At 45.8% G+C, this 72,089-nt stretch overlaps 1 protein-coding gene and 1 long non-coding RNA gene across 2 annotated transcripts; both read right to left on the reverse strand.

Moving 5' to 3' along the window:
- Positions 1–22,386: 22,386 nt before the first annotated feature.
- Positions 22,387–33,875, reverse strand: LOC120667999 (RNA-binding protein Nova-2-like). Its single transcript, XM_039947966.1, has 3 exons — positions 33,492–33,875; positions 23,004–23,060; positions 22,387–22,593 (listed from the first exon to the last, which is right to left on the reverse strand). Exons 1-3 carry the CDS (start codon positions 33,873–33,875, stop codon positions 22,387–22,389), a joined length of 648 nt encoding a protein of 215 aa, XP_039803900.1.
- Positions 33,876–52,868: 18,993 nt separating this feature from the next.
- LOC120666584 lies at positions 52,869–54,230 on the reverse strand. The gene is made up of 2 exons (XR_005671790.1): positions 54,014–54,230; positions 52,869–53,935 (listed from the first exon to the last, which is right to left on the reverse strand). It is a non-coding gene; the product is annotated as an uncharacterized LOC120666584 (long non-coding RNA).
- Between the last annotated feature and the right edge of the window lie 17,859 nt (positions 54,231–72,089).

Here is a 72,089-nt window from a genome sequence, read left to right on the forward strand (position 1 = left end):
CTTATGGTAAGGAGTAGCATGCTCAAGAATCTCGTGGGTCTCACAAAGAGGGATGCGGCGGTTGGAGTAAACCAATAGCACAGACTTCAATTGATAGGGGTTCTCCCAAGGGTGGTATTTGCTGAGGTGTATATAACTTCTTCTTGTCTTCATCTAGAGAGATATATCCAGTCTCCATAAAATTTACTTAGTTCTAATACCTTGGACTGGATATAGTGATCTCCAAAAGAGTATCATCTCCCGAGAAGTCAATCGGTTTCTTGAATTCTTGAGAGATGAGCAGCCACACAATTTTCGGCTCCTTCCTTATCTCTGATTTCCAGATCGAATTCTTGTAGGAGCAGAATCCAACGGATGAGTCGTGGCTTGGCTTCCTTCTTGATCAATAGGTGATTAGTGTAGCATGATCCGTGTATACTATCACCTTAGCACCAACCAAGTAGGAGCTGACCTTAAGGCAAATACCAATGCCCGAATTTCCTTCTCCGTTGTTGCATAACTGAGCTCTGGTCAATGTCTTACTTGCATAAGATTTGGCATAATGCTGATTATCCTTGCATTGACCCGGCACTGCTCCGACGGCGTAGTCGTTTACATCACACGTGGTCTCGAAAGGAAATTTCCAATCAGGAGGATGCATGATGGGTGAAGAAACGAGTGCCTCATGGCACTCAATGTCCGAGGACAATCTATTCGCTGACCATAATGTGACACTTCTCCTAATTAAGGCCATGTGTGTTTCTTGGCAATTCTTGAGAACTTTGTCTGAATTCTCAAGGTAATCTTTGCTAGGGACTGAGAAATCTTCCATGAAACCCTTCATGATACTCTCGATTTGGTCAGAGAAAGTCGCCATCTTGCACTTCTGAAATAAAGAAGGTGCGTTGCAAAGACCAACGACATTCACCGGTAGGTGAATGTGCCATAGGGATAGGTGAAGGTAGTCTTACTTGGTCATACGAATTTTGTGATGACCAAAATATCCGTCAAGGTATTGGAAGAATGAGTGCTTAGCCAACCGTTCAAGCATCTCGTCAAAGAATGGGAGAGGATAGTGGTCATTTCGGATAGTCTTGTTGACTATCGATACACGTCCTTGGTGACTTCTCTCTAGGATATGAGCGCGCTACTCTCAGAGGTGGTCGCTCCCTTCTTTGGGACTGCTTGAACTAGCCTGACCAAAACACTATCTTACACGGGGTTGATGATGCCCGCGTGCAGTAATATCAATACCTCTTGGTTCATACCTTCCTCATCACACTGTTCAGCCATCACTGGTGCTCTCAGGATGACTTATGGTCCGGTTCCATAAAAATGTGATGGGTGCACAAGTCGGGGCTGATCCCCTTTCTAGTCCTAGAGAGAATACCCGATGACGGACCGGTACTTCTCTAGGACTGTAGCGAGCAGCCAAGCCTCACTCTCTGTCAGCTTGTCGCTGATGAAGACTGCCATGCTACGGTTGTTGTTGGAGAAGGGCGATCTTCAGCCAAGGAGGTAGTGGTTTCAGCTCAAAAAGCAGATGTTGCGGTTTTTCTTCTTTGTTGAGCTTGAGGTGGCCGCCCTGATATGTTTCCTAGGTGAATGGAAAGACATCTTCTTCAGGGATGTTTATTGCCTTCTCCATTGGGTCTTGCTCCGGTCTAGTCTTTTGTATTGCCTGAACGGACTAGACTGACCGGGATCTTCTTTTTGTCAACCTCAAGCTATGAAGAGTAGCTCGGAATCCATTGGAGTTGACAAGTGGCTCTATTGGCTGACCGATCAAGAGAACTTATCACCTTCGGGGATATCGAAGATGTGGAAATCCGGAAAAATCTTGTTACGCCCCATCTTCAGGGACATAACATGGAAAAATCTCCATACTTTCTATCACTTGGCCGTCGATCCACTTTGGGTGCTTACGGGAGAAGGACACGATTTCCTTCGGATTGTAGAAGTTCTCTTGTGGTGCAGTGTCCCCAATAGTGTAGAGGAGTTTTCAGGAATTGAATTTCACTTCTCTATCCATTCCTTGCTAGTGATCACATTAAGACCCTCAATCTGTGATGTAGCATCTGGAATGAATGCCTCAGATCTTGAGCGTATGCACTTATGCTCCTTCGACATGTTTGAAACATGACCGAGGCCATGATGAGCATTGGCATATCATCAATGAGTGGCTCATAATCTGTGGACTTGATTGATTCGGTAATTTCCACTATATGTGGTGGAGGTGAGAGGATGCAGCTGATAGGGTGATCAGTTGGTTTGAGTGGAAAAAGAGGCTCCGAAAACCAACGAGGTGTTGCTTTAGCATCTTCTGGAATACGATGAGGTGTCCCGGATTTTGCCATTAGCAAAGATCTTTCCTATGTTGTTCCAAGTGCGAACACTTTGGTAGCAGGGAAACAAAATTCATCCTTCAACTTGATCCAATCTCCTCCGACTCTCCCTGCCATCTGGTCATACCAAATTTTCGCTTCACCCGTCAGAGAGAACGGGGAGAGCTTCACCGTAAGGTGTTTTAGTTCCAACCGGTATGGTTGAACTCCAGCAGGGATTATTGTCCTTTCTCATAGAGAAGGACTTTGCGCGAACCATGATTTACAAGACTGGGACTGATCTCGTAACCACCAGATAGGGGGGGGGGATGGTAGGATGGTGGCCATTCCGAACACTCGTGGGATGGAATTGCCGGATAACTAGGAGTAGAACTCCATGTGGATGGGCAAAAAGGTGTACAGCTGAACGAATTCTAGAATAGTGTTGCTACCGTTCCCTGGCAACGGCGCCAGGAAGCTTGTTGGCACTCCTTAACCTATACGAATTACTCCGCAAGCGCACAGAGACCGATGTAGCTTTCACCAGGGAATATACCTGGGATATCGAATCCAAGAAACGGTAAAGCTTCGTCCAAACCTAGAACTAGTTCAACCGGACCCACCAGGGGAAGAGAGGTAAGTGGGTAGAGGGTCTAACGTCGGTTAGCCAACTCATTACCCAGAAGACTTGCAACTAAACTATCTTGATCTTCTTCGGCGGCTGGAAGAGGAAGGACTTCAGAAAGGGATGAGAGGGGAGTCCAACGGCAACCTGCAACAACTGCTATGAAAACACCCGAACGTGGTGGACTACAAAGGACGGACAGGGCTATCACCACCTGCCGCCTACCACAACGGTTCCGTGGGGTGGAACACAACCCTATGTAACTAACCAAGTCTAGGAACCACACCTAACACTATCGAGTTACGCACTCCTGCCTCCCGGCAAGACAGAAAGCACTCTCAAATAAGTAGGACTTGCTACTTACGCAGACTAGGCATCCCGCAGATCAATGACAAGAAGTAAACAAGTAACTGAAGTAAAGAGAAAGACTAGCGAGATACCGATGAGAGACGAGGAACTTCACTCCGAAGATATTACATTCCTCTAAGGTGGCTTACAAGATGTAGTAAGGCTGAGAGAACTCGGCACCGCTCCTTTACTTTGGCTTTCGCCAAAACTCTCACCTCACACTCTCCCTATTCTACTAAGTGGGACTACATCTTGGACTCTTCTCTTCTCTTCTCCAAATGGTGTGTGCTGAAATGAGGGTGGGGGCTCCAAGGTGGGTTGCTTAGCTTGTAAGCAAGGCTAAGGTTGCTTAGCTTGTAAGCTAAGCTATGGTTGGCTTGACTTGTAAGCAAAGCTGTCCACGCATGCATGATGGTTGTAACCTCCACTTGAGGGCTGCACACATGTCAGTGGTAACTCCTTCTAGAAGGCTGCACGCATGGCACAACAAGGCCAGGCCGGCCGGCCTAGGATCTCCGTCAATTTTGTGCCGCCTTTCTGTGGATGCTCCTGATTGCCTGATGAAGTCGGTTGCTCTGGGGTCGGTCTGAAATGAGGCAGTTAGGGGCCGGGCGGCCCGGCCGGCCTGGGGTTGTCCCCTCTCGGCCCTCCATTCCACCGACATGTCAATCAACGCTTGTATTTTCCTCCTCATGTCGGTTTAGGACTTGGTTCTAAGTTTGTTCACTGCAGGTGGACCCAACTTGTCATGGCTCAACCCTTTCGGTCTTGGTTTGTGCATTTTGTATAAAACCACATTGGATTGGCTTGTATTTGCCCTCATGAGCACTCTGACCAAAGACGACCCTGAGTTGCAAGGTGGATAGGCCGGCCGGCCTGGGTTTTCTCCCATTTTGGCCCAATTTTGTACATGTTGTTCCTGCATTCAAATACTCACCAAAACTCATGGAACTTGTTAATATAAGTGAATTTGGCATGAATATGACCTTTGTTTCATGAAATCAGGCAGAGCGTTGGCGGCGAAAATCACCGATATCGACCGCCAACAGTCGCCAGCTCGTCCTCGTCCAATTCTCCAGGATGAGCCGAGCAGTGGTAATCACAGCAGGAGAAAGGTCCCGCTCGTCAGACTCTAAATGACGAGCCCTTGTCGAAGGTAAATCGGTACGTATCTCATATATGCTATCCACCATTTTACTTTTTTTCAACTTTTTCGATTTTCCCACTGTATGTTTGAATTTTCAAAACACCCTTGCATGCTAGAAACTTTTCTAGCACTTTTCTGACTTTCACAAAAATCCAAAAATATTTCCGAGCATAAAAATCCTTTGAAAAAAAATTTGAACATCTTTTGAAGCAAAGTTTAGCCGGGCACCCAAAAATTTCAAAACTTATAGCCGTTAGGGAGCCCCTAGGCCCTGGCTGTCAGCCAGTGCGCCCACAGGGGGGCCGGCCAAACCCTAGGGTCGGCCGACCCCACCTGGCAACGGCTCCCTGCTATCTTTTTTCCAACGGCTAGTGATCATTGTGTTCAGCTCCTAGCCGTTGTGTCCGGGCATTCTCTCTTTAAATAGAGGCCGAGGGGTGGGTGTTGAGCTCTCACACTCAACTCTCATTCACTCACTCTCTCTCAAACTCTCTCAAACTTTGCTCTCGGGTTTTCATTAGATTTTTGCTCAAGATTTGAATTCAAGAGACCTCTCTCTCTCTCTCTCATTTCTTTGCTGCAAGAAAGAAAGAGCAACTCACGGGTAAGAACATTCATTTCGGTTTCACTAACGTAACCCATTTCGAGTTGCACACATTTTTGTTCCATCATGAAAGGCCTAGGGCAGAAGGTTTCCGGCACATTCAAGAAGATGACGGGTGGAAGTTCATCCCGTTCTCGGAGTGGCTCAAGCTCGTACACACCCGAACCTAAGCCTACACCAAGCACGATGGACAACGAGGAAGAAGAACAATACAAAGAGATGCAAGACGAACCACAAGTCGAGGTCATAGAAATTGATGCGGAAGATGCACCGTACCTTGACTTGCGAGATGATCGTGAACGACAAGGTTACGCCATCCTCAACAAACAAACGCTTCGTCCACACCCGAGCATTCGATCCGGACCTCCTCATCAAAACAGGTATGTACGAAGACTTCTCTAACGTTTGGCATGCAATTGGATGGGATAGCTTCGTTCCCGTTGAGGAGTATGGTTCTCGACTCCTCACCATCCAACTTCTTTGCACTCTTCGGGAGGTGAAAAACGGGGTTTATTTTCGACTTTTCGGGGAAGAATATTTTCTTTCATGGAAAACTTTTGCCGGCCACCTCGATTTCAACAAACGCTGGCCGATTTCTCTAGACCAAGCTTGCCGCGGTTTTAATCGTCATGAATTTTGGGGCTGGATTTCAGGTCTAGTTGTCCATGGCAAGTTCGCACTTCGGTGCGGCGATATTCATAATCCAACTCTTCAGTTGATGCATAAGTTGTTGACCGTCACTCTCTTTCCAAGAGATGATGTCCGACCCGTGCACAACGATGAGTTGCTCATTCTTTATGCCATGGTCAACAAGATCAAAATCTCCCCCGCGCAAGCTTTGGTTAGGCAATGGCTTTCGAATTTCAAGATGATGGGTCCTATTGAGTGTACTTCTTTGATTACTCGTATCGCTACACGTATCGGTGCCTTAGAGGGGAATTCTATTCCTTTCATTGAGGGCGACCGAACGTATATCGACCAGGCTTACCTGATCCAAGGTCACACACTCAAGAAAGGCCCGAATGACTCTTTGATTTTCTTTTACTTGGGCTATACAAATGAGATTTCGCTGCCCAATGCGGAGTTCCATTTGTATAATTGCCATTCGCTAACCATCCCTCTCGTTCTACGAGAAGGAGGTCGTAGGCATAGATCTTCTGGTTTGCCTGGTAGGATGACAATAAGCAGGACCAGAAGGGATACAGAGCCGACACCATCGCCTCTGCAGCCACATCACTCATATCAGCATGAGGCCAGAGGTTCGTCATGGCACAGTGCTAGCACTGAGGAGTGGACACGGCAGGCACCAGTCCGCCGGTCCACCAGTTCCAGCACCGGTGGAGCCCCGAACCTCATCAGACGGACGTCCTCGTCCCGAGGTTTCGGTGCCATCACCCAGCAGCTAGGTGAGCTGCGGGTGCAGGGCGACAACATACAAGAGACGCTGAACCAACATATTGATACAACCCAAGCATGGCAGCGTCACGCTGGCAAGAGAATCCACGACATGGAGCAGTTGCAGTTGCAGCGACAGGAGGAGTGGAGGGCATACTGCCGCTGGACGGGTTTCAACCCCGATCAGCTGTAGTGAGCCTGAAGTTAGCTTGGGGGAGGACCCCCAAGAGATGTAACTTGTATCATTTATCTTTATTGCTTTCATAACCTTGCATAAAACCCATAAAAATTTGCAAAACCTAGAAAACACTAAAAATATCTTCCTTTTAATATGTGTAGTAAGCATGGTGTAAGTTTTTCCTTGTTGAGATGATGAATAGTTGCTCTGTTAATTTCCTTCATATGCTGAGTTACAACTTTATGCTCTTCCTAGTTTTGGGTTTGGTGGCTTAAAATGTTCATACCTTAAACTTGAAACTTGTGGGTAGCAAAAAGCATGATCCAAATTTAAGTTGTTGTGAGCTATGTTATGGTTAAATAGAGTTTCTATGATATTCTCTTATGTGATACTTGACATCCGAAGTATTTTAATTTGAAAACACAAAAATATAATAAAGTTCCTCGATGATATGAAAATTCCTATCCAAAGCCATATGATGTTTTCATTGCAAAACCTTCCACATATGCAACTTGCTATCTCATTGAGTTTTGTCAAATTATTGTGACCCTTAGTGAGACTCATTTCATACTCTCATGATCAAGATCACGTACACATCTCCACCACATGCTATGCTTCTACACTAGAAGTAAGCAAAATTCCATCCATCCACAAAATAAAACTCCATGTCCATGTATGACACCACTCTCTCTCAAAAATATATCAAGGATATGGGGCTATGCAAAAAGAAAATAAAAGATGCATACCCAAAGAAGGTATGCCACATGCTTCGGCATGTCAAAAAAAAAGAGAAAAGATGCATACCCAAAGAAGATATGCCACATGCTTAGGCATGTCAAAAAAGAAAGAAAAAGAAAAAAAATGAAAGAGAAAAGATAGCTCCTTATCCAAAAAGAAAGAAAAAGAGAGAGATGGTGCATACAAAAGAGTTCATACACCATCCACCAAAAATATCCACACACTTGCACATCTTGATCAAGGTTTATGACTTGTTTCTCCTTTGGATCCGGTCTTTGACTTAGCAAAATATGAGAAGCAGGTATGCCTTCAAATCCTCCATACCTATAGCTCCACAAAAACAGCCATTAGAGATAGGTTGAGGAAGAAAGAGACAATAAAAAAGCCTTGGTAAGGAATCATACACAATGAGCAATATGAGAGATCATCCGAGGAACTTTATAAACTTCTTTTGAAAAACTTTACAAAACATCCGGATTGACGATTGAACTAAAGAGAAAGAAATATGAGCACTCTATGATACCGTTCTGACTCTCAAACGCCAAAGATGGGGTGAAGCTATAAGCTCCACAGGAGTAAGGTAAGAGGTAAGAACAAAGGCCAACTTATTCAAAATCAAGGTAAGAAGCATTCGGTTGTGCCTAAATATAAGTTGGAAATTCAACATTGTAGCAACTCCTAATCAACAACGAGCACCTTGTTTTGCTCTGGGACGAGCAAAAGGCTAGCTTGGGGGTGTAGTTAACGGTCGTTAAGTGCGAAATATGACCGTCAACTATACTCATAAAAGAAGGAAAACTATACCTCTTACTCACATATTTGTATCACTAACCTAGCTCCACAGTTGTTTTCGAAGATTCATGATTTCAGGAGCACAAGTCCGGAATAAGACGAAAACACGATGAATACGCAGACAGAAGTCACAGACGATCGTGTCCTGCGTAACATGAGCAAAGGAGGCCCACAAACCAGACCAAATTGACCAACCAAGCCCCGGCACTGACTATCTGACATCAGGACCCACCGGGCAGTGTACCAGAGAAGGACGGTGGCCAGTGGTGGGAAGAGGGGGTCGGCCGACCCCACATGTCAGCCATTCAGGCTGGGATTTGGCGGGAAGCTTGATCCTATCCTCCTGAAGGCGGTTGATGATGTTTCCATGTTTAGAGATGGCGGGAACCGACCTCTCAAGCTATAAAAGGGGCCTCCCACCACTCTCACCACACACACCACTTGAAGGCCTCTCTCTCTCTACACTCTCTTGTGACTTGTACTCCTTAGGGTAGTGGAGCTAGGCTAGTACTTCATCTCCTTAGCGAATCCAGTCGTCCTTGGGGTCGGCGAGCAATCCTCGGCCTCTGGTATGGTTTTGTATTCCGACTTTCGTTATATTATTCATTCAGAGTTCGTTCTTGGTTATCTTGCTATGTTCGTAGCTTGCTTAGCCTTGATTAGTGCTTATTCAAGTTATAGTAGTTGCTTGCTTAGACCAGATGATCTGGGTAAGGATATCGATTCGTTGTGCTTTCGGGCTTGCCCTAGCATCTTACCTGTCCATCTGAAGGGTGGGGGACCCGGGGGTGCTAGGGTAGTGATTTCATATGCGGGCATGGTGCCCAGGTATGCGGGATCCTTCGAATATGATGATGCTCCACGGTGTGACTGGGGTAGACCGCATGTGGTGACAGCCATGTCGGTCCACCGGGAAGCTGCTTCTCGGTTAGCGTACTCCCCGACGTTCGGGTACTGTGTAGGAGTTCATGCAAAGATGAAACGGGACTGGATGTTCTCCAGTGCGGGTCATTCTCCCCAATGTCCCTAATTTTCCGGCACCTGTAGTTCTAAGCATGTGGTTAACCTAACTTATCTGCTAACATGAATAGTATACTAGGAATCTTTGCCTATGCTCCCACTAACCTTAGGATTGCTTGTTTATTCTTTGTTCATGAGAGTTGGCTGTTCTGTGTGTGTCACATTACCCCTGCTTATCATTTATTTATCACTTACCCATGTATAGTCAGTGGTCTTCATCTTACTTCATACGTGTCATTATTATGCAACTAAGTAAATAAACTTTACACAACCTAGCCATCCCTTGGCAAAATATAAATAACGATACCCTGAATACTTTCAGGTGAAATGCTACAACGGTATATCAGTGCGCTTGCGGATCCTTATGTAAACATTAAGACATACCACACGGCATTTTCGTGGCGCCGTTGCTAGGAACTAACCACTCCTAGTGATGACGCTAAGAAATGCCAACAATCCCATTTTGGTTTAGCGAGCTTGTAGCCTCCTTGCCCTAGATTGTGATGCTATACTTTCTTCGAGGAATTATCTTTGGCCTTCTGCACCTTCTGAATCCCAAGCTCGGAAGTTTTGTATTGCACAAATACTTCCCAATTATCCTTTTGCTTTTCAAGCTCCCCGGTAAACTCTGGCGTGGTCCCGGTCTTGATATATTTCTTCGTCACATTTTTCTTGAATGTCTGCAGCTGTTCGGCCATCTTGCTCATGGTCCAGCGCTTACATAACTCTGCTGATTCAGCTGGGACCATGAAGTGCTTCTGTAGCTCCCGCCAGAGCCATTCCTTCTCTCTTTTGGGTACCACATCCATTTGCTTGCTTGGATTGTTAGCTTTCCATATCCTAATGCTGATCAGTATGTGGTCCCTTACAAGACATCCGGATTGTCTTATGTATTTTTTTAGCGGCAGCTTCGGGAGCTATCGGTTCATCATCTGGAGCTACTTCTGTTATAATGAATCGCCCTTCCAATTTCTTTGTCGGGCCTCGTTTTCGTTCTTTTTGGCTATGTATATGTCATTAATCTCGACCCTATGGTGATGACACTGCTTTTCGGGGGCCAACATGATGTCTATGATACGGTGCGGTACAAGGAGTTCACCGATCGGTTAGTCACAGCACCAACATTTACGGTTGATGTGGACACAACACTTGGCACAGACAGCGTGGTCATTGATATGCTTTCAGTGCAACAACGCCCACGCTGCCTGCACGAAGTGCTGTCTCCGCATCAACCGTAAATGTTGGTGCTGCGACCAATCGATCGGCGGCATCCTTATAGTGCGTCGTGTCACAGGTATCATGTAGGCCCCAAAAGGCAATGCCACCACCGCTGGGTCGATGTTAATGACATATACTTGTTCCGAAATAAAAAAAATTTAGCTTCTAGATGGTTTCAATGTGAGCCTGAATAAATACATCACTAGGGTGTCAAAATAATCCTTTCATAATACAAAAAATTCTAATATACTCATTTCAATAATTCATTCTAAAAATTCCTACTATCCACATATTGTCATATATACAAGTAAATTACATGAACTATCATTCTAAAAATTTCTACTATCCACATACCCATCTCATTCTAAAAATAAAAAATATACTATGCTTATTTATAATATATAGCCATTTAGTCAAGTAAATCACAACAACTCTCGAGACTCATTTAGATCAACTAAACCAAGTCAATCACATCTACATATTCAATCTAAATGAGCTCCACAATTTCCCTATTTTCAAAATCTAAAATATATCACATTTCTCTATTTCTAAAGCATAAAATGAGCTACACAAGCAATGAAAGATGAGAGAAACATACCTCAAACCTTTAGAGCCGATGGATGGACGGGGGAATTAAGATCCTTCACAAATGAGATGAGCAAAGGAGCAAAGAACTCCTCCACCTGAGCAAGAACAGCAAGAACAAGTGAGCTGAATGGCTCGGGTGGGGGGAGGGGATAAGGGGTCCAAGGAGTTTTGTCCTTGTTGGAGGCACCAACCGGGACCAATGGGCCGAGTTTGGTCCCGGTTGGAGCAACCAACCGGGACAAAAGAGTGTCGTTTGGTCCCGGTTGGTGGCTCCAACCGAGACAAAAGGGCCCTGCCCCCCCTAGCCGTTGGACCCGAGACAAAAGCCCCCTTTGGCATCGGGCCTAGCGCAGCCAGGACAAATGGACTGGATCAAAAGCCAGGACAGTACTGCTAGTAAAAAGATATTTAATTAATAAACTAACAATATATTATAAATCATATCATAATAATTTTTATCCATGCATTGCATATTCATTAGTGATAAAGATGTTAAGGTCATGAATAAACCTACAATATTCAAATCAAACAAGCCAAAACTGCCATGTATTTTTAGTGAGCTTGTGCATTGTGTCGGTACGACAAACCAAATCGACACGCATAACCATCAACAAATGTTTTAGTGATGAAAGAGAAACCTCGTTCAACTTGGTTCCTAATTTGGGATGAGGAAATGCAAGTACAATACGACAGTTTGGTTCCGAATAGGATCTGAAACAATGTTAGTCATAGTCCTGATTTTGAAACCTATGGGAATAAAAGCAAAATGAAACTCAAGAGTTTGTGATGCAAATGCAGCATGACCAGAAAGAAATAAAAGATGGACAAGATTAATTACAATGGTATTGAACTCATGAAGGATTCTGCAAGATATTTAAATTACTGTAGTCGTAAACAACTCATAGCAAAATGTGGCATGGGCTGAGGGCCATCCCCTAATTATCGTAGTTCAACTATGAAAACAATTGTGCTGCAAGGACCAAAGAGCATTAACTATCAGCAAAAGAATTGATGAGTCCATATAATGAATAGACATACAGGGGGTTAGCACTTCGTGCAAAAAAAAAAAAAAATGGTTACAATGTGCATGGGTTGCTGGCATTAAATGGTACTATGTTTTGAAAGAGCATATGGCACCATTGACCTCTTTCTTCATTTGTTATTATACAAATAATTGTGCAGATAGATACATTTACAAGTTAACACTAAAATACTTTTGATGATAGATGTAGTGATACCCATTTAGTCTTATCTATACATGAAGGGAGTATCTCACACCGAATAATCATGGGTCCACAAAAATGAGTACTCAAAATACAAACTCAGTGGAATTAATGGAACACACCAATAACAAGGAACAAGTGATCAAAACAAGCTTTACTAATCAGTAGGGATGAAAACGATCGGGAATGGTCTGAAGCGGCATTACGGTAAAGAAAAAAAAAGCGGTCGAGTCAGGATTTTCTCGTATTTATGAAATTAATAAAAACAAATATGGCAACAAATAACTATAAAATTAATTGTAAATGATAACTTTTATTTTTCTAGAAACGGAAACGGTTGGGAACGATACCATAATACAGAAACGATATCAGTCGGTATGGGAATTTCCCGTCCCACTTTCAACCCTACTGATCAGTATCTTAAACACTATATGAGAACAATAGCATCAGTTGAGCCAGAAGAAATTATAACAAGTCTGAAGCAGTCATTTGGGAAGGAGACTAGTGATCCTGTTCTGCAGTAGAATATGATAGATTAGTCAATATATTCAAGGGAATCCAAAAAAGAGTTGTGTGCCAAAAAACCCATTGACCACCATAATAGCCCTTTGATTTACTTAGAAGGTTGATCATGCAATTTCATCATTCATTTGCAGGAACATAGTCTGAAGCGCCTAAATTTACATATTGTCTAAAAGATTGGTAATTTCTATTTGCCAAGTCTATTCGAACATCTCATAATATTGAGACATCAAGCTTCCTACTGAATTTGATGAGATACCATCAACATTTGGTAGAATTTTCAGCTACTCCTTTAATAATCGAAGCTTTTTAGCCTAGAACAACATGGTGCCACCATAGAGTGGCCATGCAGAGCCTAACAAAGCACATGATAAAAATCGGTAGCCGGCTCACACTAATGGAAATTGTAGCTTCAGTGATAGACGAGTTTTGTCACTGTAAAGCCCAAATACGTCATAAAGGAAGGTCAGTGACATCATAGTGATGAATTTCAATTCGTTATAGAAGTTGCGTCAAATTTGCTCTACTGTGACGAAAGGCCCATAAACGTCACGGTAATGTTTTTTTTTGCTGTGAAAAGAACTTTCATCACCGAACCATTTTTGCTTCTGCAACGAGTCGCAAAAACATCATTGGATGTCCGAATCCACGTGTTCCCATCCATGCTGGCAAGTGACATGGCTCGCCGTCAATGCATTAGTTGACGTTCCGGCAGCATGTTTCACCGATGGACGAACATGCGGTGAGCTAGCAGAAGGCCACGTGTCCACGCATCAGGAGCCTCCAGGTTCGACCACGTGTCCCTTTCCCACTTGTCCATGTGTCACTTTCGTGTTCAGCCACGTGTCGCCTCTAGTTCTAACACGTGTCATCTCCGTAGTTGTCCACGTGGCATTACCAAGTTCGGCCATGTGTTGCCTCCAGGTTGTGACATGTGGCGTCTCCCCCCCTACTTGTCCACGTGCCAATTTCGTGTTAGGCCATGTCTCGTCTCCCATTTTTGGCACGTGGCATCTTCCATCTTTTCCAGGTGTCACTTTTACGTTAGGCCATGTGACCCCTCTAGGTTGTGACATGTGGCGTCGTTCTGCTTGTTCATGTGTCAATTTTCTGTTCGGCCACGTGTCTCCTTTGCATTCTGACATGTGTTGTTTCTTGAGTTCTGCCACATGTCATAATCCTGTTGGGCCACGTGCCGCCTCCACGTCTCTCCACGTATTGTCCGGGTTTCACTACGTGGTGTTCACGATTTGTACACGTGTCCATCTCTTATTGGACCACGCATCTGTTTCTTGTTCTCCTGCATGTCCATTTCGAACCACCATGTGCCTGAAACCTAGATGTTACACGTGTCCATTACATGTCGACGTTCATACAGATCCATTTTCTCATGGAACAACAAATGATACGGCATTATTATTCTGAGAAAGTACACCTCAATTAATTAAGTTACAACCAAAAAAGTTTATGAGACAACCAAATAAGGTCATGAGACCAAATAAGTTCATCAGAACACCACAACAAGGTTCATGTTCAAGACACACATGATCAGGTCTGAGAAGATATACCAGTTGTCACACCCTGAAATTTTTGAATTTCAGGATGTGATTAAAAATAAAAATAAAACAACAATTTTCTCATCATTTTAAAATTTTCCTAACATTTGTTTTCTTCACAGAGAATTTAGTGTAAGAGAAAATAAATATTGGTTGTTTTCCAAATTAATTGAGGTTCTTTTATTTGTGTTGCATTCATGCCGCAATGCATTATTCCATTGCTTGTTGTTCAACTCAAGTTTGAATTCTCCTGAATTTAAATTTGAGTTGAATAGGTTTGAATCTATTTCAAAAGAAAATGCAAAACCTTTCTCCCTCTCCCCATCTCTTTTCAGCCCAGCCGGCCCAATCCCCCTCCTCTCTTTTTTTTTTCCTTTCCTTCCCCCGCAGCCCAAACCGCAGCCCGTTTCCTGTCCCGGCCAAAACCCCGGCCCTAACTCCTTTTTCTAGCCCAGTTCGCGCCTCCCTTTTCTCTGCCGCCGATAGGTGGGCCCCACCTGTCGGGGCCGTCCCCGACCTCGAGCCGGGCTCGGACTCGAGCAGAGTCCGGCCGGCACACGCGCCGCCCGTGCCTCCCTTGGCGCGCACGCCAAGACTTGCGGCCGCCCCTATTTATAGCCCCGCACCAGCCCCTTGGACCCCCGTCTAGACCCTCTTCGAGCCGCAGCCGCTCCAGTTCGCGCAAACCCTAGCCGCCGCCATTGATGAGCTCGGAGCTCGGGTTCACGCTGCGCCGCCACTCCGCCGCTCCTCCTCGACAAGTTCACCGCCCCGTAGTTTCGCGTTGAGGTGGGGATTCTCTTCGACCCGTTCTCTCCCTCTCTCTCGCTCTTTTCCGCCCGGAACCGGTCACCGGAGTTCCGCCGCATCTGCTCGTCGCCACGCGCCTTGCTCCGCTCGCCTAGGTCCTGCGTAGGTGCCCTAGATGGCTTCGCCATATCGCGCGCGTGCTCCCCAACATAAGCTCGAGCCGAAACCCTGCCCGGATGGCCGTTTTGGCCTGCGTCGGCGACCCTGCCGCCACCTAGCTCGCCGCCGTAGCTCCCTCCGCCGCATTTTATCGCCGCCCCGATCACCCAGATGAGTTCGCCGCATTGCTCTCTCCCTCCCCGTCCAAATTCGAGCCGAATCGAGCCCCGAAGCATGGAAAACCATGAAGTCCGGCGACCCCCGCCGCCGCTCGCCGCCGCTAGCTCGCCGCTGGCGCAGTGCGCTGCCGCTCCTTTCGCCCCAATCCACCGCAGCCGTTTGATCCTCATCCAACGGCCCCGATTAGATCTGACCCAAGGTCAACAGATCCAATACCGGTCAACAGTGTCCTTTTTGCAAATAAGCCCCTTGTTTTTATCAAAATAAACCCGCCGTCCTACGTAGTTGAAAAGTATGTACAAAAGAGCCCTTTTATTTATGTTTTAGACCCTGATCTTTTAGGAAAATTTAACCCGCCGTCCAGGAAGTGTAGTTTTGCTTTCTAACCCTCGCGAGTTAGGTTTAATTATGTTTAGGTCCCTGGTTTCTTTAGAGTTAGCCCCTGGAAGTTCAAAACTCTCACAAACAAGTCCCTGTTGCACTGTTTTAGCTATATCTTTCACGTTTCAACTCCGTTTTCAGCGATTATTGCGCTCACGTGATCCTTGTGACATGTGCAATAGCTTTATAACCTTTTTATCCTCTGTGAGCACACTTTGTTGTGTCTTACAAATCTTTTTTGTTAGTCCTTAACCTTTTAGTTAATCGCGACTAGATCCTGGAAGCACTGTTTAGTCCATAGAATCGCCATTTTAGTTCCGTTTTCCGCGTTTCTTGCTCCCTTGTAACCATAGCAGCGAGCCCTATCCTTTAGTATGTTCTTTTAAAGCCTTTCTTTTGTTATGATATATTGTTCTTAGATGTATCTTCTTGTTTGCTTTGTATGTTTGCCCGATGATTGTTCCGAGTAGAAGGATCATTGTTCGAAGATCGAAGATCAAGAGTTGCAAGCGAGTAAAAGCTGAAGAGCAGTAAGAGTAGCTTTTCGTTGGTGAAAGGCAAGTGACCCTAACCATACTTCTGTCTATGATTTATTTATAAGATTATATGTTTAATTGGAACATGGAGAACCACCCAAGAAAACCGTACAACCACAATACTATATGGCTCTGGTCTTGGCTGATTAATTAGAGACTCTAGCTTGTGACAATCTTACCGAAAGGGCAAGAGGGGATGCATCGACGGGGTATAACTCGGTCCTCTTGGGGCAATTGGTATTGTTTAATGGTCCTTTGGCAAGGTACCACCTCATTAGGACAGTGTTATGACCGCTTTGGCTTGAAACCTTAGCGGATTGTCATAGGTTAGGGAATCTTTGTAAAGGCCTCGTAGCGTCCCTATGCAATCACACCTCGGAAGTGTGGTATTGTGCCTGATCAGCACATATGCGTGGTTGGGTTCAAAGTTCTTCGGAACTTTTACGCGAATTGTGGTGAAAGTGTACAACCTCTGCAGAGTTAAAACTAACCGGTTAGCCGTGCTCACGGTCAAAAGCGGCTTGGACCCTCACATGATTAATAAACTTAAAGATGGATTTAAATCATTTTCTGGTTATTTCTTGTGGCCTTGCTGAGTACCAACCATAAGTGTACTCACCCTTGCTTATTGCTGCTCAGAAGGAGAAAAGTTGTGGTGAAGTCTTTTGAAGATGATGCTGAGTTCTAGGCGTACGCAACCCCCAGTCGATTGCCTGTGAAGTTTGAAGCCTTCATTTCCAAGATAAGCTGTATAACTCTGATAATCTTTTAATTGTTGTTTTTACGTGATACTGTTACTGATTATTCACTTATGATGTCTCTATATATATGAAACTTGATCCTGACATACATATAGCTATGCATTCGGTTTTGTCCTTAAAATCGGGTGTGGCAGAAGTGGTATCAGAGCTGTATCGACTGTAGGACGTAAGCCTAGATAGCAATGGCCGTGTTCTAAGGTTTCTTTTGATATCAAATCTATTCCTGCTTGTTCTTTGACCCCCTCTATTGAATATTCTCTCTCCTTAACTATTTTCTTTTCTCAATCAACCTTGACAATATTTTTCTCACCTATCTATCTTCTCATTTGCACTTTCTCATTTGCAAATGTAAAAAAAATCTTAAACTTTCTATTGACCTATTGTCCTCTTGATAAATTTTCTTTTTGATAACCAATTCTTGGTCAATTAACCTTTGTTGTTTCTCAACACCCTCAATCCTTCCGTTGATTCTTCTCTCTCCTGAACACTCCTTGATTTTCTTAAAAATTTATCTTTGTTGATATGTCTTTCTTTTCTTTATTTTATCTAGCTTTCTCCGTTGAGCCTCTCCTCTTCTTTCCAAATAAATATCGTTTTTTGGATTCATCCCTTGGCTTGGATTCCAAAGTATCTCTTTGGATTCAAAAAAAAAAGATTATCCGTGCCATGTATACTAATGCCTGTCCAAGTCATCTGAGATCCAAGTCATCTTAAGAATAGAGTTGCTAGTTCATCATAAGGACTCGAGTTGAATTGGAAATAATACCACCTGCTCACCTTCCTACTCATGTTGGATGGAAAAATTCAAAGCACTACCAAAGAATCAAGCTTGAGCCACATGGTGACACTATCACTACTACTGCAATCACGATGGTGAAGTCAACACTGGACAAGTTGAAGGAGACAAGTGTCATCAATGACGAAGATGGAAGATATAACCATGCTTAGGATGTCCCCTTCTAACACCATTAACAACGTGTAGCATCGCTCCTTGACTATATGTTGTTTGGTGGAATTCTGTGTTTACATGATGATGTTTGTCTTTATGACCTTGTCTGATTCGCTTCTTTGTAATGATTGTTGGTGTATTGTGGGTCTTCTACCTACAATGACATCAATTGTCTAGCTGGGTTCTTTTGTACCTCCCACCTCCTTGTTATCCTCCGTCATTCTACCCAATCTTTTAGAGGATGTCCAGAAAGGAGTTCATGGCAACACTCGTCTACAATGATCAACAAATGAAAGAAACTGAAGACAAGAATGCTCTCTTTTCCTTTTTGTTACCCCCATGTCTTTCTCCCCTCCACCTTGATTTCTTTAAGTTGCGACCACCAAGAGTTGAAGAGGATATCATGGATTTTGCCTTGTTAATTTGATCTTTCTTTTTCATTCTCTCTACTGACCTTATCCTTACCACGCAACTAGATGGTGAGTCCCAGCAAAAAGGAGAAAGAAGACCTCAACATCCCAGCACAAACTCAGGGAGTACAAGCAATGGTTCCAACCAGGGTCAATATCCAACAACATGTTACAGAGCAAGCCTCATTTCCTAGGAGCCACAATCCTATTAGCAGTGATAATCAAGTCCCAACCGGTCTGCCACCGTTTGATAAAGAGAAGCTGTTAGCTATGCAAGCTCGTGTCTTACAAGGAAGGTTGCAGTCTAAAACACCAACCTCAAGTGACATGGAGATGACCAAGGCAGAATTCCCCACTGGACCAGTGAAGAGGCAAGTAGCTGAAGCATGGAACAATGAAAAGCGTAAGAGAAACTATGAAGCACCAAAGCCACAGATAGAGAAACAACATGAGATTAGTAAGACTTCAGAAAAGTGCCAATGTTGTGAGCATTATGGCCGTCGGTGTCTACAAGAAGATAGCCTAATGACAGCAGAAGCAAGGCAACGTTATCATTCAGATATCAATAGAAAGTTATCTATGCACGTTCCAAACCTAGAAGGAATTACTCAAGCTGAAGATAGAAATTCGACTATAAACCTCGAGGATTGGACTATCACTTTCAAAGAATATCAGCCTAAAAGAAGCAAGCAGCCTAAGAAACAAATTAGTAAAACAAGCCAAGAGAAGATGGAGTTACCACAACCATTGGCAGATAACGGTACTCAACTTAGTTTCAATCAACCACAGCCAAAAGTTGTTCAACCTCCATGTGACCCCTCTGCCAAAAAGGATCCTGATGTACAAGCCATTCCACTAAGAGTTGTGGAGGAGCAGAAAAGTAGTCGGGATGGACGTATTAAAAGAGTAATGTGCTATAAATGTGGTGAAAAAGGCCACTATGCCAATAGATGCCCCACAAAATGAGAAAGTCGAAATGGGTATCCTAAAAGAGTGTGTTTTGGATGTGGTAAAGAAGGGCATTATGCCGATAGCTGTCCAACAAAGCATAAGAAAACAAGATCCCGTGATGCGAGATTATACTGTCTCAAGTGTGGAGAAGATGGACATCTTGCTAGCTGATGTGAAAAAGAAAATGACAATTAACTCCATGATAGAAGTATATAAAGATTTGAGAGATGATACAAGACACCCAAGCCAGAAAGAAGCAATCAAGCTCTTTTCAAATCACTTTATCAAGATACGAAGGATGGGCCAACGAAGCTGAGGAAAAAATGGATAGTTTTAAAAAAAATGTAATTAGACTGAGTATCCGTGAAGTGTTTTGTGTGAGTTACCAGGAATTAAGAAGTATACATTGTAAGAGGAAATGATCGAGAAGGAAGATAATATGTGTTGAATGCTACCCACCTAAACCTTTGTCTCTTGCTAGCCTTGTGAATCTCGGGACGAGATTCCTTTTAAGGGGGTAGTTCTGTCACACCCTGAAATTTTTGAATTTCAGGGTGTGATTAAAATTAAAAATAAAACAACAATTTTCTCATCATTTTAAAATTTTCCTAACATTTGTTTTCTTCACAGAGAATTTAGTGTAAGAGAAAATAAATATTGGTTATTTTCCAAATTAATTGAGGTTGTTTTATTTGTGTTGCATTCATGCCGCAATGCATTATTCCATTGCTAGTTGTTCAACTCAAGTTTGAATTCTCTTGAATTTAAATTTGAATTGAATAGGTTTGAATCTATTTCAAAAGAAAATGCAAAACCTTTCTCCCTCTCCCCATCTCTTTTCAGCCCAGCCGGCCCAATCCCCCTCCTCTCTTTTTTTTTCCTTTCCTTCCCCCGCAGCCCAAACCGCAGCCCGTTTCCTGTCCCGGCCAAAACCCCGGCCCAAACTCCTTTTTCCAGCCCAGTTCGCGCCTCCCTTTTCTCTGCCGCCGACAGGTGGGCCCCACCTGTCGGGGCCGTCCCCGACCTCGAGCCGGGCTCGGTCTCGAGCAGAATCCGACCGGCACACGCGCCGCCCGTGCCTCCCTTGGCGCGCACGCCAAGCCTCACGGCCGCCCCTATTTATAGCCCCGCACCGCCCCCTTGGACCCCCCCTCTAGACCCTCTTCGAGCCGTAGCCGCCCCAGTTCGCGCAAACCCTAGCCGCCGCCATTGATGAGCTCGGAGCTCGGTTTCACGCTGCGCCGCCACTCTGCCGCTCCTCCTCGACAAGTTCACCGCCCCGTAGTTTCGCGTTGAGGTAGGGATTCTCTTCGACCCGTTCTCTCCCTCTCTCGCTCTTTTCCGCCCGGAACCGCTCACCGGAGTTCCGCCGCATCTGCTCGTCGCCGCGCGCCTTGTTCCGCTCGCCTAGGTCCTACGTAGGTGCCCTAGATGGCTTCGCCGTATCCAGGAAGTGTAGTTTTGCTTTCTAACCCTCGCGAGTTAGGTTTAATTATGTTTAAGTCCCTGGTTTCTTTAGAGTTAGCCCCTGGAAGTTCAAAACTCTCACAAACAAGTCCCTGGTGCACTGTTTTAGCCATATCTTTCACGTTTCAACTCCGTTTTCTGCGATTATTGTGCTCACGTGATCCTTGTGACATATGCAATAGCTTTATAACCTTTTTATCCTCTGTGAGCACACTTTGTTGTGTCTTACAAATCCTTTCTGTTAGTCCTTAACCTTTTAGTTAATCGCGACTAGATCCCGGAAGCACTGTTTAGTCCATAGAATCGCCATTTTAGTTCCGTTTTCCGCGTTTCTTGCGCCTTTGTAACCATAGCAGCGAGCCCTATCCTTTGGTACGTTCTTTTAAAGCCTTTCTTTTGTTATGATGTATTGTTCTTAGATGTATCTTCTTGTTTGCTTTGCATGTTTGCCCGATGATTGTTCCGAGTAGAAGGATCATTGTTCGAAGATCGAAGATCAAGAGTTGCAAGCGAGTAAAAGCTGAAGAGCAGTAAGAGTAGCTTTTTGTTGGTGAAAGGCAAGTGACCCTAACCATACTTCTGTCTATGATTTATTTATAAGATTATATGTTTAATTGGAACATGGAGAACCACCCAAGAAAACCGTACAACCACAATACTATATGGCTCTGGTCTTGGCTGATTAATTAGAGACTCTAGCTTGTGACAATCTTACCGAAAGGGCAAGAGGGGATGCATCGACGGGGTATAATTCGGTCCTCTTGGGGCAATTGGTATTGTTTAATGGTCCTTTGGCAAGGTACCACCTCATTAGGACAGTGTTATGACCGCTTTGGCTTGAAACCTTAGCGGATTGTCATAGGTTAGGGAATCTTTGTAAAGGCCTCGTAGCGTCCCTATGCAATCACACCTCGAAAGTGTGGTATTGTGCCTGATCAGCACATATGCGTGGTTGGGTTCAAAGTTCTTCGGAACTTTTACGCGAATTGTGGTGAAAGTGTACAACCTCTGCAGAGTTAAAACTAACCGGTTAGCTGTGCTCACGGTCAAGAGCGGCTTGGACCCTCACATGATTAATAAACTTAAAGATGGATTTAAATCATTTTCTAGTTATTTCTTGTGGCCTTGCTGAGTACCAACCATAAGTGTACTCACCCTTGCTTACTGCTGGTCAGAAGGAGAAAAGTTGTGGTGAAGTCTTTTGAAGATGATGCTGAGTTCTAGGCGTACGCAACCCCCAGTCGATTGCCTGTGAAGTTTGAAGCCTTTGTTTCCAGGATAAGCTGTATAACTCTGATAATCTTTTAATTGTTGTTTTTACGTGATTCTGTTACTGATTATTCACTTATGATGTCTCTGTATGTATGAAACTTGATCATGGCATACATATAGCTATGCATTCGGTTTTGTCCTTAAAATCGAGTGTGACACCAGTGGTGTTAACGTGCAAGATTTTCTTAACGATGCGATGTCTCTCCTCATGTTGCCTCTTGAGCTCATCATAATGTCTTGCTGTTCTCTCTAGCACTTCCTCTGTTGCTTTAGTCTTCTTCTTTAATTCTTCCAGTTGTTCATGGAGAACAATTTAACCTTGTTTTTCAGCATCAAGTTCTCGACGTAGTGCCTCTTCACGAGCTGATAGAGACTTCGAGGAAGGAGTGGGTATACTAGCATTCTTCAAGAACGTGTTATTGGAGCTGTTCTGCAATGGGACCTTGGAAACAACATCAGTACTAGGCAATGGTGGCTGCCCATCAGCAACAACTTCTGCCCACATAATTTCCATTGACAGCTAGAAAATGCAAAAATGAACTATTAGAGAAACTGAGAACAAATGTAGATTGGAAAACTGATAGTAAATAGTGTTAATGTAATACAACTTCGAAAGATAGGGGCGGCCATGAATGTTCAAACTATATGATGCGGCATGTACAAAGAGTGATGGATAAAGGACAAAAGAATTGATTAATGGTTTAAGAATCATGTAAGTCTTCCTGGTACTGACTTGTTGAGCATGGTAACCAAAAGAAACTAAAAGTACAAACTTCAATCAAATTGGCTAAATCTTGGAAGAGCAATGCAAATAAGCATGTACAGGGACTTACAACTGCTTCTCTAGCTGCATCACTCATACCCTTCTAGTGACTGGTATGGTAGATCTTGAAGGCTTCCACGACATCGATTTCTTCATAGCTTCATCACTTGCTCCTGGGGTTCCTCCTCATTGACTTTAGTGGCATTTATAGAGTTGTCCTTGTTCTGGTCAGACAAACAACAAAAACATGATAAGAAAGCAGGAGTAACTGATAATTGGACTTGCTTCGAGAGACATCCGAGGTGTCTATGTGTACTCATTTAGGGAAGTAGAAGAATGGAAATATTACATCGCAAGAGTGTTGACACTTACATATTAATGCAGCTGCGCAATGTAGCAGCGAGATCTTGTTGCTTGAGCCACTTGAATCTAGCACGATTTCACTTGTTCTAGTCTGAAACTCCCTGCAAGAGACGTAAGTTTTGGTCTCCCTCATAAGTACATGAAAGCACACTAAGAGAAAATACCTTCTTCTGTGCAGATGACACATGTCAACAAGTTCGGACCACTATGTATCATTTATATAGGGGACATGAGAGGTTGTGGTGATCTTATTAGCAAGGACACCAACTAAGTGTCCATGCCTCAACCTATACCGGTTTTGCCGTATGGTTGTCTTGAATTCACTGGCACAAGCATCTATCATTGACTTGTGCCTTGTGTCGACTGCTAACCTCCCCTGGTGCTCAGAAATGAAATTTAAATTACAGAAGTGGCGTATAAAAAGAGTTGAATGTGAAACAATTAGAACATAGGCACTCAAAGATAGCCCTCCCATGAAGCCATCAAAATGGTCAGTCTGTTCCTTGTATTGTTTCCAATGGGTCAAGATAGGAGGAACTTGAGACCTAACAATAACACCAGCCTCTGATGCAAACTTGGCAGCTTGCACCGGTTCGTGCGGCCTTAGGTTCCCCTCAGCAACAGAGATGGGCATCCTTCTCCCCATAGCTTTGGTCATCTGGTCAAGCAAAACTCCCCTAGTTGTTGGCCTCGCCTTTCTCCGACCACCTCTTTGTGGAGGTACTGTAGTGACTTCATTCAAATTCCAATTATTCATCAAATTTAAAACCATAAGCGCTAAAAGACTTGAGGGAAACATAACAACCTATTGATACTATTTTTTGGCACATGTCAATCTGTAGACCAAGCGACTGATGGAGAATGGGCCAGCACTAGATCATGAAAAAGAATGGAAGTTATTGGGCTTTTTGGGCCAAATTGTGTCGCAGCCGATGGAGTTAAGGAAAGAGCTGGCGGGGCTATGTCAACAAGTTATATATTAGATTTTGTGTTATTTAAGTTAGGCAAGTTTGTTTCATGATTCGCAAGTTGTAATCTCGTCGTATCGGCACATGGGTCTAGGTTTAGGCTATAAATAGCTGACCTCCGGCATCTGTAAACTTTGATCAACCACACCCAAACACAAAACTTTACATTCATCGCATCGACTTTTCAGTATGGCGGCTTTGCCCTAGTTGCAGTAGCTTTTCCTCTTTACGAGTTCTTCTTAGCAGGCACGTTCATCGTTAAGGAGCTTGCACCACTTTGTAGATGTTTTTTGCTCTCCAAACTATGAATCTTTCTATGTCAACTATCTTTCCTTCTTGTAGATGAGGTTTTAGGTATGGAATATCTTCCGGTGGTATTTCAACATACATGGCATTGCTCTGTAAAAGAAATGATTAGTGTTATAAAATGATATTAACATTACTGAAAGAAGTAGAATAGTGAACTAATAAAATTGAAACATACGTTTTTGTCTACGATGACCAAGTCTTGATGTTTGATTTGTCCATCCTTGTTATAGAATTCCCACACCCTTGATATGCATACACGTATGTTCCAATTCAGTCCATGAGGATTTAACTCTGTGAGCATATTAGTCGCCATCTGCAAGAAAAATGTTAGATAATGTTTCTGGTTACATTGCATCTTAATGAATTGAGTTAATTCTAAAAATAGCCTAATTTGATTGGTGCTTAACTGTTGCAAGGACGCTTTCGCTTGTTGAGTTGTTGCTGACTAATGCTATCAGTAAGGAGTAGATCGGAATTTCACAGACTCATTGATCCGTCCTCTGAAAAGTAAGGATTAATGAAAGTGATCGGGTGCTCTAGCCTAAGAGGGGGAGGGGGTGAATTAGGCACTCTAAAAACTTAGACCTATGGCTCCAACTAGTTTGCACAAAACTTAAACTAATTCAAACTATCTAGATGTGCAACTAGGTTGTTTCTAGTGTGAAACCCCTATCCCAAAAGAGTTATGCACCCTATAGCCTTTCCTAACAAAAAACTATTCTATGAAAGTAAAGGCACAAAGGTTGCAAGTATTAAATGCGGAAGCTTAAAGAGCGGGATAGGAGATAACAAACTCTTGACGCGGGTGTTTATCCCGTGGTTCGGTTAGTCACAAAGGCACACCTACATCCACGTTGTTGTAGCACTCACTAAGAGTATTGCTACTCGGCCACCAAGCCTTTTCCGTGAACACAATCACGGTCACCTTGGCCCCGGGTTCCACTAAGGAGCTTCTCCACAAAGGATGGGGGTCTCCACGTCCCCCCGCACAAAGATGTCGTCGCCGCTCCACACCAAGTTGGAGGGTCGATGATGTTGCCGGTGAGCTTCGCAGCTCCAAGGAGGCCGGCGCACCAAGCTCTTGTTTTGGTTCACTAGAGAACCACAGCACAAAGGCTCAAGGCCTTGCAATCACACTCACTAAGAGCTAACCTTTACACAACACTCTCAAAGTGTGCTAAGGGCTAAGGATATGATATTGATGCTCTTGTATGGCTTGGAGATGTTCTTGGGTGTGTGTGGGATGTCCAGCAACTCCAGCAATCTTCAAATGGCCGGGGTGAGGCGTATATATAGGCCACCAAGTCTTGTAGCCGTTGTTCCAACGGTCAGCAGAAAATCTGTGTATCATCGGATGAACCGATGCCTCTGTCTGGGGTAGCGTCGGTTCATCCGGTCACTATAATACCCGAAGTAGCCGTTGAACTCCTGACAGCTGACACAGTGACCACCGGTTGAACCGATGCTTTCCCGTCGGTTAAACTGGTCACTCACAGCATTCCCCTCTTCTGCTGACGTCATTACACCGATGGTAAGCACCGATGCTTCACCGGTTCAACCGGTGCTGAAGACTTGGCTCTTGCGTGACTTGCATCGTCTCTGGAACACAATACGCCCAATGCACCGATACCCCTTTTTGAACCATCGGTTCATCCGGTGCTTATAAGCTGACTTGGCTTCGATTTCCTTCTGCACCAAAATACCATGGCGTCAGTTCTTCCGACAACCATCGGATGCACCGATGCTCATGCGTCGGTTCTTCCGGTGCTACTGACCGAAGAGCTTTCAGGGCGCTGCCTTGAGACCCGCGAGGGGCGGCACCCCCTCGACCCCCGTCCACTAACCGGGTAGCGGAACCCTCGTAGGGGCGGCCCTTCGGGCCTTGCTACGCCTATCTTCTCTTTCTCTTTGTCATCACTTGAACCTAAAAGCCTGAGAATGGTCATCTTAACAATCATATTAGTCCAAGTGTTGTGTTGTCATTCGATCACCAAAATCACTCGAAATGACATAAATGGTGCCATGTTCGTTTCAATTAAGGAATCACAAGTTATTGTGCATTTCTTCCTATAAGTCTCTTTGGGACTGGAACTTAATTTGCATTATTTACATTTTAGATGAATGTATGGTCCAGGTGGGCTCCTTCATGTTGCTCTCTAGGAACAATTGTTCATCTAGTGTTTCCAGAACTTGAATATATGTAAGAGAAATAGGAAGAAACAAAGACACAGGTACATACATGATGAGTTTGGGCATGGAAGGGCAACAACAGTGGATCAAGATGGCATTGAGCACGGATGGGTAGACGGCAAGGAGGTTGTCAAGTAGATTCGCAAAATGGTAATAGAACTTAGATATGTAAAATGAAAAGCAATTAAAACTTACCATTCAGATTCAGTTGAGCATGCTTTCCTGAGTTGGTAAGATGCTGAGTTTGCTTTGCTGGAACAAAATGACCCTTCATCTACTGGGTACCTATATATAGTATGAGATTGCTTTGTCAGAACAAAATGACCTTTCGTCTACTTGGTATTATTTATAGTATGTAAGTTTACATCACGGCTGTTAACGCCGTTTCGTCTTTCATCCGTTTGAATTCTCATCGGCTGGCTCGAGTTTTCACGAGCTATAAGTGTAGCGCATGGTGGAGTCTTGTTATTTATGATACATGGTAACATTCTGCGATGGCGGACTCGGCGAGGCATCGATGAGCAAGCATCGGGCGGTGGCGGGAGAGAAGGACCAGAGACAGCAATGCCTCGTTGGATCGGTGATCACGCGAGTCCCAAAACGAGGTGAGCGCTTGTGGCTTTCCCTGACCTGGCGACGACACATCTTTCCGATTCAGCATAGCAGGCAGGAACCCAAGGCCTGCAGCCCGGAAACAAATAGTGATAGGCGACTATATGGGCCTAGACGCTCCAGGCCCGCGCACGGCAGAGTACCTGCGGGTGAGGCCTCGGCCGCTGTAGATGTCGGGTGGAGGGATGCATTCTTAGGGGAGTTGAGCTTGGTGTGGATGCTTAGAAGCGGAGCTTGGCGTGACTGAAATTCTAACTGCAGATGCTACTGAATCATGTCATTTTATTTTTTTATGGCCTCTGTTTTTCTTTTCTCAATCGTCAATTTCTGGTTGCTTTGAGCTCTAGGTTGGCCAGGCGACCAGCAGGCACAGGCGGTCCGCGAGTAACAGCGCAAAGCTTGAGCGTGGGGGTGAGAGAGCAAGCAAACAATCGAGCCAATGACAGTAAGCCAGCAAGATCTAGAAATTCTCAACATTTTGTGAAAATTGTTGTTGCTATTTGTGAATGCTTGTGAGTTGTATCAGATGTACTATACATTAGTACGATTCTTATTCAAATAAATTTGTTAGATGTAATAGAATATTTCATGACATACAATATTTCGAGTTTGATTTCCACAAGTTCCATCTTCATTTTCTATTAGTATTTTAAGGCCAGATTTGGATGTTACTCTTGAAATTGCTACATATAATTGACCATGTGTGAATACAGGTCTTTTAAGATATATATACCTACATTAGTTAATGTTTGTCCTTGACTTTTATTTATAGTCATGGCATAGCACACTTTTACTGGAAATTGTCTTCTATTTAATATAAATGGCCATTTACATCCTCTTGTTGTAAGATTTATACGTGGAATGTAAACTTTTCTCCAATTTGGAACCTGTTATTATAATAGCTTCAATAATATTATCAGCTAAATTTGTTACAATTAATCGTGTACCATTACAGAGTCAAATGCTTTTGATTTAAATTTCGTAGTAATATGATTGGCACGCTGATTTTAAGAACTAATCTATGTTGTGGAAAATTATTAGCAGCTAGAGTGTTTGGGTATTCAACAGGATAAAGAATATCTGCATCCTTGCATGTATCTAAACACTTTGAAATAGAATCAGCACTTTGATATTCTTTACCTTCTTGTGGCACAAGAGTTAGTATATGAGTATTAATATCATCTACTATCTCATTAGTTGGAGCTAAAATTGCTCAATCTTTTGAATATTCTGGATTGAAATAGTTTTCTTAAATTATGGATAAATACAATTTATTAAAGCTGAAATTTTTGGCCCATCAGTATAAATTAGTAATTCATGTGGTATTTCTATCCATGCAGGCTCACTATCTCCATCACGTTTATTTGTTGGTAGGAGTCCTTCACCTAATTGTAATAACAATTGATAAAATGATTGGAGGTCATTATAAGATGTACTACATTTATTGTTGGTATTTTTTAAACGCATGTTTTCTGTTAACTTCAATACATGTACAAATTTCCATAGATATGATTTTATTACTGATGGTGGTACTACGTATGCGACTTCCCGCACATTATGACTCCATGCAGGAAGTCTACTATGGAGGAGCTAAGAGTATGTACAAACCGTTCACACGTACATTTTCCTAATTATACTAACGCGATGAAATTAATATATCAGTCCTTTCTTTTCAAAAAGATAGATGTGTCGAATCGCAGATGAAGTTTACTCTACCGATCGGATTAACACCGTGTGCGAGCAGCTCGCCGGATTCATTTTGAGGGAGATCATAGATCCAAGAGGCGCCACGATGGTCACATCCACAGAGGATTCCCATCGACGTCCTGAAAAGCCCAACAGTGAAACCTTATAAACATGACTTGTACATTTGTAAATATTTCTAAATGTGATGTCCTGTTGTTTGTATATTTGTAAATATATTAGTGTAGCCAACTAGCTTAACTATATGCTTGCGTTTGACTTTTAGTTAGTTTCAAATATTCTATGAACTCGAACACGACCAATGGACCCATAGTACTGTAGACCTCTGGTACGCTTAGCACTTATAAAAGAATAACAGTAATAAATAAAAAAAACAAAACTGGATTTGGTTAAAATAGAGAAAACTCATTGGTACCGCCGTACCGGTTGGAAAGACCAACCGGTACCAAAGGGGCTGCCAGCTTGCGTCAGCGTGGCAGCCTCTGTGGTACCGGTTGGTCTTTCCAACCAGTACCAATGAGTTCCTAAGGCACCGGGTGAAAAACCCGGTGCCTTAGTGCGAGGCCAGTGGTCTCGGTTTGGGGGAACCGGTTGGAAAACCGGTTCCTAAGGCTCTTTCCATCCGGTTCCCATGGCCCATTTTCTAGTAGTGTCAATTATTTCTGTTCTTGTTTCATTTTCTATTACTGGTAGAACTGTCGTAAATCTCCTCCCAATACTACAACTTTTCCTCCAAATGGGATTTCTTTTGCTTGAGAGTTTATTTGAACTATAATATTATGTAGTGATCTATCTAATGCTTCAAAACATCATCTATTTGTCACCAATGCTCCATCCCATATTATAAGAGAGTCTCAATGATTAGTTCTGCAAGTTTACTTCCACCTTTAATGTCACATACTGAAGTTTCTTTTATATCTAATGGGATTTTAAATCGTGAATGCGTTGTTCTGCCATTTGGTAATAATAAAGGTGCTACGCCATAAGATGCCACTAGTAATACAATCTTTCTACGTGCTCTTAGGTATGAAACAATTGCATTCCATAGATAAGTTTTTCCTGTGCCACCATATCCTGATATGAAATAGAATCCACCTATATTATCGAAAACATTTTCTATAATTATGTGAAAGGCATTTCTTTGTTCAGAATTTAGGAACGCATATAATGTGTTTGCTTGTTCCTCTAGTTTATCAATGTCATAGCTTAATTCTTCTTCAATTAAGCGATTCATAAAATAATTTTTATACTCTTTGCTTTTTCGAGGGAAGTTAAAGTTATGTAATTGTACTCCATTTCTAGGGAAAATGTATTCCAAATCATCTAGCAATAAATCCAGTAATTCAGTTTTTGGTAGAGTACGATTTATTGGGTGCAATTGTTTTTGTGCTGCGTATTTAAAATCATCTGCCATGTAGTGTCAATTATTTTCAAAAAATCTCTTTCATTTTGTATTCCACAATACAATACCATAGTTACAAGTAAATGTCTTAATTGTGATGATGATGCCCATGTTGCAGACTCTCTAAACGTCTAGTATCATTCCTCATCATTATTTAGTAATCCACGAGTCATGCATGCTTCTTTAAATGTGCTATATAAGATTCCATTATACGTTCTTAATTATATCTTTATAGTTTTTTGCACCTTTTACAACCGTTAATAACATTCATAAGTAGAATTGTTCTCCTTCAGCTCGATTCACATAATATAGACGGCCTATTTTTTCTCCATGTTTTCTATCATTCCATTGTCTACTTTTTTATCCCATGTTCATTTTGAAGGAAATTCACAATATGTTAATCCATGATCTGTTTCATATTTTTGGTTTGCTGTAAACCATTCTGTTAACATTGTTTTTCGAAGATCAGGATTTTCTATAAGTTTCTTCAACTTTGCATTACTTTTAAAGGGTATTATATTCATGAATGGCAAGTGAACCGGTAGTCATTCTACTGCAGGTGTGTGATGATGAATGTCATAACCGAATAGTCTCCAAAGTGCATCTTGTTCACATATATATCTACAATCAAGATATTCCTTTATTTCATCAATTGGGTTATTATTCTCATTCTGTTTTTTATTTCAAAAAATATTGTTGCTTGATCAGGTCCTTTGTTAACATATTTGCATAAGTATTTCAAGATTGTGCTCTTACTGCAATATTCAACATTTATGTGTGCTTGGTATTTTTTAGAAAAAAAATAAATTATGAGGTACAACACATCTGTTGTATAATTTGTGGTTATTTCTACATATGTATATTTTTGTATTATGCCTTTTCTATAGTGTGAAACCCTTTTCTTCAAATATCGTTTCTTCTTGGAAGTCTTTTGGATTGTATTTTGAGCATTTACCTTTTTTCATACATGGACAATTTGGATCTTTTTCGCCACAAGGACCATGCATCATGTGCTCTGCAATTAGTATGTATCATAATGGATCAATATTTGGGTCAGGTATCTCAGCTGAAATAAAATGATCTATCATTTCAATATTCATATCAGATCCATTAGTATTGGCTAGCCAGACTAATATATGTACATGTGGTAGGCCTCTTTTCTGAAATTCTATAGAATATAATATTGCATTTATAGGACCAAAAACTACACCAGAATGTATATCTTGTAGCAATTCTTGTAGTTTCATACGAAAAATGCATACCATTATATCTAGTCTATCATTAGGCTGTTGACATTCAGATAATACTTGAGTAATTTCTGGCCATTTAGGATTACATGTAAAGGTTATACTTTGGTGGACCATATACTCTGCAGATTGCAATACCATCACGATAGTTTTGAATCATATATCTTCTGCATCCTGTATGGCTAGATGGTAATAATGTTTTTTTTGCCAATTTGATCACCATGCAGGATTCCTTTTTCTACAGTATCTGCTATACCTCGTAGATATTCCACTCTTAGTTTGTCCTGATTTTTGGCTATATATTGTAGTCAACCTTCATCCTCACATGCACGAGCGTCAACAATTATTTGTTTTGATAATCGTCCACAACAAAGATATGGATTTGGTTGGTTTTTCCTATAGTGTATTTTGTATTTAAAATAATCATGCATTCTTACCCTATTTCTTTTTTGATTAGTTTTTTTATTGTCGTCATAATAGAAAATGCCTAATCGGTACCCTCTACCATAGGGAAATAGTAATGGATATTGCAAAGCCATAAATGAAGGATGTAAAATTGATATCTTATGTAAACCTTGATCTTTACTACATACTATGATATCTTGTTTATAATTTTCCAGTGATACATCACCGACTATTAACAGGGCTAATTCATCAATATTTGGCATTTCAAATTATACCGGATCATTTTTATCTGCACTAATTATACGCATACTAACATCAATGTCATTATGTTTCTTTAACAAATCCCGTGCAAAACAAAAAAATTTCACCAATGGATTATATTGGTTAAGCATGTCCATTAGACCTTTTACTATATCTAGATCAATATCTGATGTTTCACTTTCTTGATTTTGCAAAGCATGTATTCTGTTTGAAATTTCATTTTCAGTATCAAATATGTACAATTCAGTGAATCTAGGGTTATCATTAGGTTTAGGCGGTAGTGATCCTATACGATGATGTATTTGTCTGTTAATGCGAAAAACATAAGGTCCATCTACTTGATTTATAGATTTATCTATATTTGCCCACATAGATGCAAAAGCAAACAAGCTATTGTATTGTCTTATTTTCTGAAGAAAATGTTTAGATCGACTATCACCATTGTAATTAAGCAAATTTGCAAGAAACTCAGGAGGATTTTTAAATGGAGGAATGCGAATTTTTCCTTCTTTACAGCATAGGTATAAGTAATAGTTCCATGATTAGGTTTAGTTCTTTCATTATACTTGAATACTGCTCCACAATATTGACATTCATGATTAGCTACTCCATAGTATGATCTCTCATGGTATGATTCTTTCAGGTGTTGTATATGTTCTGGAGAGAAATATAAGTTATCAGTTGGGATTGATAAGTATGCTGTTTTTTTGTATGTTTAGATTATGTCTCTTCATCCGTTTAATTGTACTTTCTTCTATTGTAAAGTTTTGATTAACATCAACTATTTTATGATTTTTAGTTCTTGCCATATTTTTTGCTAATAAGAGATGAAAAATCATTAGTATGTTTAAGGGTAGTAGCTAGATTGATAAAGAACACATAACAAAAAATGAATGGTCAGATAGGAAATACTCAAGCATCATACACAGAAGTTAGATTATTGATGTATAATCAAATTGATTGTACTGTTTGGAAACAGAAGTTAGTCCAAAACCTTAACTGTTTTGTATTTTCTTTTGTTTATTTTGGATTTGAGGTAGCAGACCAGGACTCGTTGACCACTCTTTTGTAAGGTAAGGAAACACAAGTTGTGTTGGTGTGTATGGTTTTGGCCCATCTAGAGGCCCATGTAAAGGCTACTATATTACCCACCCTCTAGGATTTAGAGGAATACAAGGAAATTAATCCCCAAACATAGTATCTAGTCTTCTCTTCCATCTCCCTCCCTCCCTCTAGCCGCCACCGTCGGCCCCACTCGACGCCGGCGCCACCGCCCCTCTCCTCCTTCCCTCCCGTCTCCTCTTCAGCCGGTCGCCCTTCCTCCTCTGCGCCGCGGGCCTGGCCTGCTGCTCCCTGGCCGCCCGCCGCCGCCCTCGCCGCCGTCGCGCCGCTCGACGACCCGCCCCACCCACCACCGGCCCTCGACGCGCGGGATCCGGCCGCCATGGGCGCGGATCCGCCAACCCCGGGCACGGGGGGCGCGGGCACGGCGAGCGCCGCCGCCTCCGCCGACCCATCCGTCCTGGGCACGGACGGCGAGGGCGCGGGGGGCGCCGTCACCGTGGCCGCCGCCGCCATGGGTGCTCGCGCGGCCGCGGGGGATGCCGCCGCCGCCGCAGGCATGGGCGCGGAGGGCGCAGCCACCAACGCCGCCACCGCCGCTTCCATGGCGCGGGCTGGGTATGCACCCATGGACGCGCCGTTCGCCGCTGCCGCTTTCCGCGGGACGCCGTCCCACATCGCCGGAGCTGCTCCGGCCTACGCTGCTCTCGCCGCGGCCCGTCTTCACCGCCAAGTCTGAGGCTGCGGCGGCACAGAAGCGGGTCCGCGCGGCTGCCATCGCCTGGGAGCGCGAGCGCTCCGCGGCTGACGCTCTTGCTCGCCGGGTCGCCGAGGCGGAGCACTACGTTCTCCTCTCCTCCGGCCAGTAGCTCGTCGTCCCCTTCGCTGAGCACGCCGCCTCTTCCTCTCACCAGGCTCCGCCCTTGGGATCTCGACCCCGGCTCAACCCGTACGACCCCATGGTCGCCCAGCTCCACCTCCAGGCCGTCGGCGTCCAGAACATCAAGGCCCTGGTCTCCGTCCTCCTCGACCCTACGTCCTCCTCCTATGGGCACTAGCGGGACCAGATTCTCCTCGCCCTCCGCCGCTACGCCCTCGACGACCACGTCCTCCTCGACACACCGGTCGAGGCGCGGGACGTGGTGTGGCTGCACCTCGACAGCCTCGCCCTGTCCTGGATCTTTAGGACCATCTCCCTAGATCTGTAGGACATCGTCTGGACTCACGGCGGCACCGCGCAATAGGCCTAGCTGGCGCTCGAGAGGCAGTTCTTCGGCAATACCGAGTTCCGCGCTCTCTAGCTCGACGCCACCTTCCGCACCTTCAAATAGGGGGACCTCTCAGTTGGTGAGTTCTGCAGGAGGATGAAGGGCATGGTCGATGCTCTTCACGACCTCGGGAGCCCGGTGCCTGACCGGGTCTTGGTGCTCAATGTCCTGCGGGGTCTTAGCTCCACCTACGGCCACATGCGGACATGGATCACCCACCAGAGGCCCTTCCCCTCCTTCCTGAATGTCCGGAACGACCTTGTTCTCGAGGAGATCACCAGGGGGCCTGCGACCGGCTCGTCCTCATCCTCCTCCATCGTGCTCGTGGCTGCTCCACCGGCTTCCTCTGCCTCGCCGGCCACCTCCCTCCTTGGTGCTCCTCCCACCGGGCAGACCGTGGGTCGGGGGGGCGTGCTGGACGTCGTCGGGGGGGGGGGGAGGGGGGACGTGGTGGTGGTGGTACAAGTGGCCCTGCTTCTGGTACTGGTGGTGGCTCGGGTAGGGGCCCAGCTGCCGCTCCTGCCCCTACCTCTGGAGGTACGCCCTGGCCATCCTTCAGCAACCCATGGTCAGGGCGCATCTCGATGTGGCCGTTCTAGGGTCAGGGCGGGGGCTCTCGCCCACAACAACCGGCGGCCATGTTCACCGGTGCTGCTCCCCAGTTCGCACCATCCTGGACTCCACCCGCTCAGCTCAGCCAGCCAGCCACCTGGCCTGGGGGGTGGGACCAGGCTGCGCTGGGGCAGTCCTTCAGCACTATGGGGCTAACACCGTCGGTCAGCACCGAGTGGATCACCGACTCGGGTGCCTCCTTCCACATCACCCCAGATGCCGGTATCCTCTTTTCTGTCCGACCCCCACATCCCTCTTGTCCTTCTTCCATTATGGTTGGCGATGGGTCCTGTCTTCCTGTCACCGCCGTGGGTTCTGCTCCTAGTTCTTTCCGCCTTCTTAATGTTCTTGTTGCTCCTCAGATGATTCATAGTTTTCTTTCCATTCGTCAGTTTACTGCTGACAATTCCTGTTCCATCGAATTTGACTCCTCTGGTCTTACTATGAAGGATTCGGCTTCTCGGCGTCCGCTCCTCCGATGTGACAGCTCGGGGCCCCTTTACACCCTTCGTCTTCCTGCTTCCGCTGCTTCGCGTTCGACTTCCTCTTCGTCTGCTGCCTTTGCCACGACACCGTCTTCCACCACCTGGCATCGCCGGCTTGGTCACCCCGGCCGCGACGTTTTGGCTCGGCTTAGTCGTAGTACTGATGTTTCTTGTACTAGGGCTCCTGCTGAGCACCTTTGTCATGCGTGCCAGCTTGGTCGTCAATTTAGACTTCCTTTTTCTTCTTCTTTTTTGCATGCGACACATGCTTTTGATCTTGTTCATTGTGACCTGTGGACTTCTCCTGTACTCAGTATTTCTGGTTATAAATACTATCTGGTGGTGGTTGATGATTTCTCTCATTACTCTTGGACTTTTCCTTTGCGTCCCAAGTCTTAGACCTTTCCCACCCTCTTGCCTGGGTGTCTACTCAGTTCGGCCTCACCATTAAGGCCGTCCAGTGTGACAACGGGCGTGAGTTCGACAACTCCACCTCCTGTTCTTTCTTCCTCTCTCGGGGTGTTCAGCTGTGCATGTCTCGTCCATATACCTCTCATCAGAATGACAAGACTGAGCGGATGATTCGCACGACAAACGACGTCATGCGCACCCTTCTGGTCCAGGCCTCTCTGCCTCCCCGCTTCTGGGCTGAGAGTTACCACACCGCCACCTACTTGCTCAACCGCCTTCCGTCCACAACTTCTCCTATTCCCACTCCTCACCATGCTCTTTTTGGTACTCCTCCCAGCTACGACCACCTCCGTGTCTTCGGGTGTGCATGTTATCCTAACATCTCCGCCACTGCTCCTCACAAGTTGGCACCCCACTTGACTCGTTGTGTGTTTCTTGCTTACTCTCCTGACCACAAGGGGTACCGATGCTTTCACCTCTCCTCTCGCCGGGTCCTTATCTCCCGACACGTTGTGTTTAATGAGTCGGATTTCCCCTACTCCACCTCCACTACACCTTCTCCTGACCCCGAGTTGGAGTCCCTGTTTTCGTTTGACCCGGTGATTCAGCCACCTTTGTATGTCTGTCCTTTTCCTGCAGGTCTTCCTGGTACACCGGCACCACCTCCGATGATACCTGCTGCGCCTCGCGAGGCCCCGGCATGTTCTATCGCGCCACGCGCGGCCCCGGTGCCTCCTCCTGCACCTACGCGCTACGCACAGCCGGTGCAGGTGTACCGACGTCGTTCGGTGCCGGCACCGGCGCCGCCTCCGGCTCCGGAGGCTCCACCAGGGCCGTCGCCGCCGCCACTCCACCGTCTCGCTCATGTGTCGAGCCGGAGGCGTACCACCCACCCCTCATCCATCGGGACCCTGGTCATATTCATCCCATGGTGACTCGGCTGATGGCTTCTCAGCCCGCAACTCTCTCCGCCATCGCGGGAGAGCCGCGAATCTCTCTAGTACCCTCCTCTATCCGTGACGCCCTGGTGGATCCTCACTGGCGTCGTGCGATGGAAGAGGAGTGCGTGGCTCTTCTTGCCAACCAGACATGGGACCTCATGCCGCGTCTCTCTGGTTGCAATGTGGTCACTGGCAAGTGGATCTGGATACATAAGCATCGGGCTAATGGCACACTGGATCACTACAAGGCTCGCTGGGTTCTCCGGGGTTTCACCCAGCGACCTGGTGTGGACTATGATGAGACCTTCAGTCCAGTGGTGAAGCCTGCTACAGTGCGCACGGTCCTCTCGCTAACTCTCTCCCGCTCTTGGCCTGTGCACCAGCTGGATGTGAAGAATGTGTTTCTTCATGGCACTCTTTCAGAGACAGTCTACTGTTCTCAGCCAGCGGGATTTGTGGACTCCAGTCATCCGGACATGGTCTGCCGGCTCAACAAGTCTCTCTATGGTCTGAAGCAGGCTCCTCGGGCTTGGTATTCTCGGTTCGCCATGTTCTTGCTGACATTGGGGTTCACCGAGGCCAAGTCTGACACTTCTCTATTCATCTACCGCTGTGGGGTTGAGACTGCCTACCTGCTGCTCTATGTCGATGACATTGTGCTCACAGCCTCCAGTCAGTAGTTGCTTCAGCGCATCATCTCCTCTCTGCAGCAGGAGTTTGCTATGAAGAATCTTGGTCAGCTCCATCACTTCTTGGGTGTTACTGTTGAGCCTCGCCCATCTGGCCTTCTTCTTCACCAGCGGCAGTATGTACTTGATATTCTAGAGCGGGCTGTGATGATTGATTGCAAGCCATGCTTCACTCCTGTCGACACTCAGGCGAAGCTATCTGCTGCTCTGGGTGATCTCGTGGCTGATCCTACTACCTATCAGAGTCTTGCTGGAGCCTTGCAGTACCTCACTTTCACCAGGCCGGATCTCACATATGTCGTTCAGCAGATCTGTCTTCATATGCATGATCCCCGGGAGTTACATCTTGCTGCGCTGAAGCGTCTCCTCCGCTATATCCGTGGCACTATTGACCTCGGCCTGGTTCTTCACTGCTCCCCCTCTGCTGAGCTGGTTGTCTACACCGATGCTGATTGGGCTGGCTGGCCGAACACTCGCCGCTCCACTTTCGGCTATGCCGTCTTTCTGGGCGGCAACCTTGTCTCCTGGTCGTCCAAGCGGCAGCCGGTTGTCTCCCGCTCCAGTGCCGAGGCGGAGTACCGTACTGTCACTAACGGCGTGGCGGAGGCATCCTGGCTCGACAGCTCTTGGCGGAGCTCCATAGCCCACTCGCCAAGAGCACGCTCGTCTACTGCGCCAACGTCAGTGCCGTGTACCTCTCCACCAACACTGTTCAGCATCAGCGGATGAAGCATGTGGAGATCGACTTGCACTTCGTTCGTGACCTGGTCGCTATCGGCGATGTTCGGGTCCTCCATGTCCCGACCACCTTCTAGTTTGCCGACATCTTCGCCAAGGGTCTCCCCTCCTCGACTTTCTCGGAGTTTCGCTCCAGCCTCAACGTAGCAGGTGGCTAGTTTTGGCTGCGCGGGGGGGGGGGGGGGGGGTTGCCCCTGTGTGTGCATTCTTTGTTCTCCAGTCTTGAACTCCGTTGCGCCGGTAGTTCAGACTGCGGGGGAGTGTTGGTGTGTATGGTTTTGGCCCATCTAGAGGCCCATGTAAAGGCTACTATATTACCCACCCTCTAGGGTTTGGAGGAATACAAGGAAATTAATCCCCAAACAAGTTGTTCGGCAATGTAATCTTGATCCACAACCTATAAAGGCCCTGGTGCTGGAAGTCTTGAGCATGTATAGGTCTGAATACATTACGCTTCATGGCAGCTTCATACTGAATCAGTTTTGCACTTGCTTTGACTCTGGAAGATAATTCTTTTTTTTCCCTATAACAGCTGTGGGTCTTCTCGCATGTATGTGTGTGAAACTGGTATAAGAAGCAAGAACACGGATACACATATTGACAAGGAAGAAATAGGTACAGGAGGATTCAGATATGTGTAGAAGGAAAAATAATGGAAACCTACAATCAGAAAAGCACAGTTCACTTCCAAGTGTTTTTGTGACTTGTGAGGTGCTGAGGTTGCGTTGCTAGTTAGATGGAACAGATGTTGCTTTGCTAGTTGGTTGAAATCTAGGCGTCGCGGATCATGTTTGGTGCTGAGAAGCATCATGCCGCCCGAGCATGAAGAGAATCGGTGGTGACTTGCTTGTTAATTCTTGTTCGTCTAGCGAACTTTGAACTTTCCTCATCTTGTATATCCGGATGATAACAAGAAAAAGTCATATAACCTTTCATCGCCAAGTTCTAAAAGGGGGAAACATTCACATATGACAAGATTCCTTGAGAAAATTGCCTTGTAAGTGTAGCTTAATGACACCACAACCTATCCACAATAGCCTAACTAAAGACTGATCAGCTGGTTAGCTCAAATGAAAATGGCAACAACAGTACAGGTTAAACCAGATAGATGGAACCACCAGATATGGAACCACCAGGTTAAACCAGGTTCATCCAAACTATCATTTACATGTGAGTGCTGTTGCCAACAAAAACGAACTTTTCTCATGACGAAGAAAGAGATATAGAGCTCCGACAAGACAAAGTTGGCCCTTCTTTTTTTTACTTCACCTACTCATCAATTAGGGTTGACACCAACTTCTTGAGTGTTGCCCTCTGTTGCAACTTTATAACTCTCTCATGGCGCAGCTTCCCATATGTCCAAATACTCATGCCAAAGCTGGGAAATCCTTTGCACAATACTTGCAGAAGAATTTCTGTGGTCCACGCGAAGGCTGATTTTCTGAAATGCATAGTTGTCGTATAAGCAATTGAGTTGATACCAATACAAAAAATCTATAACATACGTGATTCTCACAGCAAACAGAGAAATAACTACAGCAAGCATATCACTTACGTTTGCATTGGCCCTTTTGCCCTCCATATGCTTGACGGTTGTCGAATGGTTTGCCACAGGTTAGGCAATAGACTTCCCTCTGTCTCCCCAAGTTACGTAGAAGCTCACGTTTGTCATCGCTTGTGTCAACAAGGGTCAACCCTTTGGAACGAAGGTGGACTTTTGGGGTCTTGTGTAGCGCTTGTTCACCAACCTCCTCGTCCACCTTGTTCATCCTCCTGTACTCATCAACAGCACGCTCACTTGGACCCAAAGTTATAGCAAGCCATGGATAATCATCTGTAGGATCCTTAAGGATCATTTGACCTGCCAAACAACAGCTTTGGTTACTTAGTGACTGAGCATTCATCATTGGGATTCTTGGGGACATCAGTTTCTTTGAAGAAATGCAGAGGCAGATAGCATTTGATTAGATAGTATTGAAAATAGAAGGACAGGAGGTCACTTGAGACAGAGCTATTGGACAGCATGATGCAATGTAGCACTAAGAAATTTAAAGATGAACCAAAACATTCTCTAACTACTGCTTCTTTGAAATCATTTATGCAAGCACTTGATTAGAATTGTTCAAGGAAGCCAGGTCACTGTCACCCGCCGCGCAAGCCTGCAGCATGCAGAGTCCATTGCATCTTTCTCGACGAGATCAAGGCAACGCGGCGCATACAGGACCAAGAGTCCAAGATTGGCCAACGCAAATGCTTCAAACCAAAAGCAGGCTTACATGGCAAAATCTTATCGAAGAAAGTTCATGGACAGCAAAAGATGGAGAAAAGACTACTGCCGTTGGCGTTCCGATCCGACAGGTACGGCGGCCGGCGGGTCAGGTAGGCCATGGCGGTCATTGTTCTGACTTCTGACGATCGAGCAGAGCAGGTGCTACTCCTCCTCCACTCGGCCGTCACTGTCCCGGCATGCGGCTGCCACCGCGCCGGCCCGCCGCGGATCTCGACGGCGCAGACGTTTCACCTCGCCGTGCCCCGACGTGCTGTGCGCGTGCTCGACGAGCTCGTGACGGACCGTGGCCGCGGCGGCGCACCGGATCACTCGGACCTGGGCCGTCCATCTCATCAGCAAGGCTGGCCTGTCCATCGGAGCATTGATGAAGCTGCTTCTCCTCGTCCAAGGCTCTGCGAAACGCGCGCAGCATCGATAGGCAGGCTTGGTCTGAAGTCAGACCGGCGAACCTCAGCTGATGAGCATTATTCTCCTCCAAGCGCGGGGTGCCCAGACCGGCGGCCAGCGCAAGGAGGCCGGCGATGTCGTATGGCAAGATGACTAACCCCTGCTGCTCGATCTCCATGTCGGCGGCGGCTGTGGGAGCAGGGCCGGCGTCTCCAGCAGGGTACGGGACCGGCGCTCGGAGGCCGGCGTTGTCGCCGAGCTGGCCGTGGAGACCGACGTCGTCGTCGTCGATCGGGCCGAACCCCGGATGCAGGATGCCGGCGTTGTCGTCGTCGATCAGGCAGAACGGCGCCAGCTCGTCAAAAATCCCCATGCCGTCAGTGTCACCCGCAGGGCACGGGACCGGCGGCTGGAGGCCGGCGCCATCGCCGTCGGTCGGGTTCAACGCCGGCTGGGCCAAAATCCTCAGACCGCCGACGTCTCCGTCTCCGGCAGCGTATGGCTGGGTGAAGCCGGCGCAGCTATTCAGCAACTCCATGTTCACCTCATCAACTGAAATGTCAGCCCCTGGCTTCATGAATTCAGCATCTCCATCCACCAGCCCATCATCAAATACATTCAGCAGCACCATCTTCTTGGGAACATCAGCAGCTAAATTCAAATTGTTTTCCTTCTCAGAGAAATCATAGAAACCCTCATAAGCTGCATTCTGGTCAGACTTGGGCCTCATGTTATTCAGGACATACGGTTGAGACAGCTGATCAAGAGCATTTGATCAGATAGTATAGCTAATAAAAAACTAGAGGTCACTTGATACAGAGCTATTGGATGAATCATGCAATACGGCACTAAGAAAATTGAAGATGAACCAGAACATTACCTAATTATTGCTTCTTTGAATCATTTGTGCAAGCACTGAGTTAGAACTGTTCAAGGCAAATACTTTCCTAAGTAACTAATTGCATCAATTTGTGAAATGGACATGGGCATTGGCAAATTTGAATTTAAGGACTAAGAAACACAATGAGGTATTAGTTGATAGATAAAGGAATCACAAAAAAGACCTGGCCACAGTTTCTGAAGCATTTGCAAGTGCATGGATGGGTTGAACATAGCAGGAACCAAGGGCATAGTTAGATGCCATAGCAAGATCAAGCAAACATGAACTAATTGCCTGCTGTTGAATTTAAGCATTTGCACAAAGCCAAAAACACAAAGAACAAATTTGATCAGAAAATTAGGGGATCGCGTTGACTTGCTCTAATAAATGCAGTGGCTTGAGAATTGGGCATCAGATAGGTACCTGCAGGCTTCGGAGTTCTTGGTTCGTCAATATCCATGAGAAGAGAGAGCCAAGAAAAAATGTGACACAATCAGGTTGTGCAGTGAAGCCTAGGCCTGACACTGAAACATCACAGGAAACAGATTAGTGGCATAACCAGAGCCAATGATTCCAAGAACACCAGCACATCACGTGAATTCCCACCCCAGAGACACCACTCATTCAAATTCTGCACGAAATCTCATAATTCTTTTTTATTAACATCAACATCTACCCAAAGCAAACCACCAATTGATGCAGAGTGACATGAAGAATCATTACAATGCAGTAGTCATTTCAGCGAGACAGCAACTGTGCAACTAAACATTACAACAACTTGAGAATTTGCAATGCAGAATTGCACATTGCTTATCTGAATTCAGTGTAAGTTAACAAGGATTCAGAAAGTAACAGCAAAAGCGAGACGCTGATTGCTAGACGAAGCAACCAGAAACCAACCACCAAGTAGCTCTAATCTTTGCGGTTCCGCTGCGAATTGGGCGTCGGATTGGTACCGGGAAGCCCTCGATTCTTTCGTCCGTGTTCCCCAAGAACAGAGAGACAGAGACAAACCGGCGAGACGCGCTCAGGTTCCGTCCGCAAAGGAGGCGAGGCTTGAACGCTGAAACCAGGTCGCAACAAGCGGATTAGCGCGGTCGAAGAGCCCTGAAATCCACGAGCACTAGCGTTGCATCACCAAAACTCCCAGCCCTGAGGCGCAACTCGATCGAACTCCGCCCGAAATCGGGGAAATTTCAGCGCCACCAGCAGCTCCGAAGACCCAAGAACCACGCCCCCGAGAGGAGCCGCGGAATCAAGATCGAAACCCCCAAGCATTGCGCGGAAGAAGAAGAACCCACCTCGAGTTCTCGTCCCCCGATCCAGCTCCGCGGCGGTTCCTTGGAGCCCGGCGACAGGTCCCCGCGCGCTCGCCCCTGCTTGCTCGCGTCGCGGCTGCTACTACTACTTCTTTGGCGGTGGGTGTGGGGCCGTGGCCGTGGCCGCGGGGAACGGGGGAAGGCCTAGTTATAGGCGGCGGCTGGCTAGGAATGTAGACCGCAATCATCACCAGGTTCACGCCGGCTGCTCACGCGTTGAGGCGGGGAGGGGAGGGAGGGAGGGGTGGCCGGGCTCGCTCTTGCCGCGTCGCTGCGGGGGTTTGCGAGGGGAGAGAGCCAGCGCCGAACGAGGTAGTAGTAGGCAGAGGAAGGTTTGTGCGGTCGCGATCGAGCCACGTGTCTTGATTGGATGGCTAGCATCGCTGCTGTCTGGAGTTGCCACTTTTTCTTTCTAAAATTCCTTTTCTTTTCTTTTAGCCACGTGGTAATAATTATTTTGTTGAAAAAATTATCACTAACTACGTACTCCTACATGCCTAAGAATATATCTGTACTGATATATGGTGCCATAAAAAAATGCAATCCTGCGTTTGAAAAAAAGTTCATACAAGAAGTGCAATTCTAGATATTGGGTTTCCACTAACTGCTTAATTAAGTCGTTAAATTTAGAATGCATGCCAAATCTAACGGTATGTGGCAAACAAATGAGGGTACGTGAGTATTTTCACATAGAATTGCATTCTTCATGGGACGGAGAGAGTATTAGAGTAAGTATGTCAGAAATAAAATAGAACACAAGTACCAAGTGTTTATTGAAGGAAAATATTCAAGTACCGTTTCAGATATGAGATATCCAATAGCACATAAAAAAAGTAGTAACCAAAGTTTTGAATCGTTGATTCCAAGTACCGTTCAGAAATAACAAAAAACACATGCCAATTTTATCTTGTGACTAATGAAAAAAACAAATATTAAAAGAGATAGTTGATGCTGCTCTTCTTTCTGTTGCAGGCGTGAACACAACAGATGCAATCGGTAACTTCCTGCATTGCTGCCAAGGCCGATTTGGTGTAATACTTTTTTTTAATCTTCTTCAGAGTCACCACGACATCGCTCATCGACATCCTTTTGGTCAGGTGAGTCACTTGAGCAGAGCAAACTCACCTCAAATACTGCTGAAAGAAACTCGTTCAGGTTGCAGGCAATGGTAGGAAGCATCTTGCATCAGCTGCTTGCCCAGACTCCAGAACAGAGGCAAGTTCGGTTCGCATTGCTTGATGCCTGATGCTCACCTCCCCAACGAAAATAGGATCTGTGGGGTCTCCTTCCAGTGAAGACTTGTAGGAGCGTGATTCCGTAACTGAGCAAATCGCTCTTGCACTAAACTCTTCATTTCAATGCCTCTCATTGGCATCCTCTTGTCAGCTGAATCACTTTCACTTGACAGATCAAACCGAGATTGAATCACTCCGTACCATCTCTTTCTGCCTCATTCTCCAGTTGTTCGTCACGTCGTGGCAAGTCGCCTGTAGGATCTCGTGGCATCATGTCAAAATCGTTGCGAGATTAACTGGGCCAAGCAGCACTGCAATCACGTACGTGCGCCGCAGCTGAACAAACAAGGATGACGAGGCCGGCCGGCGACGGGGAAGAAAGAGCCCTGGGGAGATGTCAGCCGGAGTTCCTCAATGCGGAGATGATCCGACAGGGAGGGCAACGCCGTCGAAGCAATCTCCGGTTGTTTCGCTCGCCATGGAGCAGTGGATCGTGGACAGCGCGCGAGCCCCCGACTGCGCCGCCGTGGCCGTCTTCGTCGACGACGCCGCCGACAGTGGGGCCCCCTTCCCCTCCAGCGGTGGCCAGTGGAGTCGTCGTCGCCGCAGGAGGCCGGCGCGCGCGACGGAAGAAGCCTCCTCGATCGGCGCATCACTAGCACGGCGCACAGTGATAACTGGGCTGCTTACTGGGCCTTGAAGCCCATACGACGCGGCAGCTCGCCTTCCCCCGGTCGATCCCGCCGCTCGTTTCCTATCCAACGGCTGCAACGACCTCCAGGGGCGGACGGTAAATGAAATGCCGTCCACCCCTGGTCGGGGGACGAGCCACCGTCCACCCCTCTCGCCGCGCGGTCACCGCCGTTCGCCGCCTCCGGTCGCCTGTCGGAGCACGGTGGGTCCGAGGACGCCGATCCTCAGCCGTGAGGACGCTTCCGGGGAGATGCCCAGGGAGCGGCTGCCTGCCGGGCGCCTGGGCGCCGCCCGCGCGTCGGTCCTCGGCACGGCGGCGAAGCGCGACGGCCACGCGCTCCGCAGACCCCGAAGCAGAAGCATCTGTTTCCTCGGATGCAGGCGTCGTCTCCTGCTCCGGCGGCTCGAGGCAGGGCGAATGGAGGACGTGCCAGTAGCGCTGTTGGGTGGGTGAGCGGAGCGCCCGTTGTCCGCGCCGCCGCACCGCTCCAGCCGTCCTCCAGGCACATCGTCGGATTGCAGGCGCGGTCGTCGCCTTCCATTGCTGTGAAGCTGTTTCCTGGTTTCTCATGATCAAACGTCTACTCATAACTCATCATAGGAAAACGAAGGACGTTCTACAACACACTGATGCACGATCCATGGCTCCGCAGCATGTTTCATCTCTCAACTAATTTCTACCACACCGCCGATGGCTGACGGCTGAGAACAGCGAGCTGATGCATCACCTCCTCGCCGGCCGTGCGGCAGCTTCAAGGGCTCGAGGACGGCCGGCCGGTGACGGGGCAGAAGAACTGTCCGCCTCGGTGTTTCAATTCCGAGAGGAGGGAGGCAACAACCTGGCCCGTCGTCGTCACGAACGGCGCGCAGCGCCGCCGGCCGGCCGCCTGGCCCTTGTCCTCCAGCAGAGCGAGCGGCCTCGTCGGATGCCGGCCCGCGCGCACGCCCTGCTTCAGCTCGGGACGCATCAGCTCGCCATCGTCCGCTCGGATCCCGCCGCTCGTGGCCCATCCGACGGCTCCCGTAACCCCAGGGGTGGACGGTAAATGAAACACCGTCCACCGCCTGTGGTCGGGGAACGAGCCAACCACCGCTCCCTCGCCGCGGTCACCGCCGCTGGCCGCTCCCGCCGCCGATCGCCGGCCACTGGATCGCGCCGCGGGTCAGAGGATGCGGTTGCTCCGGCGCGCGGATGGTTCGTGCGGGAGACGCGGCTGGAACGCCATTCCTCGCCGCGCGGCCCTCGCACGGACGGCGGCCCGCAGGCAGAAATGGCCCCTGCATGGCTGTATCGTATAGGCTCCTTATGCTCTCGCCGTCCGCCGCCGACGGCCGCCGCCACCGCTGCTGGCTCCGCAACAGCGGCGGGAGAAGCAGGAAAGGAGCAGCCGGCCGGCCCACTCGATCCGCCGCCTCTTGTGCTCCAGAAAGCCGAGTCGCTTGATTCCACAACGCCGTGAATTCGCCTCTTCCAGGGGGACTGGAGGGCGGTGCGATCTCGCCGCCGGCCGGTGCCAATGCCGGTGTTACATGTATCTGAAGCAAGGTCCGTATTCTGCAACGTAACCAAGCAGAACGTGGCTGAAAAAAATATACATATACCCAGATACAGGTTCAACTTGAGAGCTTGTAATTCAGATCCACAGGTTGAACAAAGTGTAGGTATAAATACCACAGCTGGTGGACTTGCTCACACGTACCGTTCATTACTGACTGATACAAACTCAAGAATTTGCATAGGGCAGTGCCAAATGACATTTGGATAATCCATCTATATGGATCAGGAAAGCATTGTTGGGACGCAAATGGCTGCTCTGACTAGGTTGTGATCTGCAGTGCAGATTAACCTGAATTCTTCTACTGGAAAACAATCAGTCTGAAGTTCCTACTTCGATGGCAAAACTTTTCAACTCGTGATTCACTAGTTTCGGCTAAAGGCATCATGGATGCTTCAGACTTCACTACTTCAGATCTGCATGGAAAGGGCAACAAATTTTTTTGCCAAAAATAATAGGATATTCAACTGAATACCAGGATTTGGCACTTGGGAAAGTTTGAAACTTTGCCGAATGCCAGGATTTGGCACTTGGGAAAGTTTGAAACTTTGCCGAATGCCGGCCGGCTGGCACTCGGCAAAGACCAAAACTTTGCCGAGTGTTAAACTCCTGGCACTCGGCAAAGTTGCTTTTTTTGGTATACCCCTTATGGCCACTTTTGCCGAGTGTTTTTCCCTATGCACTCGGCAAAGTGACCAAATTTTTTTATTCCATTTTTCTCTATTTTTCGATATAAATACAACAAAAATATATCTGAATATAGGGACATTACAGGCAGTTATTATAACAAATATATAATTGACAAATAAGACGATAACACCGATACAAATAACACAAGTCATCACATATATCACAAGTCCGATAAATAACACAAGTACATCACATAGAACGAGTCCGATACATAGAATAAGTCTGATACACAAAATGAGTCCAATACATAGAATATGTCCACGATTAATGTCACAAGTCCACTAGTACTACAAGGCACTCACTGCTCAGGTCCGTGGGGCCAAGTTTGCCACGGGGCCGCCGGCGAGTTCTGGTCCAGAGGAGGGTTGTTCGATGCGTTCCACGACTGATTCTGCAAATAGGAACACATAAATTGAGTAAGAATAACAAAGATATAATAATACATACTAACAAAGCATACTCACGGGAGTGCCAGAAGGTCCCGGAGGAAGATAAGGCTGAACTGGAAGGGCGAAGGGAGGAGGCGGCGGCGTATAGTTCATCGACGCGCTAAGTCCTTGCATCCAGGTGACCATGCTCTAATTGGCTTTTATTTAACCATTGTTAACATTTACCTTTTAGGGCCAGATATTCTACCGAGTTGTTTCAGCAAGGATAGATTTTCTGTAGGGCCTGACTTTAAGAAGTTGGGAAAAAAAGGTTTGGAGCTGCTCAGAGCAGGTCAGCCTAATTTCAACGAAAACTTCTGATTCATCATGCATATGCATTACCTTTAACTTTTGATTATAGGGTATTTTTGAGGTCCTAATACTGTCCTCTTTTGGTTCAGGTCGACTGCTGCCAAGCCTGTTATTATTTGCAGCTGCTCAGAGCAGGTCTACTTAATTCCACTGAAAACTTCTTGTACACATTTCCTTATCTTCTGATCAGAGGGTAGTTTTGAGGGCCGGTCTAACTGTCTTCTTTTGATTCAGGTTGAATGCTGTCAAGCCTGATACGCACGACAAGCCTGATATGTTCTATGCTTCGTTGGTAGTGATCCCATGAAGTTATTTCATTGCAGTAATTGTTGTTGGGGTTCCTTGATATGGGCTTTATGAAAAAAAAATATATGGAATGTCACTGCATCTGGTTTATTTTTCAGGTATAAGGTTGAAAAGAATTCGGGATCATGATGACATGCTGAAGGAGGAGCTGGAAGCTAAACGGATGAAGATGAAAGCTGTATTTGCTGGAGTAATAGAATCACGGAAGAAGAAGCTCTTAACGATGTTTCTCTCTAAAAAGCTCTTAACGATGAAGGAAGGTGCAGTGCGTGCAATGGGAGGTGGTGTTATTCGTGTAGTCGACTGCAACTTCGGCAGTGCATTATGTGAATAATTGTTCAAAGCGAAGCACAATGTGCATATAACTTTGCCTTTATATTGTAATCCAAATTCATTGCATAAGGAAAGGCCGACTTCCGACGGAGCGTAGCGAAGGCCTGTCGCTGGGAGGCTTGGGCCGAAGCGATATAGTGAAGGTTTGCTGGCTGGCGTCTGTGGCTTTTTCCTCTTCGCATTGGAGGAGTTTTTCACGTTAAATCCTCGTGTCTCTTGTGCTTTGATTTTCTGTTCTTTGTTGTTTGTTTGCCGTCGCATCTAGCACGCCTTTGTCCACTCTTTTTGGCAATCTGTCAATCTGGTTAGAAATGGAGGTGATCTGATCAGTCAAGTTTCAGAGACCCTGCTGCGTGGTAGTAGTGGAACTAGTCTATACTATAAAAGTTGAAACAATTAAAAACAATTCTCACCAAGATTAGGCCCACCGTACCCCTCACGGAGGCCCCACTTGTCAGGCTAAAAAGGTTTGACGAAAGGGAGGGGAGATTGATTTCATCAATGTTTTCCACCAGAATCCTATTACTTTTTACACCAGCAATTTTCTATACCCACCTCTTGTACCCATATATTACTTTCCTTTGGCACACACATACTTTTCTTTGCATATCCATTGACTTCTCACAAAGATTAGGTCCACCGTACCCCTCACAGAGGCTCCACTTGTCAGGCCAAAAGGTTTGACGAAAGGGAGGGGGAAATTGATTTCGTCAATATTTTCCACCAGAATCCTATTACTTTTTACACCAGCAATTTCCTATACCCACCTCTTGTACCCATATATTACTTTCCTTTAGCACACACATACTTTTCTTTGAATATTCATTGACCCATAATTCACGTCCTTTTCTCTTTTGGAAGGATAATAATTGACATCATTGTTTGTGGAAGGAAAATAAAGATGTGTATTAACATATTATTATTTTTAGTATACACATACTTTCCTTTGCACATATATTAACCGATAATTCACGTCATTTTATTTGGAAGGATAATAATTGACATTATTGTTTATGGAAAGAAAAGATAGACATGTATTATTTTTAGAAAAAAAAATAAATGGCATCGTTGTTTGATGGTTTTCGAATGATATTAATTGACATCATTGTTTTATGGAAAGAAAAGAAAGATGTGTATTATTTTTGGAAAGAAATCGCTTGATGGAAGAAGAAAAATTAAATACGTGCCTCCCTAGTGACACAAAAAAACCAGCAAAGTGACTTACAAATGTACATGGGCCGAAATCAACACAGAAATGCACAGTGCATCAACAATCGGCCCACAAACCATGAACGAAAACGAAATGCGACACAGACACGAATCCCTTGCGGAACGGAGAATCTGTGGCCAGTCAGAATTCGAGTGATGAAGTAGCAAACATTAGAGTGTATTTAGTTGGTGAAAAAATTTGGGTTTTGGTATTGTAGTATATATTGTAGTATACTTTGCAAATTTTTTTGAAAAGTAAACATGGCTAACAGTCTGAAAGGCTGTCTCCGGACTTCTCCGACACTGGCATGGAGCGCGTCGTCGGCTAGGATGCTGATCCCCGACGCCATGGCCGGAGAAGGTACTGCAAGCAGCCAGAGACGCTCATCGGCCTGCGCCCTAGCGGGAAGCACCCACTTCCCTCATAGAGCGCCACATGGGGCATCTCCAGTGTTTAGCACTTGTGCTAAGCTAAAAGGGACCCATCTAAAAAAAGTTAGATTGGCAAAAATTGCACCGATGTTTAACAATCCTATAGTACCATCAAACCAAATAATAAATTGATTTTTTTCTCTTTCCACAGGCCCAACAATGAGAGAAGCTAGGAGCTTGTACTGGCGGACAAGGTAGAGAGAAACATTTTTTTATTCTTAGCACCGGTTGCAAACTAGAGCTCTAGATGCTAGTGTTTCTTCTATAGCACCACCTACTCCAGTGTATGGCATCTCTTCTCTTTGTTTCTCTCTCCTGCGCACCCTCAAATACACAACATTGGACATGCGCGCACCTTGGCCTACGCTGCTACCGGCGCCCGGCGCATCGGGCACTAAATAATTTAGCATCACGAATAAATTAGTCTATAGACATACACAATATTGAATAAATAAGTCTACCTGAAGAACATGCACGCCTACATTATCAATAAAATATTAATACATGTGAAAAATATATACAGATGACGAACAAGTTCGTATAAATAAATAGAATTGAAAAAGAGAAAAATAAAATAAAAAATATTATTGTCGAAAATATAAAAGAAATTTAAAAAAAGAAAAAGAGATAGAAAAAATTAAAAGAGGAAACTAAAAAGAAAATTTAGAGTTTTTTATGGAAAGAAAATTTAGAGTTAGTGAAAAGAGAGAAAAAAAAGAAGAGAAAGTTACTGCCGAAAATAGAAAATAAAAGATGGAAAGAAATGAAAAGAAATAAAATAACAAAAGCAAGCTATGCGAGCCGCCTCTTCCTATATGATAGGCGGGTCGAAACTCTAACTGAGCTAAATCTCGATTGTCTCCACACATATATATATATATATATGACAGGGCTAATACCTACTCTGGGTATGGAACAGTTATTCCATACTCGAGCCCGTCCCGACACTCGACCTGCGCTCACCACCCGACGCGGCTGCGCTTCTTTCTTTTCAGTTTTTTCCCGACGCCTGGTCTGGTTTTTCCCTAGCGGTTTCCTCTCGTCCCGCGCCCACGCATCGCGAGCAGTTGAGGAGCTGCTTTTCCTTCCAGCTCGCCGCCGCCTCCGCGGATTATGGTGCCGACGCGGTCGAACCCGGCAGTAGCTGGCTCCTCGTCGATTTTGGTGATCACGCCTGGTTCTTGGACTGCGACCTTGTTTTTCCTCTGCCCGTCCCGACTCCGGAATCTGCGATCATGCACGGGTGCCCGCCACACTACGCCGCCGGCGGAACAACAACGACGCCCAGCCAGAGTAGCACCAGCACCATGGTGATGGCCTGCTGCTTCCTGCTAGATGAACTACCGATCGCCGCCATTGCTGTCATATCAATTAATAAGCAGCTATATTTTGTCGATGGATCGATCAGCAGGCTACGAGTGCCGTGTAGTGATGAGATGATGGCTGCTTCAATTTGATCGTTTTATTTGCAGCTAGCTCGATCTGCGATCAGTGTGCATAATTGGGGATTGAGCTCAATTGGAATCATCATTATAAATATCAAGTGTTTGTATCGTCTTACTTTCTACTAAATTCAATGCTGGGGATTGAGCACGGCGCTGGCTAGTACCTACTGCACTGATCAACCTGGAAACTCACTAGTCACTGCTGCACTAGCTACTGAATTCTTGGCAATTCTCTGTTTTTAGATTGGTCTTGCAAATAACAGGGTGGTGTCTACCTGCTGTGTAATGTAGTTAACTGCAATTTATCTGATGTACCATATATGTATAATCTCATCTCAAAGATTTCTTCCACGCAGTGCAAGATCTGCATGCAGACTTTCGTAACCCACTGGTATTGTTATCATCATCATGTACGTAATGACTGGTTACTCTATGTATTACAGGTCTGAACTGCTGTGGCAGCTGCTGCTGCTTTTGTTGTGTTTGCGCCATCTGAATATGTAATCCTTCGCTGTCCAGTGTCAACCTGTTGCGTTGCAGCGTCAATTGTGTGGATTTGTGATCCCCGTGCTTGCTCAATAATTTCACCTTGCTCTATGTTCTGGATTTGGGTATGCTGGTGTTGCGGAACCATGATATCGTTGGATTTTGATTTTAGAAGGATCAATGCCTGGATCTAATCTCATCAGATTAGCTGTAAAGCTATACATGTCACTATGATGATCCGTGACCAGAGAGAACTGACAAATCACCTGAAAGTTCATTTAAGCCAAATTTTGCAAGTCATCTTTGGTTTCTTCGCTCAACCTTGCTAGCTAGGGAAGGAAGGAAACATTTGAAAGGGCACGGGTGCCACAAAACACGACATTTCTTAAGGTAAGAATAGCCCACGAGAGAGCTTGATGGGGTCCAAACAAAAGGTTGGTAATTCTTTACAAGCTCAATAATACAGTAGTACAATCTGCCAACAGATAACGTTTTATGGCAAACAACTTACATGAAAATAATGTTCGCAATCACATCTCAAGCTCATAATCTGATTCCTTCTCAATGCAGTCAAAGACAGGCTAAAACAGAGGCTCCCTCGTAACCTTTTGTTCCCGTCAAGTGACCCAACCGCTATTATACAACTGAAGATTGATGGAGCCCAGCTGATGATTCGGTTAGCGTGTCTCTGCCCTTGCTTGTTATGCGTGTGTCCTGCTGTTCTCTGCAGCTCTCACTTGTTGGAACAATGGGTGCACCTACAAGAATACAAGTATCCAGTATAAGATGACACAGACTTGGCAACATTAATAAATTATGAAGAGGAAATACTATGCAGCATAAATCAATTAAATCTGTTGGGTCTTATAAATTTGCATGCAAAAGATCTGGCTCAGAAACCAAAATGCTCAGCCAAAAATACCATTCACCTATAGTAAGTAATTTGCAGCCTTGCAGCAGGGAAGGAATAGTATCATAGCACGGAAGTCGGAAGGAACAAAAAGAAATGAATTCACTCATATCTAAGCATGAGCAGAGATATCTACTGGAAAACGCAACATGAAAATTAATCAATCCAAACCAAGAACCCCTACTGCTCAACCACGATATACCTTATGGATGTGGATCCTTAAGTCTAAAGCACATACACTAGCCAGTATGTCTCTCCTCTCCCTTACCGCTGTCGCTGCTCCGATGCGCCTCTACAGAGTCGCACAGTTGGATGAGGCACCAAGGTGGCATCGTCAGCACAGCAGTGGAGAAAAACGAGGAACTAGGTGTCCAAGAGTGGTCCCCTGACGTGGGCGAGATCGAACACGGGTACGATAATGACGGCCACCGGCAAATTCAACACTAGATGCTCAGATTGGGAGATTATGCTCACAATTAATCAACAGATCAGCTCCTTCTATTTTCGGAGAGGGTCTCTGACTGCAAGCGACAAAGAAACATTAGGATTGGAAATCCATTTGTCACTCGTAGGATCAAAGAATTCCTCTCTGCAATTACCTTCGGTCGATGCTTCCTTCAATTCCAAAGTCTGGAACAATGGGTTCTGATGCAATTAACCTGGATCTAGATGTCCTGACGGCGGTGCCAGTAGGAGAAAATGGAGGCAGTGCTAATGACGCCACAATCGCCTCGCCGCCGCAGTCGAGGGCTCGAGGCGGAGTTGGGTGACTAGCTATAAAAAATATGCGCAAACAATTGAACCATCAGGGGCAGGATCTACCTGACGAGTGCCAGAGCCAGTGGCTGGGGCAGCAGGTGGAGTCCGCGTAGACGAGATCTGTGCGTTGCTTCCGCGGGTCCAGTGCAAGCAACCGGAGATGCAGTGTGGTGAGGAAGCTCGATGCACGCAGCACCGATTCCGGCGGAGCGGTGTCGCGAAACGGATCGCGAACTGGGAGGAGGGAGCTCTGTCGGAGGAGGGGAGCGCCATCGGGAGGGAGGGGCAACGGCGGGAGGAGGGAGCGTGCCGTCGGGAGGAACGGCGGCATCGGGAACGGGAGGAGGGAGCGCCGTCAGGATCTGCTCGCGACCTGGGGGCACCCTGTTGCATTGGACGAACGCCCGGGTGGAGGCGGCAACAGTGGATGGCCGGCTAGGGCCGGCGGGAGCAGGCGCGGCAGCTCGCCGGGCGGCACGGACGCCGACGGCGCAGCGAATCGCACTGGACGGCGATGCAGGGCGTGGCGGGCGTAGGGAAACGCCCGGCGGCGCTGTGCATCTATGAGCTGGGGAGGGGGGGAACCGCTCGCTCGGTCGTGGGTCGACGACGGCGCGAGCGTTCGGGTCGGGTGCGGGGGTCGAGCGCGGTGGGCGGGCTCGGGTACTCAATAGTTTATTCAGTACCCAGGTATCTAATAGACCTACTATATATATATATATATATATATATATATATATATATATATATATATATATATATATATATAAAGAACTACCTATATAATATATAGCCATCCCAGTCTTCCGGGAGCATGACTACCCCCAACCCGCACCGAGATTGACTGCAACTGCACTTGATCGTGCCCGTCTATTTTCTCATGAACTGTCCAGATCAATCTGTACAGTAGCGAACAGTGATAAGTAATACCTGGCCGAACGTTGTTACTACAGTGTCCCAAAGTGATGAACGGCAATTTGCCTCTGTCCTAGCAACGGCTTAAGTTGCACTATGTTGACACCCAAATTTGGCACCTGCTGAGGTCGACCGGTCTGACCGGTCTGGTCTGAACAGTCCGAGTAGAATTAGAGTTTTTGTAAAGAGTCCTCATGTAATCCTACTCGTGAAGGGGTACGTCTTCCCCGGCCTATAAATATAAAGGCTAAGGCCGATTGAGGTTATACCCAATCGAATCAATACAAAAAATCGCATTACTTTTATCTCTCAAACCCTAGCCTTTTCTAACCCTAGATTGCTTTCTTCCAACCCTAGATTGTCTGAATATAGGGACATTACAGGCAGTTATTATAACAAATATATAATTGACAAATAGGACGATAACACCGATACAAATAACACAAGTCATCACATATATCACAAGTCCGATAAATAACACAAGTACATCACATAGAACGAGTCCGATACATAGAATAAGTCTGATACACAAAATGAGTCCAATACATAGAATATGTCCACGATTAATGTCACAAGTCCACTAGTACTACAAGGCACTCACTGCTCAGGTCCGTGGGGCCAAGTTTGCCACGGGGCCGCCGGCGAGTTCTGGTCCGGAGGAGGGTTGTTCGATGCGTTCCCCGACTGATTCTGCAAATAGGAACACATAAATTGAGTAAGAATAACAAAGATATAATAATACCTACTAACAAAGCATACTAACGGGAGTGCCAGAAGGTCCCGGAGGAAGATAAGGCTGAACTGGAAGGGCGAAGGGAGAAGGCGGCGTCATATAGTTCATCGACGCGCTAAGTCCTTGCATCCAGGTGACCATGCTCTAATTGGCTTTTATTTAACCATTGTTAACATTTACCTTTGTAGGGCCAGATATTCTACCGAGTTGTTTCAGCAAGGATAGATTTTCTGTAGGGCCTGACTTTAAGAAGTTGGGAAAAAAAGGTTTGGAGCTGCTCAGAGCAGGTCAGCCTAATTTCAACGAAAACTTCTGATTCATCATGCATATGCATTACCTTTAACTTTTGATTATAGGGTATTTTTGAGGTCCTAATACTGTCCTCTTTTGGTTCAGGTCGACTGCTGCCAGGCCTGTTATTATTTGCAGCTGCTCAGAGCAGGTCTACTTAATTCCACTGAAAACTTCTTGTACACATTTCCTTATCTTCTGATCAGAGGGTAGTTTTGAGGGCCGGTCTAACTGTCTTCTTTTGATTCAGGTTGAATGCTGTCAAGCCTGATACGCACGACAAGCCTGATATGTTCTATGCTTCGTTGGTAGTGATCCCATGAAGTTATTTCATTGCAGTAATTGTTGTTGGGGTTCCTTGATATGGGCTTTATGAAAAAAATATATATGGAATGTCACGGCATCTGGTTTATTTTTCAGGTATAAGGTTGAAAAGAATTCGGGATCATGATGACATGCTGAAGGAGGAGCTGGAAGCTAAACGGATGAAGATGAAAGCTGTATTTGCTGGAGTAATAGAATCACGGAAGAAGAAGCTCTTAACGATGTTTCTCTCTAAAAAGCTCTTAACGATGAAGGAAGGTGCAGTGCGTGCAATGGGAGGTGGTGTTATTCGTGTAGTCGACTGCAACTTCGGCAGTGCATTATGTGAATAATTGTTCAAAGCGAAGCACAATGTGCATATAACTTTGCCTTTATATTGTAATCCAAATTCATTGCATAAGGAAAGGCCGACTTCCGATGGAGTGTAGCGGAGGCCTGTCGCTGGGAGGCTTGGGCCGAAGCGATATAGTGAAGGTTTGCTGGCTGGCGTCTGTGGCTTTTTCCTCTTCGCATTGGAGGAGTTTTTCACGTTAAATCCTCGTGTCTCTTGTGCTTTGATTTTCTGTTCTTTGTTGTTTGTTTGCCGTCGCATCTAGCACGCCTTTGTCCACTCTTTTTGGCAATCTGTCAATCTGGTTAGAAATGTTGGAGGCGATCTGATCAGTCAAGTTTCAGAGACCCTGCTGCGTGGTAGTAGTGGAGCTAATCTATACTATAAAAATTGAAACAATTAAAATAATTCTCACCAAGATTAGGCCCACCGTACCCCTCACGGAGGCCCCACTTGTCAGGCTAAAAAGGTTTCACGAAAGGGAGGGGAGATTGATTTCATCAATGTTTTCCACCAGAATCCTATTACTTTTTACACCAGCAATTTTCTATACCCACCTCTTGTACCCATATATTACTTTCCTTTGGCACACACATACTTTTCTTTGCATATCCATTGACTTCTCACCAAGATTAGGTCCACCGTACCCCTCACGGAGGCTCCACTTGTCAGGCCAAAAGGTTTGACGAAAGGGAGGGGGAAATTGATTTCGTCAATATTTTCCACCAGAATCCTATTACTTTTTACACCAGCAATTTCGTATACCCACCTCTTGTACCCATATATTACTTTCCTTTAGCACACACATACTTTTCTTTGAATATTCATTGACCCGTAATTCACGTCCTTTTCTCTTTTGGAAGGATAATAATTGACATCATTGTTTGTGGAAGGAAAATAAAGATGTGTATTAACGGATTATTTTTTTTAGTATACACATACTTTCCTTTGCACATATATTAACCGATAATTCACGTCATTTTATTTGGAAGGATAATAATTGACATTATTGTTTATGGAAAGAAAAGATAGACATGTATTATTTTTAGAAAAAAAATAAATGGCATCGTTGTTTGATGGTTTTCGAATGATATTAATTGACATCATTGTTTTATGGAAAGAAAAGAAAGATGTGTATTATTTTTGGAAAGAAAACGCTTGATGGAAGAAAAATTAAATACGTGCCATCTTACTCGTGAATTTGGCACCTGCTGAGGTCGACCGGTCTGACCGGTCTGGTCTGAACAGTTCGAGTAGAATTAGGGTTTTTGTAAAGAGTCCTCATGTAATCCTACTCGTGAAGGGGTACGTCTTCCCCGGCCTATAAATATAAAGGCTAAGGCCGATTGAGGTTATACCCAATCGAATCAATACAAAAAATCGCATTACTTTTATCTCTCAAACCCTAGCCTTTTCCTACCCTAGATTGCTTTCTTCCTTCGTCTCTACGATGTTTGAAGATGTTCTGAGTGGCCTGCCGACCTCAGAACAACCCTAGCCGCGCAAGCTCCGACAGGGTCCCTCCCGAGCTCGCGTTTCTAGGTCTTCGCGGTTCTCTACCCCACACCGGTCAGACCGGTCTGTGGAACCAGTCAGACCGGTCTGCCCAGAGTTCTGCTGTTGTTGATCGTTTTGATGATCGTTCGCGCGTTCTAGCGCATTCGAGTGTGTTGGCGCTATTTTGTGTCAACACACTTTTTGGCGACTCCGCTGGGGACTCAGATTAATCTGGTTTTAAAACCGATCTAATCTAGATTCTCCGAGAAGATGGGTACTCATGGTGAAATCCACAACGGCAATGTCATCAAGGCAACCATGGAGGAGCTCACTGAAGAGGAGCGGAAGGCCTACCTCATCGCTGAATAGCACCTGAAGGAGCAGTTTCTTCAGGGATTCAAGAAGGAGCGAGGAGGCCTATTCAAAGGGTCGGGGAGTTCGTGATGCCATCGTTCAAGTTAAACCAAGACAAGGTCGAGGTACTTCCTAATGATCCCTCTGAATTAATTAAACAATTCTCTCTCATGGTAGATTCGAAAATATCTGCTACGAAAGTAGCTGCGGGAGAGACTCTTGCTGGGCTTAATGATGAAATTGCAGCGCTTAAAAAGGGTAAAACTGTCGAGAGTGGCGCTCAATTCACAGAAGCAGATTCGGCTGGCACATCTTTTACCCAAGATCAATTCTATGGGATGCCGCCGAACTCATTCCCTGGGCAAACTTCGTCGCCATCTACTGTCCATGCGCCACCGGTCCCACCGGTCTCCTCGACCGGTCAGACCGGTGTTGGCGGTCAGACCGGTTACACGACCGGTCAGACCGGTCTGACGGGATAGCAGCCAGTGCCCTCTGTGCCGCACACGTCCAACCCTAGTTCGACCTTCCCTAGCCAAACTAATGAGATGGTGATGTATACAGGGCCCCATGTTACATCACAGCAGGGATCTGGACCTCATCGAGGACCGATTCCTAACACTAACGTGGCTTACTCCGGTCCTACCATTCAACGTGTTTCATCCTCTTCGTATACTTCGGCCAATGGTGCTTCTCAGGCCTATTTTAATAGATTTAAAGAAGATTTGGCCGGTGTACTTAAATCTAAACTCGGGATTGATATGGGTGGGTCGCGTTTATATCAAAAGTCATATCCTCCTGAGTTTGATTTTATTTCATATCCTGCTGGTTGGCGCGTTCCCGAGTTTGTCAAATTCAATGGTGAAGATTCTCGCACGACTTGGGAGCATGTTAGCCAATATGTCTTGCAATTGGGAGAAGCGGGTCTTAATGATGCTTTGCGGGTTCGCTTGTTTTCTTTGTCATTGACAGGAACCGCTTTCTCTTAGTTTTCCTCGCTTGCGCCGGGATCTATTTTAAATTGGAATCAATTAGAGCGCAAATTTCATGATCACTTCTATAGTGGGGAAGCCGAAATTCGATTGTTAGATTTGACGTCGATTAAACAAAACCGAGATGAATCGGTTTTGGATTACTTCCAAAGATTTAAAGTTTTAAAAAATCGGTGTTTTAATTCATCTCTTTCGGAGAAGTATTTGGCGGATTTAGCATTTAATGGCTTGTGTTCTTATTTGAAGGAGAAACTTGAAGGTTTTGATTACATTACGATTAATCATTTGCAAATGCGAGCTATTGGCACCGAATTTAAGTACAAAACTTCTAAAGATACTTTCAAGCCTCATCGGTCCAACACACATGTTCTTGATCATGATTCGGATAGTCCGGACGATGATAGTAAGGAAGTATATGCCGCTGAATTTGTTTGGCTATCAAAGGTCGAACCCGGTTCTGTTCCGTCTCTCAAGCCGATTCAAAAGAATCGGCAACAGGAGCTGAAATTTACTTTTGATGTTTCTAAGTGTGATCGGATTTTTGACGAATTGCTTAAGAATGGTAACATCCGATTATCACATGCTATTCCATCTCCCGACGAACTTAAACGACATGCATATTGTAAGTGGCATAACTCTACATCTCATGCTACTACTGATCGTAATGTTTTTCATCGATAGGTACAATCGGCCATTAATGAAGGACGATTAGTACTTTCTGAGATGCAAATTGACAAAGCTCATTTCCCTGTTCATACGCTGGAATTGAACAATCTAAAGGTGCTCATTCGGCCGGAGCAAGCCGAAGGAGCTAAGGGGAAACATGTTGTCATCGGTGATCCAAGACCGATGAATACAAGTGACAAGATCCTTGCCTGAGAAGTTATCAAAGAGAAGACTGATGATGGCAAGGATACTTTGAAGATCATTGTCAGAAATCCCAGACTCGGGGGGCAAGGACGCTCTCCACCAGAAAATCGGTCTGCTGATCAGGCGCAACCGGTCAGACCGGTGTCTCCGACCGGTCAGACCGGTCCGGCCGGTCTGACCGGTTCTTCCAGCCGGTCTGACCGCCCTAGTGACCGTCCCCGGACTTTCAAGCCAAAACATCCGGAAGTGGGTACTTGGAAGACCAATGAGGTAAAGGTGCAGGGAAGAGCAGCTAATCAGAAGCTCACCTTCAACCAATTGTTGAACAAGTACACAAAGGCCATTCAAAATGATCGGCCACTAAAAAAAAGACCACGATCACCACCGCGCCAAGATCGTCCAACGTCCCTGAGGAGGGAGTTCAGCAGGCGCAGAGGTGATGTTGTCACATTGTATCATCCTCAGAAGATGTATGCTACCATGCCATGGATGCCACCGGCGTCAAATGCAACACATCCGGTGTGGGAGCATGCAGAGATTTGGATGCAGTGTTTTCCGATGCCTTATCCTCCACATTACCAGGGGGAAAGCTCCAGAGTACCAGTACATGACCGATTGGGACCACGCCAATCTGGTCCAATGCAGCAGGCTGCACCAGTCAGACCGGTCACCTCCGACCGGTCAGACCGGTCTCATCAGAGGCCGGGCCAAGCTCCTGTTCCAAGGTTCGAGTATCGCGTCAAGGAGAAGAAAGGGGAGCAGAAGCCTATGGCCGACCTAGAGAAGTTTAAAGCCGATGTTGTGGTTCAAATCGGTGAAATCGAGGTGCCCATAAAGGATACGGGCAAGAAATCGATGGATATAGATACATCAGTTGACGTTCCTTCGCAAAAGCCGGTCATGGCCAATGATCATGGGGCTGGTAGCAGCAAGAGCGCGGTGGACAAGTATCATCAGCCTAGGTGGTGCCCTTCGAGTTTAACTCATACACAAAAGAGGAAATTGCAGCGCCTTCGCAACAAAGAAAAGAAGGAGCAGGAGAAAGAGAAGAAGAGGGATGAGGACTTCAACAGATACAGGCCCATGTTCCCTCAGAGCGAGGTTTGAAAGGCCAAGACAGCTGATCAGCCAGCCAGACCAGTCGGACCGCTGCGGCTGACCGGTCAGACCGATCAGACCGCTATGAGCAACCGGTCAGACCGGTCGAGCCTTCCGCAGAGTCAGCAGCCGAATCAGCGCCGCCCGTTTCAGTTTCTTCTGTTGATGAAGCCCCAGCAATTCCTCCGACAGCCGAAGACGAGGAATTAGTGGATTATGAAGCGTTTCCGGAGCACACCAATTTGGAGATTAACGTGGTGCACTTGTCTTCGGATTATTTTGTGGTTCCGGAGGAAGACATGGCTCATCTTCAGTTTGGTCCCCGTGAAGCTGTGTTCCAGAAGCCAAGAGAGAAAGACAATCACCTCAAGGCTCTTTACATGAGGGGACACATTAATGGAAAGCCGGTGACTCGCATGCTAGTGGATGGTGGGGCTATTGTAAATCTTATGCCCTACTCATTGTACAAGAAGCTCGGCGGCCAAGACGAAGACTTGATCAAGACGAACATGACAGTCAGCGGCGTTGGAGGGAGCGAGCCCCTTAGCGCCAAAGGAGTTGCTTCCATGGAGCTCACCATTGGGAGTAAGACGCTTGCTATAGCTTTCTTCGTCTCAGAAGTGCAAGGTAACTACAATTTGATTCTTGGGAGGGATTGGATTCATGCAAATCAGTGCGTTCCTTGTACCTTGCATCAATTTCTTGTTCAGTGGATCGGCGATGAGGTTGAGATTGTCCAAAGGGACACTTCATCCTTTGTTGCTTTAGCCGATTCGGATTCTATTAGTGCACACGACAACGTCAAGTGTTTATCGGGTGTGGACCTGTCCGATTATGATTTGATCAGTTGCACTAAGGATGGTTTTGTCTCTACTGTACTAAAGCCGATGGATAATCGGCTAAATCATTTAATGTAAATCAGATGAGTACAACAGAAGCTCCAGAAACGACCGGTCAGACCGCCCGTGCCAACCGGTCAGACCGGTCATGTCCCGTTCGGCGCACAGGGCCGACCGGTCAGACCGGACACCCCGACCGGTCAGACCGGTCCAACGCAGAATGGCTGCAGCAGAGGCTAGATCAATATCGGGCGCGTACGAACGATATGTGTGAAGCCATTGAAGATTCTGGTGATCTAGGTAAGTTGGGCCAAGGGTTTACATCGGCCGATCCTTTAGAAAAGGTAGCTATTGGTGATGGAACTATTCCTAGGCCGACTTTTGTAAATAAAAATTTATCGGCTGAATATAAAGCCAATTTGGTTAATTTATTGAAGGAATATGCTGATTGTTTTGCTTGGGAGTATCATGAAATGCCTGGTTTGAGTCGTGATCTTGTTGAGCATCGTTTACCAATTAAAGCCGGTTTTAGACCTTATAAACAACCGGTTAGGCATTTCAATCCCATTATTTATGACCGAATTAAAACTGAAATTAATCGTTTATTTGATGCTGGATTTATTCGGTCTTGTCGTTATGCTGATTGGATTTCTAATATTGTGCCCGTTGAGAAGAAAGATTCAGGGAAAATTAGAGTGTGCATTGATTTTAGAGATCTTAATAAATCTACTCCCAAGGATGAATATCCTATGCCTATGGCCGATATGTTGATTAATGCGGCTTCTGGACATCGTGTCATTAGTTTTCTTGATGGTAATGTCGGTTACAATCAAATATTTATGGCCGAAGAAGATATATCTAAAACGGCCTTTAGATGTCCAGGATTTGTCGGGTTGTTTGAGTGGGTTGTTATGACTTTTGGTTTAAAAAATGCGGGTGCTACTTATCAAAGAGCTATGAATTTAATCTTCCATGATTTGATTGGTGTCATCTTGGAAGTGTATATTGATGATATTTTCATTAAATCGGCCGGTTTAGATCATCATTTAGCCGATTTAAGAATTGCTCTTGAAAGGATGCGCCGGTATGGTTTAAAGATGAATCCACTCAAATGTGCTTTTGGTGTATCGGCTGGAAAGTTTCTTGGCTTCATTATTCATGAGAAGGGAATAGAAATTGATCCTAAGAGAGTTGAAGCTATGAAGAAGGTTGAAGCCCCTACATGCAAGAAGGATTTACAGAAGTTCTTGGGCAAGATAAATTTCTTGAGAAGATTTATATCTAACTTGTCCAGGAAGATCGATGCTTTTACTCTTATTCTTCGGTTAAAAGACGAAACCGAATTTACTTGGGGGGCAAAACAACAAGAAGCATTTGAAAAGATCAAGATTTATTTGTCTTCACCACCCATACTCAAAGCACCTAGGAGAGGGGTACCTTTCAGATTTTATGTGGCTGCTGAAGACAAGGTTATTGGGGCTGTTTTGACTCAAGAGACCGAAGGGAAGGAATATATTATTACATATTTAAGCTGACGACTTATTGATGCGGAGACGAGGTATACATTAATTGAGAAGTTATGTTTGTCTCTTTATTATGCTTGTACCAAATTGAGACATTATCTACTATCTAGTACTTGTATAGTAGTATGTCAAACCGATGTGATCAAACATATGTTATAAAAACTGATTTTGAGTAGTAGAATCGGTAAATGGGTTTATGCTTTGGTTGAGTATGATTTGGGTTGTGAACCTTTAAATTCTATGAGAGGCCGAATTGTAGCGGATTTTATTGTTGAGCATCGGATTAATGACAAGCATGATTTAGAAGTCGGCTATATTACTTGCACACCATGGAAGTTGTACTTTGATGGATCGGTTTGTGATGATGGTCAAGGGATTGGTGCTATTCTTATTTCTCCGAATGGTGCTGTTTTTAAATTTTCAAACCGATTGGAAGAAGAGTGCACAAATAACCAAATTGAATATGAGGCTCTTCTATTTGGCTTGGAATTCTTACAATCCATGGGCGTGAAGCATGTTGAAGCCTTTGGAGATTCTCTTCTGGTGGTGCAGCAAGTATCTAAGGTATGCCAGTGTTATAATGGTTCTCTAAATGCATGTCTTGATAAATGCCTCGATATTATTTCTTCCTTCGATGAATTTATTTTCAAACATATTCCGATGGAAGAGAATGGAAAGACAAATACTTTGGCTCAACAAGCATCTGGCTATAATGTTACAAAAAAATATTTCAACATTCGCAAGCCGATGCAAACGAAAGCCGAGTGTCTGGTTCTGGACGCACCGGTCCGACCGGTCAGCAAAACCGGTCTGACCGCCCAGACCGGTCTGACCGGTCCAGAGACCGGTATGACCGGTGATGCAGCAGCTGGTTCGGATTCGGCCAAAAAAGATGATTCAATTGTCTCGGCCGAAGCCCAGGATTGGAGGGTTCCTCTTATGTCGTATTTGAGAGATCCTGGTCGTGGCGCAGAGAGAAATATTCGGCGTTTGGCTTTCAAGTATGTTTTAATTGACGATGAACTTTATCGTCGAACTGCCAAAGATTTGCTCCTCAAATGTTTAGATTTGGATCAGGCTCGGGTTGCTATGGGTGAGGTTCATGAAGGTATTTGTGGTACTCATCAATCGGCTCCCAAGATGAAGTGGTTACTCAGAAGAGCCGGTTTTTATTGGCCCACTATGTTATCCGATTGTTTCAAATACTATAAAGGATGTGAAGAATGTAAGCGGTTTGGTGATTTGCAATTGGTGCCTGCTGCGTTAATGCATCCTATTATTAAATCATGGCCATTCCGAGGTTGGGGGTTGGATTTTATTGGACAGATGAATTCTCCATCTTCAAAAGTGCATCGCTTCGTGTTGGTTGCTACGGATTATTTCACTAAATGGACCGAAGCGGTTCCTTTGAAGAATATGACACATAAGGAGATAATTGAGTTTATTACTGAGCATATTATTTATAGATTCGGCGTTCCACAAACTTTAACAACAGATCAATGTTCTTCGTTTATATCAAAGGAGGTGCGTGCCTTTGCCGAATCTTATAAGATTAAGTTGCTCAATTCCTCTCCATATTATGTTCAGGCCAATGGACAGGCCGAGTCTAGTAATAAGATTTTGATCAAACATATTAAGAAGAAGATAGAAGAAAATCCTAAGAGGTGGCATGAAGTGGTATCCGAAGCACTGTGGGCTCATCGCATATCTAGACATGGTGCTACTAAAGTTACTCCTTTTGAGCTTGTGTATGGTCAAGAGGCCGTTTTACCCGTTGAGGTAAATCTGGGCGTATATAGGTTGGCAAAGCAAAATGACATCTCTGCTGTTGATTACTATGATTTGATGATGGATAATATTGATGAGGTGACCGACAAGCGTTTGAAGGCTTTGAAGGAGATTGAGAAAGACAAGCTTCGGGTGGCCAGAGCTTACAACAAAAAGGTAAAACTTAAATCTTTTCAGGTTGGGGATCTGGTTTGGAAGACAATTTTGCCTCTTGGGACGAAAAGCAACAAGTTTGGCAAATGGTCACCAAGTTGGGAGGGTCCATACAAAATTATCAATGTTATCTCCGGAAATTCATATATGGTGGAGACGGTGCAGGGTGAACGTCTACCCAGGGCTATCAATGGGAGATGTTTGAAGAAATTCTATCCTAGCGTATGGCAAAGTGCGTGAAGACGAAGACGGCCGGTATTGGATATCGCCCTTAGTTTTATGTTTAGACTTGTATGCTCTGTGTAAAACATGTACATCAGGATAGTTCTTGCTTTTTGGCTTGTGAAACTCACCAAAAAGCAGGGGGGCTTATGTTGACAGCCAAATTTGGCACCTGAGGTCGACCGGTCTGACTGTAACATCCCAAAAATCCACAAAATAAATCACGCGCTAAGTTATTTTCAAAATTATTTTTCGTCATTGAGCTCGAGATCCTCCTAAAGCCCCAAACCCTAAATTCCAAAAAAAATTTCCTGTCCCGAACAACCGATGTCCCATCTCCTTTTTCCTCTCCGCGTGACGCGCTGCGTGTCGCCCGACAACACGCACGTGGCCGACAGCCGCGGTCGACGCCGCGATCAGCGCCGGCAAAAACCTCCTGTTTCTCTCTATCTTCTCTCCCTTTCTTTTCCATTTTTCCATTTCTTTTCCATTTTTCTTTTATTTTCTCCATTTTTTTCTTTCCTTCCCCTTTTTCCTTTTCTTTTTTCCTTTCTCTTTCCCTCCTGCTCCCTTCTCCTCTTTCCTTCCCAGCCGCGCACCTTGCCGCCCACCACCGGCCGCTCCCCGCCCTCTCCACGTGCGCGCTCTACCCCGGCTCCCTCTCCTCTGTCGCGCACCCCTCCGAGCGCAGCACCCCTCCTCCACGCACGCACGCCCCCGGCCGCGTCGCTCGCTGCACACCAAACCCCGCCAAGCCACTCGCCGCCACCCCTTGCCCTCGAGCACCCGCACCCGCATGCCGCGCCGCCCGCTGCTGGCACCCTGCCCTGCTGCTGCTCCCACGTGCGGCACCCCGCCGCTCGCGCCGGCCCAGAGCAAACGCCTCGCCGCTAGCGCCAAGCACAGCGCCCCCCCACGTGCCATAGTGCGCGGCGCATCGCTCGCTGCTGCCCGAGGGGTCATGTCACCCCTGTGCCACCGCGAATCGAGCTGCCGCGGCTCCAATCGCCATTAATGGCGCCCATGGAGCTCGCTGGCCGACCGCACCACGGTCACCAGCCACCACCGCTCCACCGCCTCTCTCTCGGCCTATAAATAACCCCCTCGCGTCGCCCACCACCACCACAACGCCGACCGCCGCCGCTAGCCACCTCCCAAGCTACGCAGCACCGCCGCTCCGAGCTCCTCCGCTCGCCGCCGCAAGCCACCGTCGCGCCGCCTCCTCGCTCCATTCCAGTCCAAGGTGAGGGGGGGCAATAGAATGCCCTCGCCTCCCTCGACATTTCCCCCTATCCCTAGCCACTGCCGGGCCTCGCAGTGCCGCCGCCGCACGCGCCGGCCGCCGGCTGCCATGGTGCCACCCCTATAGACCGCCTCTGCCCAAATCAAGAGGGGGAAACGATTCCCCGCGGACCCCTTCCCCTTTTCCCCGGCTCCCGCCCGCCGTCGTGCCCCAGGGCCGCCGGCGCCCTGATCCCCCTCCCTTGTTTTGCCCCGTCAAGAGTGTAACACCACGGTGTTAATTTTGACGCTAATCATGTGCTTAACCGCTAATTATGGACTTAAGCTCATCGTTAGCGTTAATCGAGTTCGTGTGGTAAAACATTGTTTAGCTGTGTTCGATCCTGTTTTTCTCCTTGATTCGAGCCTCGAATCAACTTTCGCCCAAAACAAAAGTTGTAGATCTTATCATTCTCTACAACTTCTATTTTGGCAAAATTTCATGTTCCAATGTAAAATTTGGAGCTATGGACAGTAAAAGTTGGCTAAAAGTCACTCAAATTCGGTCACTGTGCCTCCCCGGTTGGTCAGTCCCCCGCCAATCTCGACGTCGGCGTCGCCACGCGTCACGCCGGCGAGCACATCGCCGCTTAAGCACCCCCGCTGTCTGAGTCTTGACCTGCGGTGCTGGGTAGGGATGACGGATGGTGAGGTGGCCCACGGGTTCACCGAGTGTTCGCACGTGCGGGGCTCATCATCCGGGTGCTGGCGGGCTTGATTCAGGCTTCAGGGTAATCGTGGGAACAGTTGCTCGGTGTGACCCGCCGGGGTCGCACTTGGCGTGTGAGTTAGGTCCACCTTGCAAGCTTAAATCGGATCGATTCGCCGTGACTCGCGGATATGAGAGCCTTGGTCAATGCGTCGCATCGTAGTAAGGATTGAAAGGCCAGAAAGAGAAAAGATGGATTTATGTGGATGTTCTTGAAAAGATAATATGATTAACCATGTATGTTCTAGAGAACTAGGCAAACCTAGTTTCTAGCTATCAACACAATTGGAGCTAAAATATTGAAAGTAAGGATCCAGTACTAGTAGCTTTTCAGCAAAACAACTCCAGAGCCAAAGAGCTGTGCATGTCTAGATAATGGGCTAAGTATACCCATAGACAGGTAAGCCTTGCTGAGTATTAGAGTACTCAGGGTGTGGTTGTAACCCTTCTGAGCAGGTTGTATTCCGGAAGACTTCGAGGAAATCGGTGCGTACTGGATTGGTCAGCCTCTTCCTCCAGGTTGGATGGTCGAGTGGGTCCCGTCTTCTCCGTGAAGTGCAGGCAGGTGAGCCTCACATCAGTGGGCAAGATGTGAAGCTCTTCTTTTGTCATCGACATTATCTACCGTACTGTATTTGAAGCTTGTTTCAAATTGTTTCTATTTTCCGCTGCGTTTGAACTCTGTATACAATATGTAACCCTGGCTTATAAAACTTTATTATAATTTAATTTGGAGACTTTTGTTTAACTCTGGTTGTAAGTTAAGTTTGAAAACTTTTGTTGTTTGTAATCACCTGTGCTCGTCTTTTGGCGAGAGTTCCCGTGTAATCGATCCTGGTTATAGCAGGCAATCTGGGTGTACTGGTGAAGTGCAGTATCGGAGGATTAAGTTAAATGGTTAATTAGTGCACTTGATCGGTATTATTTGGACTGTTCTGTGACAGAGAGATAGAAGAAGGAGGGGCACAATTGCCAAAAACTCCCTCCCCTTCTATTCTTTTAAGAGTCCTTCCACCTCTCTTAACCTTTTGCAAAAGAAACCCTTCCTTTTATTTTTATTCGAAACCAACCCTCCCACCTTAAGAGAACATTTATAAATAAGCCCTTGTCCTTTCTAGTATGCCCCAGATATTTCTAGAAATTACAATCTAGTCCTTCCCTTTCCAAAGCTAATTACAAAGAGACCCCTGAACCCCGGTTTAACCCTAAACCCCCGCTGACCTATCATTTCATGTGCCAAACAATCTCCAATCAACCCGAAACTTTACCACGCCTCTCATGACATAGTTTTACCCATGCCATTAGGAAACCACCCTAAAATATTACTCCGAACCCCATATCCTAATTAATTCCGATTCCAGCTCAACGATAAAAACTTTGATTTCTTTTTCTTGATTGTGTGTTTGTTTGTATATGCCGTAGATCACGGTGTAGAAGAAGGAGAGCCCGTTGACGAGCAGTACTACGAGCCAGCGAACAAGGACCAGTTCTGCGACCCCGAACCCGAAGGGCAGTGCTTCAATCAGGACCTCCCCGAAGGCTTTGAAGACGGCAAGTTCAATCCCATCCCTTGATGCATGTTTTGTCCTAGTTTTTATAAACACCACCTATTGGCCTGTTTTACAAAATTGCACATATTTTTCCTACTGAAAACACAATTGGATAGCCACCCCTTGATTTGTTATAACCATTCCTTGACCACCTAGATTAATGTCTGAATGTGTTTTGTTTGGACGTTAATCGCTGCTAGAGCGCTTAGGATCTTATACAAAATACAACTTGTTTTATAAAGAAAATGTGTGTGTGTGGAAAGGGATAAAAGTGGAATTTTCGAAAAGATAAGTCTAGACGGGATGGATGGCATTTCTGTGTGATTTGCCGTTTGGTGTGCTTGTGCCTGTGTGGCAGAGCAAGGAAGGGAGATATCCATCTTGTCACCCCTAAGGACCGAGTTGGTGTGTCATCTCACCTAACTCCACTATCGTGCAAACCACTCGACCGTTGTATGGGCAACGGCTTAGCATAAACCCCACTAGTTAGTCTGATAGCCATCAGGAGAGCTGAGAGCAACGGGTGATCAAGGAGAAGGGATTAGCTCTGTGTGACTTATGCCCGGTTAAAACCTCTGTGATAGGTCAATGACCCCTTGGTGCATCCCGTGATGGCTAGTCAGGTCTAGCTAAGGTGGGTAATGGCTTTGTTGGGATCTGCACCGACACTAAGGTGATCGAGTTGCGGTACCCCGCTTGTGGGTAAAGTTGCACACCTCTGCAGAGTTAAGAATCTATTCGAATAGCCGTGCCCACGGTACTGGGCGAGTTACGGTCTGGTCACATAACTAGTGTTTACTTGGGATGGGTTGGCGTGAGTTGTTTTGGAAATGTGTCCGGCAGTTGTGCCGTGTGCTACGGCGGATGAGGAGTCCGGTAGCAGTTTAAAACTTGGATCCTGTGTGGATCAACCCCTCGTGTTACTCGGTACAAGAAAACTGGTTTTGGAAAATGCTTTCTTTCAAATGAACCCCTGCATAAAATATTGCTTTCCGCAAAACAAACCCTAACCTTATCCTTGATTTACCCTATGCATGATATTCTGTTTATACCCCCTCCGTGGGTGTGGTTGGACTTGCTGAGTACGTTTGTGCTCACCCTATTCTTAATTTTTACAGAGGAAGACCCAGACTTCGTTCCAGAGGACGTTGAGTAGGGTACCATCCTGCACCCAGCCTTGCCTGTGGATTAGGGTCACCCGCAGGAGATACAACATGGCGCAATACTCTGATGACCCCCTTTTTGTATTTAATATCGTTGCGTGTGTGTGGATTGTGATTCTCGCGATAGTGGCGCTTCTCTGCTCACTACCGCGTAGAGTTGTACGGTAATGAACCATCTGATGTAATAAATGTGTCATCTGCCTCCTGAGACTGATGTTTGTATCACATTTAAGTCTTCTCTTATGAGGGGACGCTTCACTGACCGGTCGGACCGACCGGTCTAGTCCGAACAGTCCGAGTAGAATTAGGGTTTTTGTAAAGAGTCCTCATGTAATCCTACTCGTGAAGGGGTACGTCTTCCCCGGCCTATAAATATAAAGGCTAAGGCCGATTGAGGTTATTCCCAATCGAATCAATACAAAAAATCGCATTACTTTTATCTCTCAAACCCTAGCATTTTCCAACCCTAGATTGCTTGTTAATTCTTATTCGTCTAGCGAACTTTGAACTTTCCTCATCTTGTATATCCGGATGATAACAAGAAAAAGTCATATAACCTTTCATCACCGAGTTCTAAAAGGGGGAAACATTCACATATGACAAGATTCCTTGAGAAAATTGCCTTGTAAGTGTAGCTTAATGACACCACAACCTATCCACAATAGTCTAACTAAAGACTGATCAGCTGGTTAGCTGAAATGAAAATGGCAACAACAGTACAGGTTAAACCAGATAGACGGAACCACCAGATATGGAACCACCAGGCTAAACCAGGTTCATCCAAACTATCATTTACATGTGAGTGTTGTTGCCAACAAAAACCACCAGATATGGAACTTTTCTCATGACGAAGAAAGAGATATAGAGCTCCGACAAGACAAAGTTGGCCCTTCTTTTTTTTACTTCACCTACTCATCAATTAGGGTTGACACCAACTTCTTGAGTGTTGCCCTCTGTTGCAACTTTATACCTCTCTCATGGCGCAGCTTCCCATATGTCCAAATACTGATGCCAAAGCTAGGAAATCCTTTGCACAATACTTGCAGAAGAATTTCTGTGGTCCACGCGAAGGCTGATTTTCTGAAATGCATAGTTGTCGTATAAGCAATTGAGTTGATACCAATACAAAAAATCTGTAACATACGTGATTCTCACAGCAAACAGAGAAATAACTACAGCAAGCATATCACTTACGTTTGCATTGGCCCTTTTGCCCTCCATATGCTTGACGGTTGTCGAATGGTTTGCCACAGGTTAGGCAATAGACTTCCCTCTGTCTCCCC

The sequence above is a fragment of the Panicum virgatum genome, chromosome 3N (genome assembly GCF_016808335.1).
Source record: "Panicum virgatum strain AP13 chromosome 3N, P.virgatum_v5, whole genome shotgun sequence".
Taxonomy (NCBI): Eukaryota; Viridiplantae; Streptophyta; class Magnoliopsida; order Poales; family Poaceae; genus Panicum; species Panicum virgatum.

Excerpts from the sequence above, each read along its gene's own strand:
- LOC120667999 (XM_039947966.1), bottom strand. The coding sequence starts at position 33,875 with ATGGCGGCGGCGGCCACGGTGACGGCGCCCCCCGCGCCCTCGCCGTCC. Across the intron at positions 23,061-33,491 it reads AAGAGAAGACTAGATACTAT|AACAAGGACAACTCTATAAA; the intron begins GTTTGGGGATTA and ends TTGTCTGACCAG. Across the intron at positions 22,594-23,003 it reads AGGAGGAACCCCAGGAGCAA|CTGTCAATGGAAATTATGTG; the intron begins GTGATGAAGCTA and ends TGCATTTTCTAG.